The following is a 72,089-nucleotide window of genomic DNA, read 5'->3' as shown; positions in this document are numbered from 1 at the left end:
GAAGTATTTCCATTTGTCTATCCATTTCATTGGTTGCCATCAAGTTTCACCATTGTAGTTGAAGGAGAAAAAGTCCCCTCTATGCAGTTCTCTAGCCCATGCATAATTTGATAAACTACTATCACGCCCCCCATGGTTTTCCTTTTCCCCAAACAGAACAGTCCCAGAGTCTTTAGCCTTTCCTCCAACCCCTTTCACTGTTGTTTATGTGGCATATTGATCAAGAATTAATTTCCTTGGTGTGGATTGGAGTTTCCCCTTCCCTTTTCATTGTGAAACATGAGAATGACTTGGAGAAAGTGACCAGAAGTGGCTGGACAAATACTTGTCAGGGGTTTTCCAGGCTGATCCTGCATTGAGCAGGGGGTTGGACAAGATGGTCTGTGATTCTATGATTCAATAGCATCCATTTATGCAGATCAGGGCATAGCATCTGGAAAATAGCACACCTGTCACCAATGGATGGAAAACCACAAAGAAGAGTGTAGAATGGTGGGATGATGCCACGTGATTGCTGGGCAGAATAATACACATGGGCGTATTTCCATTTTTGCACAAAACAGCAGATAAGATGGCAAAACACACAAGTGAAAAAGCAAGATTTTTTTTTAAACACTGTGGATGCATTGCAGCCAAATTTCGGCATTGGATGCATACAAACAGACCTGTCATAAGAATACCGCTCATAACAGCTCAAAAGTATATTGTGAATACTGGGCCTGACTAGGATTTCAAAATGGTAGATGAAAAGCCAGATAGCTGCTTACTTAGTTAACCAGGGCAGCAGGCCAGGCAGAGTGGCCCTAGTGCCGTTTCTCATTGGCCCTGTGCCTGCTGCCTAACACAACAAAGCTCATTTGATACTTCTGCTAGAGAAAGAGCCTGTCAGGCATGTGATGCCGGATAGTGGCACCAGAAGGTTAGGAAGGAGGCGGGGGGGGGGGGGGAGATGACAGGATTGAGCAGGAGCAGCCTATCTGAGGAGTAAGGGTTTGAGATCCTGGAGGCACTACTACAAAACTTCTTCTGCCCTCCCCTTGCTGGTTTTGGCTGAGTGCAAGGAAAGAGTATAGTTTGCAAGATGGAGTCCAAGCAGGAAATGTGTTGCTCTGTCATGAATCCAGAATGGGATTCATTTAAAAAGAAAGTAAATCCTCTCTCTTTCTTCCTCTCCTGTCCACACTGAAAACATTGTGATTTGGTTTAGGTCTCTGAACTTTGAGTGGAACCAGAATGTCTTTTCTTTTGCATAAAGGGAAATAGTTGAATCCAGATTACACAGGATCTGTCTTTTTTGCAAAGTGATTCTTGGCAAGTTTGGGATTCAACAGCACTAAGGGGGGGGGGGGGGTTGAAATAAGCAAATCAAAGCAATGTTACTTGGATTTGACTTTGTTGATATCTCAGAGAATTTCCAGTCAGGACTGTATTGATCTGCATCTTTCAAACCAATGATAGGGAAGGAGGCATGAGTTATGTGAACAGCTACGTTCTGTGTGAACAGCTGCATTCTGTATAATAGCACTGATCAGGCCAGCCTATAAAGCTACCTTACACCCAGCCATTACTGCCTGCTCTTAATTGGCAGAGGGTCTCTGAGATCTCAGGCAGAAAAGGGCCATTCCCACCTTTGCCACCAGAGATCCCTTCACTAGACAGCTAGGGACTGAACCTGCAGTGATTCTGAACCTTGCTACTTTGACATGCTAGTACACCTCCCATCCAGCCCACACAACTCATTTAGGCCAGAATTCTGTTCCATGGGAGATTCACAGACAGGCATCCCCCCCCTTAGTTGCCCTTGGAACTGGGGAGGTAGACTGCCTCTGAATATGGAGGTTTTATGTAGTTCTGATGGCTTATATATGAACCTCTGCGTCTGGATTTCTGCCGGTTGTACAGTTGCTAAATCACTGGAGTCGGGTGGGGTGGTGTGGAGGGAGCTGCAACTTGATTTCCACTCCACTTATATGAATTGGTTAAAGGTGTACCCAGCAACCAAGGGTGGCTCAGAAGTCTGCAGATAAGTCAGAAGACAGAGAAGGACAAGTAGAACCAAATTTGACTCCAGTGGCACCTTTAAGACCAATAAAGTTTTATTCTGGGTATAAGCTTTCTTGTGCAGGCAGGCACCTTTATTGGTCTTAAAGGTGCCGCTGGTCTCAAACTTGATTCTGCTGCTTCAGATCAACAGGGCTGCCCACCTGAATCTAAGGACAAAAAGTGTCATTCATGGTAACGTCCTGATCTTCGGGCAGGCGAAACTGGGAGAAAACCCACTCAAGATCCTAAACACACATAAACACCCCCCCCCCCCATCTTCAGAGAGAGTCCCCTCTTTTCTCCCTGGAGGGTAGACGTGCAGTAGGCATGGTGAAGGAGAGCATTGATCCAAGCACATTCACAAGCCGATTTCGTTTGAATGAGAGAGATTTCAGAAGAAATAAGCAGAGAGTCCACGAAATTTTCTGCTGGAATCAAATGCTCTCAAAATGCGGCAAGATTTAGCTGTACTGCCACAGACTTTCACAGCTGTCGTCTTTTCACTTCAAGGTGTGTGTGAATGTGTGTGGGGGGAGGATGTATAGTGACACCTCTTCACCTTGGGCTGGATCGGGCCCCTGTGCCTGAAAAACCGAAGCCACTTGTTCCTGCCATGCTAAACAGGGACGGCGACCGATCCCTTCAATTGGTCCTGTAAAAAAGACAAAAACAGGCAAATCCGCCATCCTGTCTGCCTGCCTTCTGAAAGATATCACCACTTCTGCAGCATCCTGATCTTTGGGTTGCCTACTCAGAAGTAAGTCCCATTAATACGACACAGTCCTAGGTAAGTGCGCAGAGGATTGTAGTCTATATCAGTATGTTCATCAGTCAAATCCACAGGCTTCCTTTAAACTAGATCAGGCTCTCTAGTCGGTTTCCTCTGCTCAGCCGCTTGCCTGCTTCCTAAAAACGTTTTACATTCTCACCCTATGGGGGTTGAGGAGCTAACAATTTCGTCGGAGTTCTTTGAGAATCCTTTAACTGTTTACCCAAAAAAGGGTGCACACCAGTGAAATAACAAACAACGGTACTGATAATAATTTCACAATGACTGCTAAATCACGTTTCTTCTCCCGTTGCAGCCTGTTCAGTCCACAGTTCCTCTATGGATCTGAAACAGATTCTCAGCAATATTTGAGGATGAAAAATGCAGACGGCATCCATTCGAAAGAGTTCCCCTCCATGAGTTTCTTCCCGCTTGAACAGAGAATTCGAGGGAAGGTGGAACCTTTGAGAAGGTCCACTTGTGTGGTTGAAATTCATATCTCCCGTATAGATCCCTCCCAGGGATCTACAGATCCTTGTTTTCTTGGGAACCTCCATTTTTGGAGACACATCCGAAAAGAGGCTAAATAAGGTTAAATACTAGGCTATTTTTAAAAGGTTTGCCTTTAAAAAAAAAGCGTTACTAGTGAATTATGAACAAACGGCGGTGGGGCGGGAGGATGGATTGCAACCTATAGCAAATAAAATGGAAATTATCTGTTGGCCGTTGGACAAAGCAGCTGCGATTCGTATCAAGCATGTTACTATAGGTAACACAACAAACGTATGTAAAGGTGCCCGTCCTGGAGAAATAAGAGAAAAAGAATAATTGCGAATTGATCTAATAATCTCGCAAAAATTAATCACAGGACCATTGAAAACAGTGGGATGTCACTTTATGCCAGACCCGAGAGTATTTTTACTCAGAAGTAAATCCCACTGGTTTAATTTGTATCTACTCTCAAATTAGTGTATCCAGGATTAAAATCTTCACCAGTGAAGCACATTTGCGAGGGACGGTCCCCAAACAACAGCCATTTAATAGCTCTCTTTCCATGGTCACCTGCTGCAATCTTTAATTGCAAATGTCCCATCAAGCGCAAATAGGAATTCCTTTCAAGTATCCCCGCTTGGCACCACGGCGTTGGACGTCCCATTGATGGCCAAGGGATTTGAGCTGCTAGTATGGCAGGGTTGGGTCCAATGAGCATGTCTTTAAATTGCTGATCTCAAGACTGAGGCGGCAAGGGAAGGTTTCTCAGATCAGCTCAAGCGCGGCTCAGAGCCCGCAGAATTATTATTCTATCTCTGCCTGATTAATAGTCACACATTATGAATTAGGCAACGTGAATATCCCAAACAAAAGCGCCGCAACCATCTCTCCTTCCTTCCTTCCTTCCTTCCTTCCTTCCTTCCTTCCTTCCTTCCTTCCTTCCTTCCTTCCTACCTACCTACACCGAAGAACTGGCGCTTTGGGGGATACTGGCTCTCTCCCACCTCCTGCCAAATTCCGTAGTCTGTTGTGTGTTCTTGAGATAACTTCTCAGGGCTCTGAGAGATGTGCGCAGTTCTACGCTTCCGTCTATTTAGAGGCTCATTTTCTCGGATGCATGAAGTGCATTCTCACTCTGCAGACATATATAGATACGCAAAAGGGAGGGAAATACGAGCTGAGGATTTAAACGACCACCAAAGCAAGAAATCCAGTCTGTGACATTTCTGGGCAGAACTGGCACCCATACAGAAGAAGTACTGAGAACGTTCAGAACAGCTGGGATTAGAACAATACAGCCTTCCTAGTTGTTCTGTTAAGATAATTTATTACCCGGCTGAGAAACATCTCTGTGTAAAGCCCAGTTTAGTTGAATTAAACCCGCTGATACACTGTACTGTAATGATTTTACAAGAATGATAATCAACCCTTCAGGCACCTTAAAGACTAAGGAAAAGACCAGCGCTCTAAGGATTGCAAGCGCTTCACCTCTTGCGTGGAGAAGTCCAGTCTGTAGCGTTTATTTGTGTGCAAATCTTAACGCATTCAAAGTAAGAACAGGAACCTTTAGCCACAACTGGAGAGGCTGGTTTGGAAAAGGGTATTTTGTTCTGTGGATCTCTGCGGGGGGAGGGGGGGAGGGCTTGGGGCGTTGAGAGTTGGCACATTCCCCCAGGTCTCATCCATGCGCTTGGGGGCAGCAGCAATCCCCCCCCCCCCTCCAGCAATTGTTGCCTTCCACCTCCAGGATGAAGAGCAAAGGAATTGTCGCCCCCCAGACTAGAGGTTACCTTGGACTTTAATTCCTGTTACGTGACTACCTTGGAAAGATCTCATGAAAGGGGCCAGCCACGTTAGGTTTCCTTTTAATTTAATTTTCGGTCATCCCCAGACTGCTTTAGCCCACCTGGATTGGCAAACGATTTGGCGACGCAGGCGGTAAGTCGCATCCAGGGTCCCAGCCAGTTTTCGAGAAGAAGCAACAACAAAGTTAGGAGAACACCCCAAAGGCAGAAACGAAGAGCTAGTGGCGGAGTAGCCAGGCATTTCGACGAAACAAACACCCCCCACCCCGCCCCGCAAAGCTCTCCAGATTTGTAGCTGCGCTGGTGCCTTTGCAGCCCCCATCTCCAAAGTCAGGGCTTGATGCCCGGAAGAACAAAGCCCGCTTGCTTTGATGGGCATCAGTCCTGAACAGGTGGACACGGGAAGCGATTCTCCTGCCCGTTAAAGGAAACATTTTTTAAAAAGTCCATTGCTTGCCTATAAATCGCAATGAAATCAACGAGTATTGAAGCCTTCCGAGTATGACTGGAAGAGACTCTGGAGCCCCACAAATATGTTACTGCTCATTTTCACAGGTAATCCCCATTCTGTTGGGAAAGAGCAGGAGTGAGACCCTAAGGAGAGGGGAGACATTAATGCCTCTCCAAAGGACGAGGATAAAAACGAACCTTTTGTTCTTTGCTGAGGTTTGGACGATGGTGGTGGTGGTGGTGGGGGATGTCTGTGAGCTTGGAACTGCGAGGACAACCACTTTGCAGAGATTGAAAAGATGGAGAAGGAAAGAAGTGTGCCCAACCACCCTATTCTTCCTCTCCCCAGGCTGGGCTGATTCACAGGTGTGTCCATCACTCTATGACAGGACTTGCCTGTGTGAGGCAGACCTGACAGCTTTAGCACACCAGATCCACCTTTCCTCTCACTCGGGATCAGAGCACATTTCGCTGGGAGAGACACCAGCTGCTCAAATGTTGGCAAGTGCTGAGAAATTGAGGGCTACACATGGATGTGAGAATGAAGGTACACTGGGTGATCCACTAGATCTCTCTCCCCTCCCCTCACCTTTACAGTACTGGTAAGAGGTATGTAGCTGGGGGGGGGGGGATATTGTACACCTGCCTAGGGGACAGGAATAGCTAATCAGAAATCAACAAGGGATGGGTGCATTTATTCTACCAACAAAGCCTTAAAATTATGGCTTTTTAGCTAAGGGGGGAACAACTAAATAGGGACACAATTGGAAGTTTGCAACATTTTGCATGGTATAGAAAGAATAATTAGAACTTTTCCTCCCCCTCCCCTAATGCTCTAGCTCAGGGCAATCCAATGATATTGATGGTTACTAGATTCAGGGCAGACAAAAGCAAGTACTTTGTCCACAGGAGTTATGGAATCCACAGCTATGACAGTAAAATGGAGCCTCTGGATTCAAGGGCATTACACACCTGGAAATATCAGATGCTGTGGGGCAAACCACAGGGGCATGCTGTTGCCTTGATGCTCTGATTTGTCTCGGATGCATGTGGCTGGACACTATGAGAAACAGGATGATGAATTAGAGACATTTTAGTCTGATTTAGCTGGGCTCTACTTATTTATTCTTCCAAATTTATATCTTGCCTTTCTGCTCTCACAAGGACCACCAAAACCAGCACATCCTGGAGAAAGCTGGCTAGAGCCACTGTCTCTTACATATAAGTTTTCTACATCCTGGTTGGTGGTTTTTTTAAAAAAAAATGGAATAGAACTCAGTCTCCCACTGCAATTTGAAGTGCAATAGGCCAGGTATGTCCAACAGGTAGATCGTGGAGGGGTCATAGGTAGATCACCAGCCCCACTTGGTCTCATGGTTTGCTGGACTGGTTTTGGGGTTTTTTGATGATTGTTTGGTGTGGTGGTATTTGATTATTGGTGCCAGTATGATGAATTCTTATTTTTACTTTTAGAACTGCATGTGTGGTTTTGGCATCACCCAGAGGTCTTCAGTTCCTGTTGATCTTTAATACTTTGGGACAGTGACAGTTTTGGACCAGATTCAGCCAGTGTTAACGTAGCACCTCAGCCACCCCAGTATAATGAAGATGAGTGTTCCAAAGAAGAGCAAAACCTACCACTTTCATGATGAATGGGAAATGGACTACTTCTTCATCATGGTAAAAGACAAGTGTTGTTGTCTACTTTGTAACTCCGCTGTATCCTTGCCCCAAAGGGTAATTTGGAGCGTCATTATAAGGCTCTGCATAGCAATAAGTTTGATGATGATTTTCCACCCCAAAGTGAAATTCATAAACTGAAGCTCAAAGAACTTAAATCTAAATTGGCTGCACCGCAACAGTTGACGAAGTCAAGGTCACATTTGGTCAATGCAACCATGACATCCTTCAAGGTCAGCAACCTGATTGCAAAGAAATGCAAACCTTTCAATGAAGGAGAATTTGTAAAAGAGTACACAGCATTCCAACATGACAGATGAACATCTTCAGGATTCCCTGAGACTGGCCCTTGTGCAATATTCACCCAACTTCAAAAAGCTGGTGGATGAAATGCAGGCTCAGACGTCTCACTAATTAGCAAGAGAGAAGTTTTAAAGATTGCGCAAGATCAGCCTGGATCAATACTTGACCTACATTTAACACAAATTACTCAATAAAAGTTAAAGAAAGTTATTAAGACAGTTAAAGAAAGTTATAACAATAAAAATTTAAGAAAAACTGTGCACAGTTCTTTCTGGATCTTCGTCTCTCTGTTTTGTTTTTGCTTATTTTGCTTACCAGTAAATGACAGGAGGTGCATTATAAATGGGAGGCAGGGCGGTGGAACCCAATTTTTGTGGGTTAAAATCTAGTTCAATACTAATTTGAAACTTAATTTTCATGGTGGTAGATCACCAGTACTTTTGTCTGGAAAAAATAGATCACGACCTGTTCAAAGTTGGACATGCCTGGAATAGGCAGCTTCCTCAATGAGGAAACCACCTTGACTTCCTTACTGCAGCACTGAAGCATCCATATAACAACATTCTTTTTCATCTCACTTCCATGTTTCCCCTTGTTCCTTAAACTTGTTTGATATAGGGTTGCTAAGGGCAACCAGGAGAAGGGGTGGGGACTTACCCAAACTGTATCCGATTACATTGCTACATCACTTCTGACCACGTAACCAGAAGTGATGTCACTGTATTGTGGGTTGCTCTAGGTTTTCCCCAAAATTTTATGGTAAAACCATAGATTTCAGGAGAATCCTAGAGTGTGATGTGACCTTGTGTCAGTAACAAGTTCTCTCAGAGCTGTTCCTCTCAAGAGCAGTTTCTATCAGAACAGGGTATCTGTTGTGGGGAGGGGAAGCGAAAGGAGATTGTATGCCACTCTGAAACTCCTTCAGGTAGTGAAGGGCGGGGTATAAATCCAATCTCCTCCTCCTCCTAATTTTGACCCCTCATTCCCCACCACCACTTTATTTAGCAGCAGAGGGGGATCAAGGGTGAGGGCAGGAAGTTTCCTGTCAAAGTTGGCAGCCTGGCCTCTCTAGTTTGATACTATCTTCTGGGAAACACCACAGTAAAATGATTATGATATTGGATTTATATCTCACCCTATACTCTGAATCTTAGAGTCTCAGAGCGGTCACAATTTCCTTTACCTCCCCCCCCACAACAGACACCCTGTGAGGTAGTTGGAGCTGAGAGAGCTCTTACAGCAGCTGCCCTTTCAAGGACAACTCCTATGAGAGCTATGGCTGACCCAAGGACATTCCAGCGGCTGCAAATGGACGATTGGGGAAATCAAACCTGGTTCTCCTAGATAAGAGTCCACACACTTAACCACTACATCAAAATGCCTTTGCACGCTGTGTGGACAGGATGGTGTACGTGTTTGCATCTCCCTCTGGCATTGGCACCATTTTCCTTTCCTCATCCCTCCTTTGCCACCAGAAGCCATTTTCAGACTTAAAAGAACTAATAATTGACATGTCACTTTTCCTGTGTGGTTTAGTGGGCTAGAGGCAGACTAGGATCAGAGAGACCCGGATTTGAATGCCCACTCTGGTGTGAAGCTTGCATGGTGACCTTGGGCCAGCCAGCCTAACCTACCTCACAGGATTATTTTAGGATAAGAACATAAGAGAAGCCATGTTGGATCAGGCCAATGACCCATCCAGTCCAACACCCTGTATCACACAGTGGCCAATATATATATACACACACAAACACTGTGGCTAATAGCCACTGATGGACCTCTGCTCCATATTTTTATCCAATCCGCTCTTGAAGCTGGCTATGCTTGTAGCCGCCACCACCTCCTGTGGCAGTGAATTCCACATGTTAATCACCCTTTGGGTGAAAAAGTACTTCCTTTTATCCATTTTAACCTGACTGCTCAGCAATTTCATTGAATGCCCACAAGTTCCTGTATTGTGAGAAAGGGAGAAAAGGACTTCTTTCTCTACTTTCTCTACTTTTGGTCTTCATTAAAAATCTGGACTTTAATACTGTTCTGAATTCCTCAAAATGTATATCTTCATTTGCTCTCTTAATGTCATTTATAGTTATGTTCTGTCTATGAACAGAGGAGGGGGAGAATGATCAGTAGGGAGAAAGGCAGGGAATAAATGAAATAAAGAAATCACTATAGTATTTTTGTAAAACTCAAAAAAGCCCTCTGAGTTTGCTGTGGCTAGGGAATAATGGCTGCCAGGTACTGAAGCAAGGGAAGTGCAAGGAGAACTACCATTTAGATGCTCCCTGAAAGGAGTCATTGTCGACCCATGGGATGACGTCACATCACAACGTTTTCTTGGCAGACTTTTTATGGGGTGGTTTGCCATTGCCTTCCCCAGTTATCTACACTTTACTCATTTTACCGACCAGGATCGAACTCAGGTCGTGAGCAGAGCATTTTCTCTAGTGCCTGCAAAATGCATCTACCTTTGCAGCAGCAATGAAGAAGCATGGAAAACTGCGTGGAAGGAACCATATTTCAGATATAGACATCAGCACTTCATATGCTGTTTTTAGGATTGCCAGTCTCCTGGTGGTGGCTGGAGATCTCCCACTATTAAAACTGATCACCTGGAGGCAATGGCCACTTTGGAAGGTAGACTTTAATGCACTATACCCCACTGAAGTCTCTCCCCCCCCCCCTTCAGGCTTTCCCCCAAAAATCTCTGGGTATTTCTCAACCCAGAGCGGGCAAGGTAAGGTAAGGTAAAAATTTATTTGTATCCCGCCCTCCCCGCCTAGGCAGGCTCAGGGCGGCTAACAACTTCTTATACATATACAATGATAAATGTAAAAACTTTAAATTTAACAATAAAACTTAAACTTAACATCATAAAAACCCATTAATATACTTAAAAATTCATAATTTAATTTAATCTGGCAGCAGTGGTGACATTCTGATGCTAATTTCTGCCGGTGTGATTAATTCCATGTTGACATAAGTCCTTGGACAGGACCATGTTGGCGGATCCTTAATTAACAACTCTCAGCAGTTGATGTATGCTTGTTTAAAGAGGGCAGTCTTGCAGGCCCTGCAGAACTGATCAAGGTTCCGCAGGGCCCGCACCTCCTCAGGAAGCTGATTCCATAGGGCGGGGGCTGCTATTGAAAAGGCCCGTGCTCGGGTGCTCCGAAGCTTGATCTCCTTCGGCCCAGGGATAGTCATTCTATTTTTACCAACTGACCTCAGTGCTCTCTGGAGTTCATATGGGGAGAGACGGTCCCTCAGGTAGGCCGGTCCTCGGCCATATAGGGCTTTAAAGGTAATAACCAACACTTTGTACTGGACCCGGTAGGTAATTGGCAGCCAGTGCAGTCCGCGCAGCCCCGGCTGTATGTGCTCCCATCTCGGGAGCCCCAACAGCAGCCTGGCTGCCGCGTTCTGCACCAGCTGCAACCTCCGGGTCCGGCACATAGGTAGCCCCAAGTAGAGGGCATTACAGTAGTCCAATCTTGAGGTGACCATTGCATGGATCACTGTTGCAAGGTCGGATGCTCTAGGAGAGGGGCCAGCTGCCTTGCCGGCCTCAGGTGGAAGAATGCTGACTTGGCAGTGGCTGCTATCTGGGCCTCCATTGATAATGAAGGCTCCAGTAAAACACCCAGGCTCTTCACTTGGCGTGCTGATTTCAATGGCGCGCCATCGAAGGCCGGGAGAGCTATTCCGCCCCCCCCCCCCCCAGAGCGCCGCGACCCACACAAAGGACCTCTGTCTTTGCTGGGTTCAGCTTCAGTCCACTCAGCCTGAGCCACGTCGCAACAGCCTGTAAAGCCTGGTCCAAATTCCCTGGGGCGGAGTCAGGCCGGCCGCCCATTAGTAGATAGAGCTGGGTGTCATCTGCATATTGATGGCAACCATAGCCTGAAAACTAAGCCTCCATTTAGTTGGTTTCAAGAACCTTGCAGGTTACCCATTTTTATTGTATGTGTCTGTTGGAATATACAAGTGTCCCCCAATTATGTCATGAAAGACTTAGTAAGTTGTTTGTGTTTACAAATAGGAGTTAATTAGCACAGAGTCAATTAGACACTGTGCAGAAGTTCCTGCTAGAGAAGTAGGAGGTAGTAGTCTAAATGAGGTGGTCTGAGATTCTCTACTGATTAATCAGTTTTATGGGGGTACTACATGGTTTTAGTCATGTACTCAATTTGTGGGAACTTTCATTTTCTTTGCTCTAGAGAGAGCTAGAGTTTTAGCCAAGATGGAGTTTAGATCAGGAGAAGTTAGGCAGTTTAATTTTCATTGTTTTATATCCCAATGTAACCTTCCCTTTTATTTCTCAGTAATTTTTTTCTTTATAATCAAACACACAGGACTATGTGCGGCTTTTATTCCACTGTACATTTTCAGTGTTCTGTTTTCCCTCCCAGCCCCCCCAACATTAATGGTTATAGGAACCAGCAAGCTTCCACTGGCTATACCAGAAAGCAGCTGTCTGTGTGTTCATCTTTGAGCTGACAGGCACACAGAGAGATAGAGTGCAGAATGCTTTTTGAAAAGGTTTTTTTTGGATGCAAATTTTTCTAAATTCTTCAGATTTGTGAGCGAGGACTTTCTGCTAGAGCTTGCTGTTGGAAGAGAAGACCAAGATACTGTCTCAATCCTCTGCATCCCCGGGGGCGGGGGTGGAGTTGCAAACAAGTCAGTGAGATAGACAGGCAAACTGTGGGTTTTCTTCCTGTTTACTCTCCTGTCGCTATCCTTTTGATGTAGACTGACAGATCTCAGTGAAATTGCCTCTTTTCCTTCTGCTCTCTCTCTGTTTTACACCCACTCTCACACACAGTATAGAAGGAGCACACTGCTCTCTTATTTGCCACAATGGAAGCTGGATGCCTCCCTGCATCCAAACCCACCCAAGGTAGATTAGATTAGTTCTGCCTCTGTCTCTTAAGCGTTATTATCTAGAAAGTAGTTCCTAAATAAAAGAACTACTATTAGGCTTGTAATAGAAAACTGGCTCCATGTAACTTTGTAATTCTGCCAGCACACTGAGAACAAAGGGCTTCTGCTGTGTATAACCAAGGTGGACTATGCTAAATTGAGATGGGTTACTGGACTAACCAGTTAACTCCCAATATTCGTTTCATTTACAAGACGGAGGATTCTGCTTCTCTTCATATACATATGCCAAGAAAAAGGAAATCTGCACTTCAAAAGTGAAAGAAGTCTCTGAATCATCAGCCTATTCCAGTCAGCATGTCTTCAGGAGAGAATAATAGGACTCTAGTAAAAACTGCGAGTGAAAGAACAATTAAAAATCCTCCTTTCCTCTTCCAGGTCCCAAAACTGACTGACCAAAACCATTTAATGTGGAAACAAAGATAGATTTCCCACTCGCCTAACGCCTCTCTCACACTCCTCTTCTCAGCAGGGCTTCCATCCAATTTCATACTATCTGCACCAGGGCTGCAACTAGCTATGGCTTTTTCATGCAGCAAACAGAAACTGGTTTTTAGAGGTTTCTGTTTGCCGTGCGAAAAAGCCAAAGCTAGTTGCAGTCCCGGGGCAGATAGTGTGAAATCGGACAGAAGCCCTGCTGAGAAGAGGAGCGTGAGAGTGGCGTAAGGTGAGTGGGATATCAATCAAAGAGTTCTGTGTTCTTTGAAAGCTCAACAAATCTTGCATGTTATTGAATCAGAACCCCTGGAGGACAATTGGGATAAAGAGAAATTTAATATGGAACATGTGAGAACACAGTTTATGATCTTAAATTCAGTAGGAGATATAGAGTGCCCTCTACTGACAACTTGTGGAACTGCTAAAGAAAGCTGGCTGAAACTGCAACAAAAATGTGCTTTAAAGGCACAGAAGCAGACTTTGTTTTTAAGATGGAGGTTGTATAACTTTAAACTCTGTGATGGGGGAGATGTGTTTGCTCATCTAGATAACCTTATGGCACAACTTGCAGAAATGCAAGCAGCTGGAATTAATCTCTCACCTGAAGAGATAAATGCTGTGATCTTAGATAGGCTTCCCGGTTCATATAGAAATCATGTTGCTGTTTTGGAATCACGGGAGAAAATGGACATAGAATTTTTGTTGAACTGTTAGAGAGATGAATGTGTAAAACAATCTGTTGCTGAGGCTGTTTTGCGATTAAAGCAAGGAAATGAATGTGTTACATGTTTTAATTGTCAGAAAAGGGGGCATACTGCAAAGTATTGCACACTGAAAGGCATGGAGCCTCAGAGAGGAAATAGCACACGTGTTCAAGCACACAATGTAGCCCCTAGTGGCAAGAGGAGAGGTGAAACTAAACATGATAAGACTCCCCTGCATCAGCAGCATATGTTATATCTGGAAAAGGCACAGAAGTAAACAATTTTTGGCTGTTAGTTTCTGGATATTTCCCCCCATGTCTGTTGTGATAAAGACTGCCTTGTGGAACTGAATTAAGGCACTGGGATAATTTGATACAAGCAGACAAGAGCCCTCTGAATGTGCAGGGACCTGAAGATGTAAAATTTAATGTTTTGAATGCTGCTGGAGAGATAGTTGAGATTCTTCTGGGAGGCTGTGTTTGTTCCTGAAGCCAATCAGAACTTGATCTCAGTTAAAAGAATTGTGCAAAGTGGAAACAGATTTCTGATCATAGAGGATAAGTACAGCATCTTTCACCCTAAGTAAAATGATGGAATACTGGCAGAGGAGATTGATGGTTTCTACTATCTGAGAAATATTAGAGAGACAGTTTATCATGTCAGCCAAAGTAATTGCTCTCATTCAAATTACATCTATATGTGGCACATGAAAATCTGCTGTACAACAGCTGCGGAGAAGACAACTTAAGATCGGCTTACAGAGAATCAAAAACTATGATTATAGCACTGAAATATTTTTTGTTTTTATATTATTCTATGGTTTATGGTTTTAATGTATCACTGTGTTTACTCATGCATATGCATGTCTATGTGAGCTGCCCTGAGCCCGCCTAGGTGAGGAGGGCGGGATACAAATGGAATAAAATAAATAAATAAAATAAATACAAAACTGCCAGGAAGTCTCTGCCAGAGCTGCCATTCAACAGGACAGGCAACAAGAAACCTATCAATCAGAAGGGGAGGCAGGAGAAGCTGTGCCAGAGGAGACAGAGACCGCAGTGAGGCACTCACAGAGCCAAATTTGGGAGTACCTCCACTGAGGTTTTTCTTTATGCAAATATGTGGTCTGTAAATGAACCCTCAAGCTGGAAAGAAATGACTGACTTACCTGCACATGAAATGGGTAGATGCAGCCAATGAAGAGTTTGACTCCTTGCAGACGAAGCAAATGTGAATACTAATGAAGTTACCTCCCGGAATAAAAGATATTGGTAGCAATGGGTGTTCAAGGTGAAACACAGAACTGACGGCAGTGTGAAAAAGTACAAAGCACATTTTGTGGCAAAAGAATTTACACAAAAACCTGGCACTGATTTTTCTGAAACTTTTGCACCTGTTGTAAAATACACCTCCATCATGACTTTTCTAAGTATAGCAGCATCAAGAGGTTTCCATGTTGAACATCTGGACATTCAATCAATCTTTATTGTGTTAGCAACAAAATGCCATAGCAACTAACAACTAGACTTAACAATAGAAAAACCCCCCAATAAAACATTTAATAAAATTATATGATTCACGATAAAATTTAAGTTGAATTATCAATAATAAATTATAAGGACATAACCCAGAGTGGTAAAAAGGAGAGTAGTCAAGTCAAGTTCAAGTTCAAGAACCTTTAATGGCATAAAAGGGTGAAGTAGAAATACAGATAGGATTAATATAAAACCCAGTGAAAGTTATAGTGTACAACAATGGTTAAAAGGAGTAGTCAATATATCTCATTACTCATTTTTAAAATCCATAATGGCAGCCAAAAATCAAGCCTGCACAGCCTTACCAAAGAATGAAATCATCAAGGCAACAAGCAAGCACCTCACTGTCAAATATCATTCTGTGACGGAGATGCAACAACAAAGACTGGTTGAACTCAAGTATTGTCCTTCAGAAGAGCTGGTTGCTGACATCTTCATCAAGCCCCACACAAAGGGGAAATTCAAATGCCTGTGCAAGAAACTGAACCTTCATGACTTCAGTGTGAGACACTTGAGAAGGGATGTTGGAATATACAAGTGACCCCACTTGTGTCATGAAAGAGTTAATCTGTTGTTTGTGTTCACAAACAGTAGTTAATTAGCACAAAGCAAATTAGGCACCATGTAGAAGTTCCTGCTAGAGAGGTAGGGGGTAGTAATCTAAATGAGGTGGTCTGAGATTCTCTATTGGTTAATCAGTTTTATTGGGAGTACTACATGGTTTTAATCATGTACTCAGTTTGTGCGAACTTTCATTTTCTTTGTTCTAGAAAGAACTACACCGATTTCACACTCACCCTAAGCCGCTCTAACGTTCCTCTTTTCAGCGTGGCGTCCTTCCGATTTCCCACTATCTGCCCTGGGACTTCAGGTTGCGTTGGCGTTTTTGCGCGGCAAAGAGAAACTGCTAAAAACCAGTTTCTCTTTGCCCTACAAAAATGCTGACGCAAGCTGAAGCCCCCGGGCAGATAGTAGGAAATCGGAAGGATGCTGTGCTGAAAAGAGGAACGCCAGAGTGATGTAGGGTGAGTGCGAAATCGGTCCTAAAGTTTTAGCAAACACAGAGTTTAGATCAGGAGAAGTTAGTTAAGCAGTTTAATCTTTATTGTTTTATATCCCAATGTTACCCTCCACTTTATTTCTTAGCAAGGTTTTTCTTTATAATCAAAACACACATTATTATGTGCTGTTTTTATCCTCTTGTGCATTTCTAGTGCTCTGCTATTCCCCCCCCCCCCAAAAATCCCCCCATGTGGCCTGTTTTACCAGCCATTTAAATTCCACTCTTTCAAACCTCCATCGTAATAAAAAAATAGAAAAAAAGAAAGGATGAGGTGCTAACTTTTTTTAAAAAACAGGGGTCCCCAATTTTGATGAGCCATGTAGTGGAAGCCATCACAAAATGGTTGCTCTGGGGACTGACAAAATGGTTGCTATGTGGGCAGGGGCTAACCACAAACTGTTGGGAGGTTACCAGTGTTCTTCTGTGATGGAGGTAGCTATCTCTGAATGGTGTTCCTCGCACAACCTGCAGGTTGGCTCTTCTGAGGCACTTCTTGCTTTGCAGAAAAATCTGACATCTTTAAAAATACACTGGGGGGGCGGCTCTGTATTTTGCCCCAATAAAAGGTATTGACTGCACATAAGCAGACAATGCACTTACTTTCTTCTTCCTAGCTGATGGCAGTGTATGTCAGAAGGGTCTCTGGATCCAGCCACGTTGGCCATGGCATTTGGGAGCCTTTCCACGTGTGACAGCATTGGTGCAAGTGTCCAAGAGCCTGTCTGGGCCTGGTGGCATTGGTGTGAGTGTCCAGGAAGCCTCTTCATCATCAGTGTCCAGGACCCTCTCCCAGCTGTTGCTGCAGCTGCTGCTGGAGCCGCATCTGGCTCAGTGACAGAAGACCTCCTCTGGGCCCAGAGCAGCTTACCGACACCACAGTTGTCACAACCAGTAAGGTAAGGGGGGCAGAAAGAGAGATGAAGAAGAATATTGACAAGAAGGAGGGTGGGGAAAACAGAGAGGGGGCAGGTTGACAGAGAAGGTGAGTGAGAGAAAAGGAGAAATAGAAGGGGAGACTGACAGAGAAGGGGTGGGCAGCAAAAGAGATGAGGGATAGGTTGACAGATAGGAGAGGGGAAAGGGAAAGATTATCAGAAAAGAGGAGGAGAGAGAAAGAAAGATGGGGAAGACTTAGAGGGGGGGAGGGGTTTAGAAAGAGGAGGAAGATTGTTAGAGAAGGGGGAAGAGGGAAAGAAGCAAAGGGAGGGAAAGGGATTCACCCTCCCCACAAATTTCTTTTAGGTCTCCACTCATATGTTCTAATACACATTATATGCCCAGATCATTATATGTATTAGATTGTAATACCCTTTGGCCACAGAGAATAAATTATTCACTACTACTACCACTACTACTACCACCACCACCACCACCACCATTGGTCCAGCTTTTCTGAATGTCGCAGAAATATGCCTGCACCGCAGCTGCCAGAGTGGGCACTTGAGGCACTGCTTTGTCTTGCCTGTGATTTTTTTTTTGTGGGGGGAAGGAAATACTTTTAAAATAAAAATATTTTAATCCAAATGTTGTTCATTCATTTAATTTATTAATTTAAGATATTTCTGTGTTGCTGCGAGTCCTGCTTAAAATGGTTTACAATTATTATTATTATTAAATATTAATATTAAAACAGGACATTGGACATAAATGGCAGAGAAGCTATTCCTAAAACAGAAACTGACCATTTACAAACTGGCAAGATACAATCCCTAGTTTATTAAGTCTAGGTAATTGCCAAGTCCAATTTAAGAAATATCTGGGGACTTTGGGGGTGGAGCCAGGAGACATTAGGGGTGGAGCCAAGATCAAGGCTGCGACAAGCATAACTGAACTCCAAAGGGAGTTCTAGCCATCACATTTAAAGGGATGGCACACCTTTTCAATGCCTTCCTTCCATAGGAAATAATGAAGGATCTGGGCACCTTCTTTGGGGGCTCATAGAATTGGACCCCCTGATCCAATCGTTTTGAAACTTGGGGGATATTTTGCGGAAAGGCACTAGATGCTGTACTGAAAATTTGGTGCCTCTACCTCAAAAAACAGCCCCCCCCCCGAGCCCCAGATACCCACAGATCAATTCTCCATTATTTTCTATGGGAATAAATCTCCATAGGGAATAACAGAGTTCCCAGCAGACATTTCCCTCCCCTCCCCCCGCTTTCTGACGACCCTGAAGCGGGGGGAGGGCCTCCAAACCAGGGGATCCCCAGCCCCCACCTGGGGATTGGCAACCCTACTAGGTAAAAATATGTGTTTTGGCCTGGTGCCTAAAAGAAAGTAAAGTAGGCATCAGGCACTGAAAAGGGGAGGTGGCACCACAGGAAATGCTGTGTCTGTAGTCACCATCCACCTCACCTCTGAAGGCATGGGCACAAAGAGCAGGGCTTAGAGGTAGATCTTAACTGGTAGGCTGGATAGTACTGGGGAAGATGGCCCTTCAGGTACCCTGGCCCTAAGCCATTTAAGGCCTTCAATGTAAGAACCAGTGCTTTGGATTGTTCCTGGAAATAGATGGGTAACCAGTGCAGATCTTTCAGCTTGTTTTGTGATCATGGCACATTGTACTACTCTGGATTATGGTAGGCTGATAGTGGTGGCCTTATATGGTCTGTAGGGGCTGACCTCTTTCTCAAATTAGAATTGCATACCTGACAATCACTAAAGGAACACCCCAGGCAGAACATCCATATCACCTGCTATGACAAAGCTTTTCAAGATCCAGCTCACACATTCTGCTGCTAATCATCAAACATTCGTCTGAGCTGTTGAGCAAAATGGAATTTTAAAAAAATGAAGACATTTTTCAGTGAAAAATATTTCTGTGACAGTGAGTCCTATTAGTCTGCAGGCTTATCTCTGGGGGAACTGACACTGGAGCCCCCATAGTGCAGGAAACTGGTACAGGAACGCATTAGGGAATAACCTGGGAGATCGACATTAAGTGACTTAATAGGACTCCCTCCATCTTTATCCTTAGATTTTAAGATTTCCTTTCAACTCTAATTGGCCTCTCTCCTTGGTTATTTCTAAATGCACCCATTACCATCCCTTTTAGATGTCACATCATTTGTTCATAATGGACCATTCTTTCCTCTGATATGAAAGATCAGCTTTTTAACTTTGGTAGATGCAAAGTGGGTAGACATTTGGTGATGCCAGAAAGTTGGCTTCCACAGAATGAAGGAGCTTGCAATTTCTAGAGTCACTGAGAGTATATAACAAGCTGGGGACCTACATACAAGAACTAATGGTGGGCAACTCATTTCCCCTTCTTCCCACTATTTTCTTTTTCCTTCCCTAAAAGTCCTACAGGCTTTCCCCTTTTCCTGCTTTCTTATATCCTTCCCACCCACCAGCCAATCTACCTTATCAACCACCCTGTCTTCAGCTTTCCCTCCTCCTAGGAAATCTCTACATGGTTCTTGCTACTGGGCTGGGCACAGTTGCTCAGTGGGGAAAGTGCAAGAACATAGGGGCACCACACTTTCCCCTATATCATCATTCCTACACTATTTCCTCTTTTCCTGCTCCATATCCTCACCTTTCCCTGCTTCCTTTTCTCCTTCCCACCAAACAATAAACCTTTAATCTGCTTCCCATCTTCAGTTATAGTAATTATTTATTTGTGTAATTGATACCAAATCATTCTGTGCAATAATAATCCAAAGCAGCTCATATCAATCTCCTTCCCTCCATTTTGTTTCCACAACAACCCTGTGAGGTTGGATAGGTTAAAAGTAGCCCAAGGTCACCCAGTGTGCTTCCATGGTAGAGTGGAGGTTCAAGGCTGGGTCTCCCAGATTCTAGTCTGAAATGCAAATCACTACACCACACTGGTTGTCATTGGGTGACTGCTGTTGAACAGCAGTGAGCACCCAGGACTGGATGAATCATGCAAGTCGGGTGGTAGTGACTTGGTGGTTGCTGCTAGGCCTGGCTCCAGTCTTGCTAAGTGTTGTAAAAATTTAGCAGAGTAAAGCAATGCCACAGCACACACTTGTAATTTTTTTTTTTTGGGGGGGGGAGAGGGGTACAGTTTTATTTTATTTTTTTGTGGTTGGATTTCAGATTTTTTCTGCAAACCTAGGATCTGTTTAGGTTTGTAGAAAAATCTGTCTTGTCTGTTCATTGCTTCAGTCTCTGGATTGAAAAATCCACTGATTTGGCCAGGTTGAGAATTAGATACATTGATTTCCAGTATGGCTTGCTTGACATTAGCCTTCTTGTCTGATAGGGATCATTTTAAAATAATTTTTGCAAAAATGATTCCCCCACTTTGCATTGTTGGGATGTTGGAACATTCCGAATAGGAACCAGGCTATCCCAAACTCTCAGTGGAAATGAACTTCTGGTCCAGTAGGGAAAAACAAAGCATTGTTATCCTATGGGTATCAGTCTGTTCCCCTTCCTGGCTAAAAGTTTAATAAATTATCACAAAGAAAGTCCTTTGTTCATATTTTCTTTGTCATTCCCTATTAAAGTAACACAGAACCAAAACAGCCTCAAGAATTCAGCAAGCATGTGTGAAAAATTTGTACTTGTACTGATCTTTGCTACATGTGGGGTGAACTTCCAGCTGTTCTTTCTCTAATGCCATTATAAGACGTGTCTGACTCCATTTTGAAGATGGGCTGAACCAGACTCTCTCTCAACATCATTTTTTTGTGTTCTGTCAGACTTGAGCCCTAGTATTTCATGATGTACAAAGTTTACCTGCATATTAATGCTGGGCAAATTCTCATTTCCTTTATATTTTTTAAAAAATGATTATAGTTCTGTAGTTTTGTACTTTTTTGTGCTGTTTTGTGAGGTGGAGACATGGCTCAGTAGATAAACATCTGCTTTGTATGGTGAATATTGTAAATTCAACCCCTGGTATCTCTGACACCTTGGGGAGTGACTGCCAGTCAGAGCAAATAGGAATAACTTTGATAGATCAAGGCGGCTCTGATTCAGTGTAAAGAAGTTTCATGTGTAACATACTTTTAATACACCTACAGAAATCAGGGGCAAAAATATAACTAATGCCAATGGATATGAGAACCAGGCATTCTGTAGATGTGCATCTGGAATTTGTTTCTGGGTTATTCCAGTTTAGCTCACAGTTTGGTGACTATCAGGAACTAGATGGACCAGGGCTATTTTTGTAGCAGGAACTCCTTTGCATATTAGGCCATACACCCCTGATGTAGCCAGTCTCCCTGGAGTTTACAGTAGGTCCTATACTAAGAGCCCATAAGCTACATCAGGGAGTGTGGCCTAATATGCAAAGGAGTTCCTGCTACCAAAAAAGTCCTGAATGGACTATGAATATTATATTGATTCAGCAGTCATTCTATTGGCTGCTCATCAATTACCAGGTTCCGTTCAAGGTACTGGTTATCCCATATAAATCCCTTCAGATCTGCAGGACTGCCTCCCCTTCTTTGCTTCACTGCAACAGTTTGGCTCATCTGAGCAAAGCCTTCTGAAGATGCCACACTGCAAATGGGTAAGATTAGTAACTGCCCATATACATGCATTTTGTGTTGTGCCTCCCAGCTTGTGGAATGGTTTGCCTGTGGAGTTCAGGAAAACTCCCACACTTCTGTCATTCTTCAAACTATGTAAAATAGAATTGTTACAGAAGGCATTTTTTAATAATGGGTATTGGACTGTAGTCTGTCATGGTGCTGTGTATGGTATGTATGACCTATTTGTTGTATGGATTGTCCTGCTGCTGCATTGTTTTCCCCTTTTGTAATTGTATTTTCTGATAGTTTAACAGATCATGTCTGACACTTTTTTGTTCTGTTTCTAATGCCTGTAATCCTAGTCTTATTGGATTGTTTATTAGATCTCTCATACTGTTTGACTGCATTGCTTGATACCATGTAGTCCATCTCAGAGAGAAAGGCAGGCTATAAATAAGTAAATAAAACTATCCACTCTGATTTGACTCATGTAGTTAAGAGGAAGCCTAGATAATATTAAGAGTCTTTGTCCCTTTTGATAAGAGGATTAGTTAGTTGTCTTTAAAGACTTCAACATTCAGACTGGCATCTCTACAGTTTTCTTGTTTTGTTTGTGTTTTTAAAGGGTTTGTACTTTTGGTTGGGTTAGGAAGTTGGACTGAAGATGCATAGTAAGAGTTTAAGCGAGGGGGCGAAATCAGCATGACTTCCATCATTTCTGTCTTCACACTTTTACCCTTCCTGTCCTCTAAGGATCTCAGGATGATTCTCCTCTCCTCCATTTTAGCCTTCTAACAACCTTGTGAAGCAGGTTAGGTTGAGACAGAAGGATTGGACCAAGGTAATTCAACCAGCAAGCTGCTTTATTGTCGAAATCTGAACCCAGGTCCTCCAAGACATAGTCTTACAAACTAATTACTACACTGGCTTACACAGCATGCCATTAAGAAAATAAAAAAGAATTTTTTTTAAGCTGGTTCTACAACAAAAAACTAAAAGGCACCATCTCCAAAAATTAGTTTGAATTACAGAAGTAGAAAAGAAGGTTAAAGAAAGCTGGTTAGACAAGAAAGCCCGTGATGCAGCGGCCTTGCTGAAGCTAAGCATGATGCTAAGTATAATAAGGCCTGCATGGGTGAATTTATGGAGAACACCCTCCCCCCATGTATGCTGCCTTGATAGAAGGAGAGTGGGGAGCATATTAAAGAATTAAATTGTAGCAAAGGTTGTTTAATTTTTTTTTCTTTTTTGGGGGTATTTTTGAGTGTGTGTGTGCACGCGTGCCCATTCCTGGAAGGCATGGTGACCTTTGGCAACCCCCACTGGGCATGGAGGGCTTTCAGAGAAGAGGCTTGATAGCCTTCCTCTGCTTCCAGCCTTAGTATTCTTTGGAGGTCTCCCATCCAAATACTTGCCCTGCTTAGCTACTGAGATTTGATGAGATCAGGCTTGCCTGGCCTACCTAGGTCAGGGCAGGTTGTTTAATTCTTAAAATGCTTTCCATATTTTGCCTTCTTCTTGAGGTATTATTTTTATAGTTTTCCATGTATTTAAAGTAATCACTAAACTCTTTAGGGTATGGCAGCGGGGAATGTTAGAAAGCACCAGAGCAACATGGACATTGGCTCATCTAATAGTATTAGGGATTTATGCTCTGAGTGAGCGACTTGCCATATGGCAGCCAAGAATACAATATGCTCTTTGGCTAATAGGATGTGTAAGCTGCTAGCAAAATGCAAGCTTATGGATATGACTTTTTATGAAATATCTTACCCCTTCTCCTCTGTCAGGTTATGTTCATCCTCTGCATTTCTGAATTAAATTGTAGACTTCCAAGGGGAAATGGGTTTTGCCAGCTATTTTCCAAGGGTCTGCCTGGGGACAAGCTGGCATCAAAACTTGGATGGGATTGCTGGCTAACATCCAGCTTCTGGGTTTGGTCATGGGTCAGTGAGTTTTTGAAAGGGGGGTGGTGGTCTCTGCCTCAGAATATCTTGAACCACTAGTGGATCTGAGCTTAATCCAGGAACAGCATGGTCAGAAACCAGCAGCTAAACCTTGCAGGCTGTTTAGGACTGGGTTGCTTGTGTTTTTATATATATCAGATGTTATATGAAACCTTTGTTTAGTTAAACTTTTTAAAAAAAAGAATATTAGTTTTACTTATGTCCTGCTTTTCACCCCCAACAGGGTCCCAAAGTAGTTTACATCATTCTCCTCAGTCTCCTCCATTTTATCCTCACTACAGCAAATCTATGAGGTAGGTTAGGTGGAAAGAGACAGTGATTGTTTTTGCCTGCTCAAGAGAAGAGAAATCCCATGGTTTTTTTTCAGCAGCCACAGTAGAATAAAAATGAGGCCCTCTACACAGTGCCATCCTAAAGCAGCCAGCTAGGATCACCTGATGAGAAATTAAGCACTGCAAATTGTTGTCGTTACAGTGCTGGTCTATGATTTGTCAGGTGCTGGTTTGAATTCTCACTATTCTGTGAAGGTGCACTAGGTGACCTTGAGCCAGTCACACGCTCACAGCCTAACCTACTTCATAGGGTTGTGGTTGTGATAATAAAAAAGGAGACCCAAGGGTGCTGTAAATTGCTTTGGATCCCCACTGAAGAGGAAAGAAGGGTGCATATATCAAAATAGCAAATAATAAGTTTGCATATATGTCATTCTCCATGTGTTTCTGTCTCCCTGTCTGCACTATTTGGATCATTTCCCCCCACTTTGGTTTTCCCATTCTCCACAGGTTGCTTCCATAATTATCTGTAGGGAAGATGACATCAGTGGAAGAGAGAAAGCTGCTGATGGTGGATGACTTCAGCTGTTGATCTACTCTTCCCATGTGTACCAACGTCACGTTCTCTCCAGAAGATTTGCTTTCCTTCTGAATTGACAAGCAGTCCAGGGACAGGTGTATATGGCTGTGCAGATCTTACTAATTACCAAAGTTGTTGGGTTGACTTTGACAATTAGAGCCAGCCCTTTCTGAGGACTGCCAAGAACAGTTATGCAAATGGGACATCAGCCTGAGGCAGGCAAGTCTAGTGAGGAATGAAATAGGGAGAGTGGGAGATGTGGATTCTTTTAACAGAACATGTGGGTTCTTTTAATAGCCACTAGCCACTTATTTACTGCTTTGAAGGACTGGCAAGGAGGAACCTGGGATGTGAATACATTTCTCTTGTTTTATATTCCCAAGTGTGATTTAGTTGCCTTCCTCCCTATTTGAATATGACAATGATTTATACAATGTCCCAAATGCTTCAGAGTATGCCTAGTACATTTTTATCCTGCTCTCTCTCCAGGGAGCTCACAGCAGAGCTCATGATTTTCATTTTGTCCCAACAACAACCCTGTGAGGTAGGCTAGGCTGAGACAGAGTGACTGGCCAATGGCCCCCATTTGAACTCAGGCTATCCCAATACCACTCCAGCACCCTAACCGCTACCTACATTGGCTCTCACATAATTTAACTGAGTAAAATGTAAGTTCAGTGGCATCTTAATGGCTGTCAAAATGTATTCAAGCATCAGCTTTTGTGAATCAGAGTTGGAAGCACTGCAGATTTAATCCATTGAGTTGATTTACGAATGCAACAGAAAAGTGGAGAGGCAATAGTGCAAAAAGAGGCTGGTTCAAAATCTAGTCCAAAAAGTAGGGACTCATTTGCATATTAGGCCACACACCCCAATGCCACCATTGTTTTTCTCAGGGCTTTTTTGTAGAAAAAGTCCAGCAGAAATTCATTTGCATATTAGGCCACACCCCTGACACCAAGCTAGCTGGAACTGCATTCCTGTGCGTTCCTGCTCAAAATAAACCCTGCTCAAAGGTAATCAGTTGACTCTTAGTGCCCAATTGTTGATTGCAGAGTTGCCAACATTAATGGGGGGAGGGGGTCATGTCCTTTTAATACAGGCTTAATGTGGGGAAATTAGCAGCTGAAACTTTTCATGGCATGGAGTTATATATCCCATTCAGTCTCTATTAAAGGAACAGGACACTTTCTCTCCAGGCAGTTGGCAAGTCTTGTTGTTAGGCAAAGCATAAAACCTAGTGCAGGATAAAATGAGTTACACTGATACAATAGGAAGTTTCAGAGGTATAGCAGAAATAATTAATATCTGTATGATATGTGCAAGGTATTAGCCTATATAGTAAGTGAGGAATTTCAGGTCCCTTTTAAGTCCTGGGGTAGAGGCTATGTGAGAGCCAGTTAAGAGTGGCGGATTCTTATATGGAGAACCAGGTTTGATTCCCCATTCCTCCACATGCAGCCAGCTGAGTGATCTTGGGTAAGTCACAGTTCTCAGAGCTGTTCTCTCAAGAGCTGTATTTCAAGAGCTCTCTCAGTCCCACCTTCTTCACAGGGTGTCTGTTGTGGGAAGAGGAAGGGAAGGAGACTGTAAGCTGCTCTAAGACTGAGTGAAAGATGGGGTATAAATTCAATCTCCTCCTCCTTCACGAATTCTAATTCAGCTTGGGGTTCTGCTGCTCGAGGCAGACCCCTGTGCCACACACCCCCTCCATTTCCCCCTCATTTAATTTTTTTTAAAACAAGCGGCATGAATCTAGCGATATGAGACTATCCCTAGTCTTGCATAGCCAGCTGAATTAAAAAGATTGGGGGTGTGGACTTTAAAAGGAGCTGCTCAAAGGTTAGTCCCCTGCTGGAATTGATTTGAAAGAGGGATCAGGGAGGAGGCAAATGACAGTGTCATGAGTGCAAAAAAAAAGATTTCAGTGCCATTTCAATGCAAACAAAATAAGGGGTGTGTGTGTTTGTCAGCGTGGAATGAAATTGACATGAGATGTAAAAAGAGAGGGGCACTGAGATGGGAATCTCAAAGCTCTGAAAACATTTTTCCCCTTTAATGCTCTAGTTAACAGAATTGAGGGGGGAGCATTTTGGCAGTCTTTGGAAGCCTAAAATTAAAATTGTGGCTAAGCCACATGGCCCTTTTGTGAACCACCAAATTTAAGAATAGCTTAGGATCAATCCATTTCGAGGAAGAGAGCAATCCACATAAGAAATACTTTAAAAAAGATCGCAACCAGTGTGCAGGGTCAAGATAGAGAATCACAAAGAAAAAACCATGAAAATTTTCAAGGAGGGGCAGGAAATTAGTGTTATTATGCAGCTGCACTAGGGCATCAGCAAAAATACCCTCCCTTTTTGATTTAATGGCACAAAACAAAAAAAGCGCTCTTCTGCCAGAGGAGTCCCCCCCCCTCATAAAAATTGCAGGCCTGTGCAAAGTGTGGTGGAGTTGCAGCCTGTGCAAAGTGTGGCGGCGTTGCAGCCATCTTTACACAGGCATGCATGTACACACATAAGTTACCAATGATCACAGCTTGTCAGTGTCAGTGGATACAGAATGCATTATCAACATATTTCCCCATATTATGAGACTGTGTGACCCTTCCCATTTTTCACAGTGGCTGATAACACAGCAGAAAATCCCCTAGTGCTTGACAATATGGGAAATGGGGCTTTGCAGTAGCTTGTCATTTTCAGGGGGGGGAAATGGTCAGTTTCAACAGTGGGTTTCTCCCCTTTGCCTGTTCCTTTCTGTTCCCTTTCATTCAATTAACTACTACTAAAATGCATATGCAAAACCAGAACCACAAGGCTTTAAATGAAGGTGCTTGCTGGCAGCCCCAGCGCTTGGGGTTCTGCTGCTCGAGGCAGACCCCTGTGCCACACCCCCCCTCCACAAGCTTCTTTGTGGTGCGATGGGTGGCACATGAGAGTGCTGGCCTGCCACCACTTTCCCCTCTAGAAAGTACGCTCTTCGAAGGTTTCCTTGGAAGCCTCTGAAGAACACACTATTTTAACGCTGCCTGTCTGGTTTGGGGTTGAAAGCAGCTGAGCGGCACCTTCTCATTGCACTGATGAGTGCAATGGGAAGGCACCGCTTGGCCTCTTTTAACCTGAAAGCAGCCAGGAAGTGCTAAAACAGTGCACTCTTCGAAGGTTTCCAAGGAAGCCTCCAAGGAGCGTACTGCTCTGTGTATCGCTCCTCTGATCCTGCCTTCAAGGCAGGCTTGGAGGAGTGCTCTGCAGGATCAAGGGGGAGTAAGGGGTTGCCTGGTGGTGCCCAGAAGGCAGGGTGGTACTCTAGGCAGCCGCCTACCCCGCTTACTCCCACGTGCCAGTCCTGCTTGCTGGACACTGCTGTGCAGCTGTGATAGGGCAATTGTATAAGTTAAAAAAACCCTTTGGATTCTACCCTCACATCAGAAGTGATGTTCCACCCCAATTTAGAAAAGTGTGGTTTTTGTTTTTAAAAATTGTAGCTGCAGAATAAATACACCAGACGAAAAAGAATAGTGCGTAAGGCATGCACAGAATCCAAAGTGAAGATTAAAGGTTTACTGCTTTGAAAATCTGTAGTAAGATGTGCATACATCATAGACCCTTGATGGACCAAAAGACCTGATTCAGTATAAGGCAGCTTAATGTGTGTTGTAATGTGTGACTCTGGGTTTTCCCATCATGCTCTGAAACACCTTTTCCACACTCCTTTTTTGGCATCCTTTTACTTAACATGCAGCTTGAGGAAAAATGTTGGGAACCTCAAAAGCTCACTCACTGCTTTGTGATGTTTCTGTTGGTTCTAACAAGAGTATTATCCTGCTGTTGCCTTTACATCAGGTGGGTTGTATCCAGACTAAACTGGCAATTTCCTCTAATTCTCTTTTCTCACTGGAGACGCTCTCCTTGTCTTTCCTCAGGGTTCCCCATTAGCAGCATTTCATGGTGATCAGTGGACCATAGTGTGAGAGGAGAGGCAGAAAAGTCCTGTTCTGGTGGTGGGAAATGTAATTGGAGTCCGGCCCCTTATGTGGTTTCTGTGAATGCATATTCAATTTATTTCTTGAAGAGATGTGTATATCTCCTTTCTACCCTGATAAGATGATCAGCTAGTAGCACCATAGATCCCTTTGTTCTCCATAAAATGCTTCTGTTTCAGAATCGTAAACTTCCCAGGCCATTAGAAATATAATTGTTGAAAGATACTTCTGTGAAATGGCTGACAAGATGGCAATAAATTCTGGACGCAATGGACATTATCTGCTGATTGACCTTCTAAGGATGTTAAGCAGCCTTTGCGTTTGCCTTGGGGCATCTGGCTCCCTGACATGGCCAATTATCCTATGATAACATCAACCCCACCAATGGTCTGCTCATTGCTGCTTTATGAAACCTCTTTTGGTTGATAATGCCTGCTGATTAGCTGGGGGAACAGATTATTCTACATGAGCTGACTTCCCAGAGTCTTTGTTCCAATTTTGCAAATTGGGCACTTCATTTGTCCTTTTTCATTAAAAAAAAGAAGGGACTTCCTAGGGATGTTGCCTGAGCTTATTGGTGATAGTAGGACCTCCTTAACCCCAATCGAAGCTGTAATCTCCCATAATAATGCCCCACGCTTCTGCAAGGCTGTCTATCTGCCTTCTCTTCTTGAGACATTTGACCCACATGTTTGGGAGAGACATTGTTGGACAGGAAAGAGGAGGTAATATTTGGAGAATTTGCAACTTTTTACTTTGGAGAATACCACCCATGTCCCTTGATATCAGGACATATTACATCAGTTCCTCTTGTCATCTCAGACCCTTTTGCATGCCTAACAATTAACATAAATCACACCAAGGACAAACAGGACACAAAGTTGCTATATTTAACAAGCCTGTAAGGAAAGGATCAAGAACAAAAGAGAATCTGGCAAAGCACATATAAATGTAGTTAGTCCTTAGCCTATTTGGTTGACATTTTGCTAGTATGCTGTAAGGCCTCAGAAGCCAAGAAGGTATTATTATTGCTTGTGTTGAAGCAGAGGCAATGTGGTGCAGTAGCTAGAGTCTTGGCCTGCAGCAGTGGAAACTTGGGTTCATGGTCCTAGACCAAAATTCTCATCACTACAAATGCTGAATCTTTTTGTTCTCACAGTGATATCCTATGTTTGTTTTGTTTACCGTCATGGAGACCCTGCATGGTAAACTACTATTGCTCTCATTTTCCAGACAGGAGGGAAATGCTACGTGATAATAATTTGCTCCAGCCAGTGATTCCTTGGCAATGGTTCATGTCTGCTTTTCTGTTTGGTCATTTGTATTGCCTATACCTTTAGAAACAGTATAGACAAAGTAAATCTATAACTATAATCTATAAACTAGGTTCAGGTAGCCAGCTCAAGGTTGACTCAGCCTTCCATTCTTCTGAGGTCAGTAAAATGAGTACCCAGCTTGCTGGAGGGAAAGTATAGATGACTGGGGAAGGCAGTGGCAAACCACCCCATAGCAAAAAGAAAATGTCATGATGTGATGTCACTCCATGGGTCGGTAACGACTTGATGCTCATACAGGGGACTACCTTTACCTTTACTAAATCTATAACATGTTTTTGTTGGGTTTTCTGATGCAATTTCACTTCCTGTTGTCATAAGTTAATTAAATGTATGTATATGCATGCTGATGCTTAGCCAGTGAGAGATAGAGCCAATGAGAATGTGTGCACGTATTTCCCACTCAGGCTAGGTGTCAATATGTATAGTGACCATTGAAGCAAAGCCCTAATAGGCTAATCCATATATTTGGGAGGTGGTCTGGGGGAAACCATTTGGTCAGTTTTTATTGCCCTTTGTGTAAAGCCCTCAGATCTCCATGCAGTTAGAGTTTGGACTCAAAAGAGTCGAGATGTAGTCTAGAGACTAGATAAGATAATGAATCCTTTTTTTGTTTTCTAGAAATCCCAGTAACCCTTTCCTCATAGTAAAAGTAAACTACTTTATTCTTAAGCTAAAACATCTGCCTGGCTGTTTATGTGTGGTTCTCTCCACACAACTCTGCTAAAGTATCTCTAAACCCTAACAAAAGGTTATGGGCCCAGTGAGCTTCATAGCTGCGAGCAAAAAGCCAAGGCGTTAATTTAGCTAAAGAAAGGTGTAAAGAAGAGCTCAGGTCTATTGCTCACAGATTTGCATCTGAAGGAATTTCTTCCCCATTGCTCATGGTCGCTGGCTGGCCGCTTGGGAACAAAGAAGGGATTCTCTTTGATGTCCCCTCAGAGGCACAGACCCAGAAGACCCAGAGAGAGGCAATCGCCTGCTGGTTCTGGGACAGCATCTTCGCCTGCAACTAGGGAGGAAAACATGACGTTGCAATCGTCTGAACAGGTCGTATACAATATGGAAGGTTCCCATAAGCTTAGCATCCCTAAATTGTCCAAGGATAAGTTCTTTTTATGGAAAATAGGAGTTGAGTGTGTTCTGGGTGTGCAACAAATAAAATATGTGCTGGACTATGTAATTCCAGAGGATTTATCTCAAGAGTGAAGAGATAAATTTGATGCAGACGAGCTGAAATCCAAGCTGCTGATTCTAAGTTCTGTCTCATCCCAAGAGACAGCCATTGTTGTTAATTGTGACCACGTAAAAGAGATTTGGAATAATCTGAATTCAAAATACGGGCAACACACTTTTATCCAGAGGCAGTATCTTCGCAAACACCTCTACTCCCTCAGTCTTGCCCCAGGGGGTGATATCTCAGATCACCTAGATAGAATTCTGGCTCTTGTAGCTGAATTAAGATCAGCAGGAGGTACAGTTTACACTGAGGAACTTCAGGCAGTCATTGTCTCCTCGTTTCCAGAATCCTATGAGAGTATTTTAGCCCCGGTTGAATCCAGAGAAGAGATTGATATTGATTTCACAATTGCATATTTGAGAGATTTGAGTGTTAAATGGAAACTCTCTAAAATGTCAAGCCAAATGCAAGCATTGGCTGTGAAGGAGGAGAGAGGGACCAGGGATCAAAGGACTTGTTGCAAATGTTTCAGACCAGGGCACATAGTGAGATTTTGTAAATCAAAGCAAGGAAGATCTAAAGGTGATGGCCCGGGCTTCTCACACAAAGGGGAGAGAAGTATTTCCCAGCAGGGGACCAAAGGCTCACAGACAAAGGAAAAGCCTCGTGGTGAAGTTTCGTTCATGTTAAGGGCCAGTGATGTAGATGACAAAGGGGCCTTTTTATTGGATTCTGGATCTACTACCCACATATGTAGATCGAGAAGATGGTTTGTTTATCTAGATGAAAGTGAGTGGAGAACTTTGAAACTTGCTAATGGTGATGTTTTGCAAACGGACGGGGTTGGAGCCGTGAAGTTTTCAGTCTACTCAAAAGATGGAGAGCTAATTGATGTGTTGTTGAAAGACTGTGTTTACGCTGAGCAAGCAGATCAGAATTTAATCTCTGTAATTAAATTAACAGATCAAGGAAATGTGTTTTTGATTAAAGATAGAAAATGCACCATTGCCCACTCAGGGAGTGACGTGATTTTTGAAGCAGAAAGATTTGTTGGAGCTTACTATCTGAACCCTGTAGAAGTGGGTCATTAACTATAATGTGAGATCTGTTGAGAAGTCTCTGAATACATGCAAAGAAAAGTTTGCAGGATGTGGCCAAAAGTTGCAAGCTTGTGATGTATGTGTGAAGCGGAAAGGCACAGCGTCACCCTTCGGCAAGAGAAAGCCAGTGCACAATGAGAAGTCTCTAAAGACAATAAAGGGTGATGTGATGAATGCAAAGACTATGTTATCTAAAGAATGCAATGTTGTGCATATTGATAAGAGCAGTGTACCCCTAATACCTGAGAAAATAAAGCCCACAGTGCAGGAAGATCAGAAAGCTGATGCAGGAATGTCCCTCACTGAAATGGTCGATTGGCTGACTGCCAGTAGTGCCAACCCTCAAGATAGGCCAGAAAGCACCCCAGAAGCAGAAAGGGAGGCAGATCAAGCTGAGCCAGAAGGGGAGACAGGCAGTACTGTGAGGCAATCTCAGAGGAGCAACAAGGGTGTGCCACCTGCTATCTATGGTGTTTGTAATGTTCTGCAATCTGCAGAAGAACCCTCAAACCTAGAAGAAATAAGTGACTTGCCTGAGAGTGAAAAGGAAAAGTGGAAGCAGGCGATCAAAGATGAATTTGAATCCTTGCAGCACAAACAGACATGGACACTAACCAACCTGCCCCCAGGTAGAAAGGCAGTTGGATGCAAATGGGTGTTTAAAGTGAAAAGAGGTGCTGCTGGGAAGATAGACAAGTACAAAGCACGTTTAGTGGCAAAGGGCTTTACTCAGAGACCTGGAGCTGACTTCTCTGAGACCTTCGCACCTGTTGTCAAATACGCCTCCATAAGAACTTTGTTGAGCATGGCAGCATCAAGAAAAATGCATGTGGAGCACCTTGATGTTAAGACAGCCTTCTTGAATGGAGACCTCAATGAGGAGATCTACATGGAGCAACCAGATGGCTTCCAAGAGAAAGGAAGTGAGAACCTTGTCTGCAGACTGAACCAGTGTCTATATGGTTTGAAGCAGGCTGCACGAGCCTGTCACGAGAAGTTAACTGCGTCACTGAAGGAACAAGGCTTTCAGCAGGGAATAGCGGAACCTTGTCTTTTCTCCAGAATAAAGAATGGACAGTACCAGTACATAATTTCTTATGTGGATGATTTGATTTTATGCTGTCAATATGAGTCTGATGTGCAAGAGATAGTTGACAAGCTGAATGCAGAAGTGGAACTAAAACGTTTTGGAACTTTGAACCACTATCTTGGAATACAGATAGAAAGGACAGAGAATGGAGGTTTTCTTCTGAGTCAAAGAACCAAAATCCTGAATCTTGCTAAGGCACTGAGCCTGGAAGATGTCAAGAGAGCAAGTTTCCCACTTGACCCATCTTACCTCAAGCTGGAAGATGGAGTGCCTCTAAAGGACAATCATCTGTACAGAGAGACCATTGGGAAACTTTTGTATCTAGCTCAACTCACCCGACCTGACATAAGTGCAGCCGTTGGAATCTTGAGCAGAAAGACAAGTTCACCTAATCACTGTCTGCAGTGTCTATAGGTGGGACAGAAATGGATTTTAAAAAGGTGACTTTATTTAAAACATTTTAATGCCCCTTTCCTACCTAATTTAGGATCCTTAAGAGGGCAAACAATCAAAAACATTACAACAAACTTTAAAAATACATATACATATTTTACATGCATAAAATAAAAATGCATGTATGTACTCAAATATACAAGTATGTATACATTTGTGGAGATTTGCATATATATAAAGCCCTCTCTCTATAGGGTTTTCAAGGCAAGAGATGTTCAGAGGTGGTTTGCCATTCCCTGCCTCTGCATCACAACCCTTGCATTCCTTGGAGGTCTCCCATCCAAATACTAGCCAGGGCCAACCCTGCTTAGCTTCTGAGCTCTGATAAAGATCAGGCTAGCTTGGGCTATCCATCTTGGGAGTGTGTCTGTATCACCATGTCATATCATAGCTGTTTTATGGCAACCTTGTGAGCTTTTCAAGGCAAGAGATGTTCAGAGGTGGCTTGCCATTGGCTCCCTCTGTGTCATGACCCTGGACTTCCTTGGTGATCTTCCATATACATACATATGCACAGGGGTTTTTTTGTAGCAGGAACTCCTTTGCATATTAGGCTACACCCCCCCCCCCCCCGATGTAGCCAATCCTCCTGAAATTTACAGTAGGCCATGTACTAAATGCCCTGTAAACTCTTGGAGGATTGGCTACATCAGGGCAGTGTGGCCTAATATGCAAAGGAGTTCCTGCTACAAAACAAGCTCTGCATATACAGACATACATATATAAACATCACACACACACACACACTGCATATAATTTGCTCCAGCCAGTGATTCCTTGGCAATGGTGAAACTTGAACTTAGGTCCACGTCTGGTTTTCTGTTTGCCCGTTTGTATTGGCTACACCCTTAAAAACAATAATGACAAAGTGTGTGTGTGTATGGGGGAAAAGGTCATTCAGGAAAATGCCAAACAAAACTGAAAAGTCTTTACCTACAAGTGGAATGCATTGGTAGAGAGGGATATTCAAATCACCCTGGGGAGGGAATTCCATTATTTTTGTGCCATGGTCTTTCTCAGCTTGCCACTCATCTAACCTCAGATGGCAGGGGTACCAAAGCAGGCCCCTGATGAGGACTATAGTGGTTAGGAAGGTTCACAGAGGAGAAGGCAGCCCGTAAGATTTGGAGGTTAAATTTGGAGATAAATGATTTGGAGTTGAGAGTAAGCAGTGAAGTGAACAAGTTTGCAGATGACACTAAATTGTTCAGGGTGGTGAGAACCAGAGAGGATTGTGAGGAACTCCAAAGGGATCTGTTGAGGCTGGGTGAGTGGGCGTCAACGTGGCAGATGAGGTTCAATGTGGCCAAGTGCAAAGTAATGCACATTGGGGCCAAAAATCCCAGCTACAAATACAAGTTGATGGGGTGTGAACTGGCAGAGACTGACCAAGAGAGAGATCTTGGGGTCGTGGTAGATAACTCAATGAAAATGTCAAGACAGTGTGCGATGGCAATAAAAAAAGCCAACACCATGCTGGGAATTATTAGGAAGGGAATTGAAAACAAATCAGCCAGTATCATAATGCCCCTGTATAAATCGATGGTGCAGTCTCATTTAGAATACTGTGTGCAATTCTGGTCACCACACCTCAAAAAGGATATTATAGCATTGGAAAAAGTGCAGAAAAGGACAACTAGAATGATTAAAGGTTTAGAACACTTTCCCTATGAAGAAAGGTTAAAACGCCTGGGGCTCTTTAGCTTGGAGAAACGTCAACTGCGGGGTGACATGATAGAGGTTTACAAGATTATGCATGGGATGGAGAAGGTAGAGAAAGAAGTACTTTTCTCTCTTTCTCACAATACAAGAACTCATGGGCATTCAATGAAATTGCTGAGCAGTCTGGTTAGAACGGATAAAAGGAGGTACTTCTTCACCCAAAGGGTGATTAACATGTGGAATTCACTGCCACAGGAGGTGGTGGCGGCTACAAGCATAGCCAGCTTCAAGAGGGGGTTAGATAAAAATATGGAGCAGAGGTCCATCAGTGGCTATTAGCCACAGTGTGTATATATAAATTTTTTGGCCACTGTGTGACACAGTGTGTTGGACTGGATGGGTCATTGGCCTGATCCAACATGGCTTCTCTTATGTTCTTATGAAAGATACGTTGGCTCAAGCCATACAGCCAACAGCAACTTCTAGAACCTTGTTGCCACACCCAAGTGTTTGCTGTGGTTTTGATCTGCTAGTTCCAGGAATGTTGATGGTGAATAAGAAGAACAATTTGTTTTCAGTTCAGAAGATTTTCTCTGCTTCTAATGCTTGGGGTTGTGGTTCAGAATACCTGCTTCATGTTGGAAGTTCCAGCTTGGGTGCTGTTGCTGGCAGCTGCAGTTAAAAAATGTCACAGGCAGCAGAGATTAGGAGAGACCTTGAATCTTGGGCGGCTGCTGCCAGCCAAGGTCATCTAGGCTGGATGGACCAAGAAGCTGACCCTGTATAGTGCAGTTTCATCTGTACTGAACACAAGCCTTAAGCAAATAATAGTTTGAGCACTGAGACAGGAGATTTTTCTGGCCCAAGCCATATCCTTGCGAAGTTGTTGTGTCACCCCCCCCCCAAAAAAAAAGAAGGAAGGGGAGAGGGGAGGTTAGGGTTGTACTTTCTCATATGCTCACTAGTACTATTGCTGGGACCTCAGGCACTCACCTTGGGCCTAGCTGGCAACCGCATAGGGATGCCAGCCTTCAAGTAGGACCTGGAGATCCCCTGGAATTACAGTTCATCTCAAGACTACAGAGATCAGCTCCCCTGGAGAAAATGTCTATTTTGGAGGGTGGACTCTGTGGCATTATACCTCACTGAGGACCCTCACCACCATAGGTTAGCCTAAATCTCTAGGAATTTCCCAACCTCAAATTGTTATAGGGATCCTCTCCTGGAATTAGATATCATCTCCAGACTACAGAGATCAGTTCTCCTGGAGGAAATGGATGCTTTGAAGAGTACATGTATGGCACTGTACCCCACTGAGGTCCCTAAACTCCCCAGGATCCATCCCCCAAATCTCCAGGAGTTCCCCAACCTGGAGCTGGTAACCCTACCACCCTCCACTGCTGGTGGCCAGGGAGGATCTCACAATCTGACAGCTGCATAGTCTGGGGTGATTACTGGCAGAAGCCATGTTCATAATTGTTTCTCATGTTACTGACCTCAGAAGCACTCCCATGCATCAGGACCTCTTGATACATCTTGGTTGCTTGGGTACCACACTGGTTTGGTGTGCATCTGTTCAGCTGGCATGCCTACCCCTGGCTTAGCACCTTGAAGCACCCTGCCAAGTACACGGTCATAATAGCTTGAGAGGATGAGGAATTTGCTTAATGAAGGTTGCTGCATCACAAGCAAAAATAGTCAAGAACATTCTAAGTTGGGCCAAATCAGCATTTTCAGGTGGGGCTGTGCACCTATTGGCCTTTCCTTCATTCTGGGCCTGAATGGAGTCTGGATGACGACATGCTGCTCTTTTCCTTCCCTGCAGGAGTGCCGATAGATGAAGGCCAGGTCAGCTGTATGCTGTGCGAATCTTGTCTGGAGTGAAAAGTCAAGGTAATGGCAATTTTTTTTACCAGTGCAATACCAGGAAGCTCCCATTATTATTTGTTTAGCAACTCTCTGTCATCTTGCTCAAGTCAACTGCAGTACAGACTCCCCCCCCCCCACCTAATCACAGAGGGGAACAATGTTTATGAGAAAAGTAGCCGACAAAAACAAGGCAATTGTACAGGCATACATTTTCATTGGCAGCGGAGCCTATGTGTACCTGTCAGAGCACAGTGAACCCCATACCTTTCTATACTCAGATTAATTGGGGGAGTTTGGAGGAAAAAAAGAAAAACACAACAGAATGTCAGGTACATTCGTTGAATGTGGAAGGGAAGGGAAGGGAAAAGCAAGAAGTAATACTGAAGCAGTGCACACTTGTTCATCTACATCCAAAACCTCCATTTTTCAGATCTTGGGGAACTGCACCCAGCAATGCTATGGCAGAAAAGAGGAAAATGTATATAGCAAGAGGTTATAGAGGGGTGTATTGTGTGCTTGGAGACTCAAACAAGGGACCCCAGTAACCATGCTTAAGTTCTTTGATCCCTGTGCCATTCTGGTCAGTTGTCAGAAGAGGGAGCTGCTGAGCTGCTGTCTTAAGCAGCTGGCCAGTGGTTGGTAGTGCAGCAATCAGGTGACATATGAGACCAATAGAATTCCACTTGACCTTATAAAGCCACATACTCTAGGCTGTCTTTTAGCTAGGCCAATTTGTTGTTTGAGTGAAGAAGTTCTTGGGCTGCTGGTTCAGAGTTTTTTGGGTGACTGGTGATGCCTCTTCTATGAAATCCATAGGATTCTGATCACAGTCATGAGTTCTCTGTGGAAATGTTGGTATTACTTAGCCTTTTAATGCAGTTCTTTCTAGTGTTCAGAGGTCTTTTATAAAAAAAGTTTTACAAAAATATGTATATTGCAGAAAATGGGATGGAGAGAACTTGCCTCTTTCTTGTAGTGCTTGGAAAAGGTAGGTGTCACCCAGTGAGAAGGATAGTAGGTTCAGTATTGATAAAACAAATTTCTACATACAATGTGTAATGAGCTTGTGGAACTCACTGACTCAAGATGTAGCAATGGCTGCTAGCTTCTAGGCTTTTAAAAAAGGAATTAGACAAGTTCATGGAGGAGTGGTCTATCAGTAGCAATGATGATGTAATGAAATCTCTGTAGATAGTATACTGAGGGGTTGTGTGGTATAGTGGCTAGATTGTTTGACTAGACCTGGGAGGTCAGGATTTAAATGTCATTGCCATGGAAACTTGCTGGGTGACTTTGGGCTGGTAACTCTCTCTGGACCTAACCTACCTCACAGAGTTGTTGGGGAGGATAACATGAAGGGGGGGGGGGGATGCTGCTGTAAGTTGCCTTGCAGTCCAACTGGTAAGAAAAGCAGGGTACATATCCAAATAAATACTGAATATCAGTTGCTGGAGGTTTTGAGTGTCTGACTACTAGGATCTTGGAGACCCAGGATTCAAATCTCCACTCTGCCAAGGAAGCTTGCTGTGTGAACTTGGGCCAGTCACACACACTCAGCCTAACCAACCTCACAAGAGTGTTGTGAACTTAAAATTGAGGAGAGGAGAATGACTTGAGCTGCTTTTGATGAGAGAAGAGTGAGCTATAAATTAAGTAAACAAATAACAGTGAGAAACTGATTTCTAGCAGATTCTTCTCAGTTGCTGTCATGAATGCTAGGCAGATTATCTTCTGGCTATAGAGTAGAGAACTCTTACTCTTCTGCAAGACAGCAGGTGGAATGAAGATAAATGACAAACGTTCAGGATATATTGAGAAGGTGACCAACTGGCCAGGAGGGGGAAAAATGTCCTTTCTGTTTAATAGAGGTTTGATATCTGGAGATATGCAGTTGAACCTTTTTGTCATGGAGCTATATAACATCACCTGATAATTGTTGCAGATCAAACTGATATCAAAGGGACAGCTAGAGGGACTGATTTAAAAGTTGGCAACTCAATACTCAAGGTAAATGGCTTCTTTTGGCCTGGAAGAGAACCAGTTCCACACTACTCCAACATCCACATGCTTATCCATTCATGGACTTTACTGACTGATGGGTAGTTATTTCTGGGATAGAAGTAACGGGGTTTTTTTTTTGCTGTTTCATTGCCTTTCTTTGGATCTATTAATTCAGTAATAAGATTATCGCCCTGTGTTGGAGCAGAATGGAAACGTTATCTCTCCATTCAGTATTCTATTTTGTGTGCGTCTAATGCTGGGTACCACTGATATTGAAATGTAATATTCCAAAGCATCTTTGTAATCTTAAATGGAGACCCTCCTGTTTAATACCTCCCAAGTCCCATTATTTTCCTGCAATAGCCCTTCAAAGGTTCTCATATTTACTTAATGGTTTCAAACCAATCCACACAAAGATCATGTTAATAAAATACTAAGGGTTTTTTTTTTTGCCTGTTCAGAAGTTTAGCAAGCTACTTTCCCCTTCTTTTATCTGCTTAGCAAATTTTTTTTTAAGTCCTTTAGATGTTAACACTTTTGCGTTAGCTGATTCAAAGAGCTGCATTGCTTTTAGGTGAGCAATGCTGGCAAAACTGGAGAGAAAAGCCTCCAAACCCCCCACCCTAAATGCTTGTAATGTTCAGTACAAAACTTTCCATGCCACCAAAGGAGAGAGTGGTGTAACTTTATAAAGGCCACACACCAAGATATGAGCTGCGTTAAATACGCACTGCAGTCAGAATTCCTTTTGGACAATATACATTTTCTTTTCTTTAAAAAAAAGTTTATCTTTTTTTAGATTTGGGGCCAGATTTAAAAGCAATTGATGTCAAAACTCTGTCAATATTTTGCCACGGGTAAAATTATTGCTTCCCTCCATTCCTGTTTCATGTTCTTCCAAAACAAGATATGGATAAATGACTGTGTGTTCTGCTTTGCTTTCTGATTGTGACTTCACATCAGAATTTTTATCAAAAGTTCTAGCTTCTGTCATCAAAGTCTTTTAACATGTGCTGGCTTGTTTTCATTTTTTGTCTTATGCACTGATTTAAATATTTTAATTAGACTGGGGTGGGAGGAGGGAAACAGCCCTGCATATTTCACTTTTGTTGAACCAATTCCCAGCAAGCCTTAAAGCCTTTCATCTGGTTTTTTTGGCCACCGAAATTGGTCATTCCTTCAGAAGCAAAACACCTACCTGCTGATGGCTGCTAACAGTAGGACTAAACTTGATTCCAGCCTTACCAGCTTTTCTTCTCACAGTCTAATTTGAAGGCCAGAGTTCAGATATAAGTAGTAATTTAGACAGAAGAGTATCCTTTCAGCAAATGCAGAATGCTTTTTGCTTACCATTGAGTAGCCATACCCTGTTCTGCTAGGATTTAGTGGAAAAGTTTCCCAGAAGGCTTCAGCCCTGAGATTTCTCTTTTGTTTCCCCTTTTCCAGAACAGCCCCTCAGTACACCATAATACACTTTAACCACTCAAATCTCTTTCAACACAATAGGAGCTAATTGAGAAAAAAAATTGGTCAGGTCAGCTCTTGTGCTTTTAATTCCTGCTTGGTTTGTAGGAATTAGTGCACCAAGATTTTCTCCGCCAGGAATAAACATTAGCACTTGCTAAGGTCCACAGATGAAGCTGCTGCTTAAGGCGCTGGAATGGAGACTAGGAAAAAGGTGGCTGCTTTAAAATGAACAGAGTTAGCGTTTTGGAGAGCTGCTCCATGCAATATTTCCAGAAGTGTCATTCCGCTCTAGGGTGGATTTATACATAGGACAGAAGCATAGCTTGCTAATAATTTAGACATGGTTAGAAATTTGCATTATAACCAGATGGATTCCAGGTAGCAGGTGTTGGAGACCATTCTCTGCCTGGAACTCTGGAGATCCACTGCTGACTATAATAGACAGACTGAATGAGATGGGTTGAGGGCCTGACTTAGTAGAAGGCTGCTTGATATGATGGGCAGAGGTTGTGGCTTGGCAGCAGAGCAAATGATTTCCATGCAAAAGATCTCAGGTTCAGTCCCTGGTTTATCCAATAACAAAGGTATTGGGAAAGTTTTCTCAGACACTTTCTGTCTCTGAGGCCCTGAAGGGTCATTTCCAGAGTTAGATGGACCAGTGGTTTCACTCCTTGAATGGTGCATTTCCCTTTAAGCTATTATACTTGCCAAGAAGTACACTTGGTTGAGTGACAGAGGGCAAGAATCAGGGTCTGGGGATCACTGTGGCTTTTCCGGCAACTTTGTGTTACTGGGAGTATTGCAAAACTGGTTCTGTGTATGGGTTGCGTTACTGAGAATCTCTCCCATCTAACGTTTCAAATGTTGCCAGGGGTCGAAGTAAACTCTTGTCAATTAGTACTGAGTACTGATTAAGAAAGTGACTGTAGTGCTTTGAGCCCCCTTACAGAGTACTGTTAACGGAATTTTGGTCACTTTTACTCTTTCCTCCAATCTATGGGATTATGTGAATGAAGCTTTGTGAACCAGATCTGTCACTATGAGGCAGGTGGAAGTCTTTCACATTATCTGCCACCTGTTCCCTTTAACTGAGATTCCAGGGATTGAATTTGGGGGGGGTCTATCTGGATGCAAAGCAGGTGCTCTGTCACTGTCAGGGCCCCTTCCTTGCAACAGCTGATGACCACTCCTATAACTGCAGTGGCTGGGGGGAAATGCCATTGTGATCTTGGTCATTTTCCCTCTAAGTTCATGGTAGGTGGGAACAAGAAGGCCTTTGCAAAACACACTAGGGACATGAAAATAAGGTTCAGAATAATGGAAACCTAATGCAAGGGAGGTGTCACTTGAAGGAACGTTGAAGATGGATGTTTGAGAATGTGGCCTTTGCTCTTTCATCCTGTCCCAGGGGATCAGAGCAGGAAGCAGGGAGATCCACTCTTCTTAAACTCCCCAAATTGTCTTAAAAGAGCACAATAATAGAGGCTCTGGTTGCCTTGCATAGTTGTATTCATTGTAAAAACTGACACACACCGGTCATCTATTCACATCCTTGTCATCTGTTACCATTTGCTACGGTCTGACATGTTAGGGCCATCTCTTGGAGCCCAATACAGTGTTTGCTTACAGCGAGTCCTGCTAAGTAGAGCTTACTCACATGCAAGTCACCATTAGATGGTAACCTCCTCTTGTGACTTCAGAAAAGCTAAATAAAACCAGAGAATCACATACCCATTCCAATATTATGCAGGCATGAAAACTATGGGAAGCATTTTACTTTGTTGTTCTATTTTCCAGTTGTGAAGAGTTGATTTCTGCCAAAAAAGGAAAGAAGAAATTGATTTGCCAATTTGAATTTTAGCATGTCAAGTCCAATCAATATCATTCATCTTGACTTTGACAAAAGACCTCAGGTCGTATATACATAATTTGCTCACCTTCACATTTCATTGTGGTTTTGCCGTTTTAAATCTTTATGCATATTCTTCTTAAACATGCAAAACATAATGTAAAGGGTAATTGTACAGAAAGAGCTGAAGCCAGTAGTCACGTTGCATATTTCTATGCATGGGTGTTTGCATCTCTAACCCACAGGAGGAAATCCTACAGTCTGCTTGGTTTTGCTGTGAACCAATGCATTTTTTTTTTTTAAAAAGACATAAATTCTTTCCTGGATAAATTGGCAGTAAGCAATAAAGTGAAGTCTTTACCAGAGTTTGGTTGGGTTTGTAACCCATATAGAGAAGAGAGATTCACAGGTTGCTAAATCTTTCAAATATTGTTTGTTGATCACTGACAGTTTTGTGATATGTTTTGCCAATAGATAAATCCATCTTTTTCAGCTTCCCTCTGTATAAAAAAGTTTTTGACTGATTGTTTTTAGATTCTATCCGTTTCAGGAAAAATCACCTAGGAATTAATTGTTGTAATTTCTTCTTTTTTCTTAATTTTTGATTGTTTTATTGTGTTAGGTAACTTTTAATCTTAGATTTTGTCCAAATCTATCTTATGCTGGTTGTACTTTTTTAAAAAATGTTGCTTGATAGCATGCATTTTATTGAAATAATTTTATATAGTCTCTTAGCCATAAAACTGTCAAGATGGCACAAAGGAATAAAAGATGTCTAATTCTTACTTTTAAAGCTTTTTAGAGTCTTGGGCTCAATACCAGAAAGGTCTCTATGGACTGAGCTGCTAGTGAAAAAACACATTATTTGTTTACTGCAGGGCTTTAGATTTCAGTGAACATTTTTGTGATCAGTTCTATCTTTGAGAGTGTGGATGGCAGTGTTTCTATATTTGGATTGATCTGCTATATTTTAATTGGTTCTGAGGGAAAAACATTTTAGGACCAAAGCCAGAATATAAATATTTTAAAATAAAAAACACGCACTCCTTTCCACAACAGTGAAAACACAATAAAAACAGCAACAACAAGGGGTCTCCCCCAATACATGATACATCAGTGGAGATAAAAAATATACACTTTAGCAGCAGATAAATATCCATTGGATAAAGCCCACTGACTGAACCAACAACCAGAAGCCACTTTGAGCTGCAAGGAAAAAGTACTATAGAAACATGTTTTTAAAAGTATAACAACTACTGGACTGGGCCCCACATCTGCACTGGAGGAAGGGGAATGAGGGCCCAAAGAGTCTATGCTGGGGATTGTGGTGTTCATACAAAGCAGAGTTTTGTAAGGCAGGGCCTACAGCGAGGAGACTTGGACAAAATGGAGAAGAAAAGTTGATCCGATCCAAGCCACTAAAAATAAACAATTATATACAGAAGAGTGACCAATAGATCTGCTAGATTCTGTTAAGTTTATGAAGTTAGTTATTGCTGTGCTTGTGCTCACTACCGTAGGCCGTCATCATGGCATCTTCACTGAGCATTCCATCCGTGGTACCAATGACACACTCTGCCCAAAGTTCAAGTGCGCAGGAATCCATTGGTCACGAACATTTAGCTGAAAGGAAGGAAGCCATCCCATCAATCTCCTTGCAAAGCAGCAGTGACCCCACTGTGCACTGCTACTGCTTTTTCTTTTTTTAACCTGGAGTCTCTGTATAATTTTCTATTCTAGGGCAAAGTCTGGAAACAGTCAGCTTGAAGGCATTCCCCCCTTCCCCAGCCAGTGGCATCCATCAATCGCAAACAGTAACACTTTGTTAGGGGCGGCGACGACAATGTTCCCGTTCCAACAGAAAGACGCATTTATCGCAGCTGCATTAACACCAATGAATTTGCTACGGTTGGCCTTTTAGAAGGAGCACCGAGTCAATGAAGAACAGGGCTGCACAACAGACCTTTGGTTTGAGTACATGGGGTTCAAAATGAGACCCAAATTGCTAAGGATGGGTTTTACAAAGCTCCCCCGACTCTCATTTTCAAGGGCCAACTCTGTCAGCATAGATCTAACATCCTGGACACTCAGATAGAGATATCAGAGATGACCCTCTCATGTGTTTGAATGGCATTCCCCAAACATAGTTTATTTTCTCTCATTTTAACTGTGAGAGTAAGGAAGGTTTTGGAAGCTGTGTTATGGGCAGGCAGAATAAGAAAGGAGAATGGCAACAAGGTGAACTTCTAAACTAATCTCTAGGAAAGAAAGGCTAGTTTCTTGCAAGAGATTATCTGACACCTGTAATGAGCTAGATAAGCTTTGAAAGATCAAATGCAAAAGTTATTCAAGCTTTAGTCTTACCAAAATGAAAAACTAATTCCATTTTTACATAAATCTACCATTCTGTCTTGTCTTTAAAGTGACCATTTTGTCTATTTGTTGATGCATCTTAAAACTGCATTTAGGAATCTGAATTATAATGGTTTATTTATGTCATTTGCATGATATTTTGCAGAATATTGGGGACTAGACAGGCCAGTATCCTGAGCAGCTTGCACTCTAAATGTTTGTTGTATGTTGGGGTGGGGAGGACAACAAAAGGAGCACAGAAATAAGAAATATGAAGAAATAAAAATTTGTTACCTTTTATGGAATATTATTGTTAAAACTCTCTTGGTTTCTTTTTTAATAGCTGTTTTTGCTGGAATTGTAAAGGGTTTGATGTTTTATAACTTTTAGGCTGCCACTCTGTTGTTTTGATTTTGTGTTTTAAATTTATAAACTGCTCTGGGTATTTTGTAGAAGGGTCCAATAATAAAGTGTCTGTCTGTCTATCTGTATATCTAGGAATGTTATCACACTGAACACCAATGGAGAAACTTCTGTATATACAAAATTTCTTTACTGGTGTTCACTGTGGTAATATTTTCCTTCAGCCTTTTAGTCTCATTAGTCCACAAGATTAGAATAAGAATTTTAATTTGTTTTATAGGACTGATACCCTTGAGGAGTTTAGATGGCAGATCTGGGTACTCACTTGAGAAAGTGGGGAGGGACACAAAAATGTATCAAACACCAGAAGAAACGATTCATGGTCTTGCGCATGACAGATGAATCCTGCAGGGGAGCTTTGACTGCATACATGTGCAAACCTACCCCCATGCATGTTCCAATGTGCCTGTGATCTGTATTCAATGAGCATTGTGAAAGGTGCAGGCTGGAACCAATGTAGTTAAACTTCAAAGATGTTTTCGTTCTCTTTCAGCTTGGGCCCGCATTGCTGCATTGCTGGGGTTCTTTTTGTCCCCCCCCCCTCCTGAGTGGAGATTAAATTCATAGATTAAAGTGAGGAAAGTATGCATACTATATGGACCCTTTCCAGGCTGTGAATTACATCCCATGCCTTTCACCCTCAGCCCCCTGCCTCCACAACCGGCTTTGTACTCGATTGACAAAAAGTGCAGTCAAGATTGGCCCAGCTGTACATCCATATTATCCTCGGCGTCTCTCTGACAAGCGTAAATATATGGAGTTCTATCAAGCTGGGATGGCTGGGGTGAATGGGAGGAAGGTTTTAAAAGAACAGCAGAAATGATGAGCAAAATTTCGAATTCCAGACTGCAAGTCTGAGCTGTAAACAAGGAGTAGGGAGCTTGGAAAATTGATTCAAAATGGAATCAAAGAGGAGGGATCCATATTGTGCTGCCCAAAGCTAAGGCAAAACTTTCCAAGGTTGATGGATGAATACAGAGAATCGGGACCATAGTAAAGGTAGTGCCAGTAGGCTCATTGCCTCACCTGGCGTAGTTTGTTTTTTGTCAAAAAGGATGGTTTTTAAAAGATGTGATATGACAGCTTCTTTTTAAAGAACAGGTTGTTTTTAGAACAGGAAAATTTTTGATTTTAAAAAATTAATGACAGCTGGTGACCCGCTTCCTTGTTGTTAGCACTACCTATTTCACCTTCCTGACCTGCCCAGCTCTGTTCTTTTGATTCCGACAGGCTTATAAATTCAAGACCTCTATAACCATTATGTTTTAAATGCCATTAAAACCTACTTCTTTTGCTACTCTGATTTAAGGGAGGTTAGGGGCAAAGAAGCCACCAATGTGGAGCAGTCGTCAGAGTGTCGGACTTGGAAACCCAAGTTCAGATGTCTATTCAGTCATGAAACTCATTGGGTAAACTGCCAACCTCACAGGGTTGTTGTGAGGATCAAAGGCCAAGGCAACTGTATACCATACAGATCTCCTTTGACAAAGGTGGAAATAAAAAATTGAGCTCCAGAGAGGCGCAGTGCTTAGAGTTTCAAACTAGGCCTGTGGGGACTCAGGTTTAAAGGCCTGCATAGATTGTGAAGCTCCTTTATAGATATTGTTCCAGTTGCTCACTTTCAGCCTCATGCAGCTGACAGAGTGGTTGTGAAGATAAAATGTAGAAGGGAGGGGAAATCATGTACTTTGCTTTGGGTTACTTGGAGGAAGTGTGGAATTAAAAAAAAATATAGGGTTGTTTTTTTAAAGGAGAATTCAGGCCAGGCAAAAGAAAATACTACTTCACTCAGAAAGTGAAATATTTGTAAATGCCACCTGGCCTGAGATCCTTGGAGGAAAAACAGGATAAACATGTGCTAAATAAATAAACACATCAGGAGAAACTTGGTGGTGAAATGTGGGATAAGATGTACCCAAATTTGGACTCATCTGTATGAAAGTACCAGGTATTAAGGAGACATTGACCACACTTCTGTGCCTGTTTGAAATCTGGGAAAGCAGGGAAGTTTTAACATTCTCCTCTGTACTTTTCAAAATGCACATCATGATGAAATTATCACAGGGTAAATAGTTATCTGTGTTTTCTCATTGGTGATGAAACACCATACAAATCGCACACAAAACCAAAAAATGTGTCTGCATGTAATTCAAACGAATCTGCAAAAACCAACAGGAAAAATAAGAAAAACGAAACTTTCTATGAAATAGAATTGAATGTAAAAAGAAATTAAACAGGAAACATTGATTCATCTTTGTTTTACATTGGTGATGCATGTATGTGTGCTCAACTACTTGAATAGAAAGTAAGGAATATCGTACTATGCATTTTGCTTCTCATCCAACATTGAGAGAACAAGGTTGGTATTTGGATGGGAGACCACCAAGGAAAACTCTGCAGAGGACTGCAATGGCAAACCACCTCTGCTTCTCACTTGCCTTGGTGATGCATGTATGTGTGCGCAACTACTTGAATAGAAAGTAAGGAATATCTTACTATGGTTTTGTGTGCGATTTGTATGGTGTTTCAGGTATATAGACACATAATGTGCTGGCTTAAGGCAACCCCAGCAACTGGCTTGCAAGACAAGCAAGAAGCAGAGGTGGTTTGCCATTGCAGTCCTCTGTAGAGTCTTCCTTGGTGGTCTCCCATCCAAGTACCAACCTTGCTTAAGGCAGCCCTGGAAAGAAGGGCCTGAAAGAAGTGCATTCATACATCTTTCCAGCAAACCCAAAAGGCCAAGTTAAAACCTCACCCCTTTGAACACAGTTATTACTTCCTACACCTTCTCAATTGAAGCGCCACTGTTTACTTATCTCATTTAAGTTCTATTATATAATATTATTGCTATTACTGTGAGCAGGGCTTTTTTTGTAGGAGGAACTTCTTTGTATATTAGGCCACACACACCTGATGTAACCAATCCTCCTGGAGTTTACAGTAGGCCCTGTACTAAGAGCCCTGTAAGCTTTTAAAGGATTGGCTACACCAGGGGTGTGTGGCTTAATATGCAAAGTAGTTCCTGCTACCAAAAAAAGAGAAGCCCTCCCTGTGAGTTACAACTGTTGAAACCCACCAGGGTTGATAATAGAAGTGCAAACCCTGAAGTGTCTTCAGCAGTTGCTTCAAAACTCATCACTGATGACACACTACTTACTGGCATTGATATTACAGTACATTAAGTGTGAAGAAAGCATTTGGAAATAAAGACCTTTGGGTTTGATTCACGCAAGGGTAAACTGACATCAAAATGGGAATCTTCAGGCCACAGCTGCAGGAATGCAGAATTCAAACTCATCCCTAGTGTGAGAGCCGCTGGAGAGCCTAAGCTGGATTATGGCTGAGAAATCCCGAGTTTAAGCACATGTTTGGTTGAAACTCACTGGTGACTGGGGCTGGCATTCTTTTTCAGCCTAAGCTACCTTGTAGAATTGTTGTGAGGATAAAAAGTAGGAGGGAATAGCCATATATGCTGCTGTCAGCTCCTTGGAAGATGAGTAGGATAACATAAATATATTAAATGAATAAAATAGGAAAATAGTTCCTGGCAAATTGTTATACATATCTAGACTTGCCAGGTCTGACTCAGAAAATATCTGGGGACTTTGGGGGTGGAGCCAGGATCAAGGTTGTGATAAGCACAATTACACTCTGAAGGAAGTTCTGGCCATCATATTTAAAGGGACACACTCCTTTAAAATGCCTTCCCTGCATTGGAAATAATGGAAGAGGGGGCACCTTCTTTTGGGGCTCACAGAATTGAACCCCCTGGTTCAATCTGTTTGGAGCTTGGGGGTGCTTTTGAGGAGAGGCACCAGATGCTATGCTGAAAATTTGGTAGCTCTAACTTAAAAAAAAAGTCGCTCCAAAGCCCCAGATACCCATGGATCAATTCTCCATAGGGTATAATGGTCTCTATAGAATATAATGGAGTGCCCAACTGACATTCAACCCACCCTCACCCCCTTTCTGATAACCCTGAAGAGGGAGGAGGGCCTCCAAACCACATCCCCTGCCCTCAACTGGGGATTGGCAACCCTAATTATATATTCATGCTATGCTAGATAGACAAAATGGGGAGGAGCAGAGAAGTGGCAGATTCAAACAGGGTTGCCAGCTCTGGGTTGGGAAATACAGGGAGATTTAGCGAATGGAGCCTGGGGTGGGTGGTGTTTGGGGAAGGGAGGGATCCTCATCAGGGTATAAATGGTTGCTCCAAAGCAACCATTTTCTCCAGGGGAACTGATCTTGGTTGTCTGGAGCCAGGACCTGATCTACATGTTTTTTGAGGGGGAGGGGCAAAATAAAAAATGGCACCCCCTTATGGGCCCATCCGCCTTATGGGCCCATAGGATAGAATGGACTCCATACCCAATTTGGCGGCCCTCCTCCAGTGGCGCTCGGGGCAAGCACCCCCCCTCTGCCTCCCCCCTAGATTCACCCTGTCTGGAGCTTAATTGGAATAGCAGCAGATCTCCAGGTACCACCTGGAGGTGGGCAGCCATAGCTTGAAAAAGAATCAGGAGGCCAGGGTAAAAGAAATTTGGATAGCAGCAAAGTAGCAGAGGCCGGGTTGCTATGGGAATGATCCTGAAGGCCAGGTTTGGTCACTCTTTTGGGACTAGGCCATGCTGTGCCCTTCTCAGTTAAGGAGCTGCAATTCTCTTGGTTTTTACATAGGCCCCAAGGGGATAAGAAATCCTGCTGGAGCCATTTGACTCATAAACCAAGAGAGGGCAAAAGATCCTTTGGTCTCCCTCCACCTCTGTCCAGCCTTCTTAAGTACTTTTCTTTCGGACTCCTTCTGATCCACAGTTGTTCCCCCTACCCGCCTGCTCCGTTCCCTTCTGTAATTGTGTGTCTTTATAGCTGCAAAAGAGTCCCCAGATAACTATTTAGTATAAACAAACCATGCAGCTTTAATGGAATTACCTCAGCCTTGCTAGTAAATAATTTATAGGAGGCAGTAAATAAAATATGTTTCTTCATCTCTCTCTCTTTTAAAACAGAAAGATGGAGGCAGTGAGAAGGCTGTCAAGCAGAAAGTGTCCACCAGAGAAATGTTAACTGAGAAGGTTGTAAAAAAAGGGGTCCAAATGAAAATGGGAGCACAGTAGAAAAAAAGGCAAAAAACAAATAAAACTTGAGGATTTCCCCCCTTTTCTGAAGGAGAAACATTATACAAGGGGCTTCCGTGCCCTAGGGTGATCTAAGGATGAGACACCCGTTTGCCAAACCCAAAGGAGAAATTAACACACAGCCAGAAATATGTGGGTCCATTCAAGTGTTTTTATTGATGTAAAATTGTATCTGCTGTAATCCTTGTGGCAGACATATAAGATCACACCCTAGGTTTGCTGTGCTAATTAATGCAGAACAATTAAAATTCCTGATGCTGAATTTATGATCAATTACTTGGATTAAGATTCTCACTTCGTCCTTAAGAGTATACCAATTGGCCTTAGCTTTGTTACAAAGTTTTATATTAGTTAGCTGTTACACTGACTGACAGAGAATCCTGGGAGTTGTAGTTTTGATGGTATGAAGAATTCTGTTACAGAGCCCTAGTCCTCCATCAGAACTACAGCCCCCAAAGTTCTCTGGGAAGCAACAAAGGTTCTTAACCAATATAGATACTCTCTAAAAGCATTGGCTGGGTGATTCATTTTTCTGACCTGCTTTGGAATCTCTGGGTGTTTTATTTCATCTCAGGAGGCAAGACTTTGTAATGCTCAGCCTTTCTGTTAGTAAATGGCTTTCAGTGTTGAATTAGTCTTTCTCCCCAACAGACCCCCGAATGCAAAATTTGAGTGGTGGTGTTAAAGCTGTTTCATTTGAATCTGAATCCTTTCTTGGTGATTGATGCTGTTGATCGTCTACCTACCTCATCCTGTTTCTTAACATGAACAAATTACTAAAATATAGGAAAAACTAGACCCTATTTGAATGGCTGTGAAAATGCATAAAAATCTGTAGCTAAAAGAGTAAGAGGTTTGTTATTATCTTCTAATAAAAGAGGTAATGTCTCCATATGATCTATGTTTTAGAGCCAAGGAAGAATTATAAGATTTCTGGACTCAGAAAAGTAATTACATTCAAAGGTCATGTAATACAGTGTCTACACTACCTGTACTACCACCACCACCACAACAATAAACCTCCCTTGCATAACTCTTGATGGTAGGGCATTAAGGTGCGCCAACATAAGGGTACCCCTATAGCAAGGAGCAGTCAAATACGAACAGTAATCGTGAAGCTCTCAAGTGGAAGAATACCAACAAATTGAGTAGAACAAATACGTTGTGCTCTACAGATTGTAATAGGGTTGCCAGGTCCCATCACCTTCCCAGTGGAGGGGAGATTTGGGGGGTGGGGCTGTTCCAGATGCAATTACATCATGCAGAATGACATCATTGTGCTGGGGATGCAGCACTGCACTTGCATGCCCCCTTACTTTCCCCCAACCATTTAAACGGAGCTTTCCTTTAAATGGTTGGGGAGAAAAGTGGGCACCCCACATGCCTGCTCTGCAAGCTATGAATTTACAGCTTGTGGGGCAGGTGTGCACAGCACCTGTGGGGCCACAGAGGACTGTTGGGGGTGGGGCTTCCCCTGCTGACCAGTTAGTGGGCATCTGGGGGGAGTTCCAACATTGGGGAATCTCCTGCCCCCACTTGGGGACTGGTATCCCTAGATTATACTGTTGTAATTGTACTTAAATAGATATTTCTTAATTGTTCTTATGGCTTCCTGTCTGGTAATGGTATAAAAGGAGTCCAAGGAAAGCTGAGGAGCTGTAGTTGTTGAGCAACAAGTTTATCCCAGTGAAAAACATAACTCTGGCTATGTTGAGGTAGCCCTTTTGGATTTTGGAGTGTATAATTTTAACTTTAAGGGAGAAAGTCTTCAGCCAAGCTGGAGCTTCCAAGAGATGGTTGTTTAAATTCAGTTCAGAGAGCTGCTACTCCTACACAGTTCAGAATTCCACAAATGAAACACAGGGATTTAAGAAGAAATGAATCCAAGGACTCCCCTTGAATTGAATCCAAGGACAACTATTGATTGTTGTCTTTGCTTGTTTTGTATTGCAGTTTAATACCTGGGAAGAGCTCCGTGATGCAGAATGTTAAAACTACAGTACTGCAGTCCTAAGCTCTGCTCACGACCTGAGTTTGATCCCAGGAGAAGCTGGATTCAGGTACCTGGCTCCAGGTTGACTCAGCCTTCCATCCTTCCAAAGTCAGTAAAATGAGTACCCAGCTTGCTGGGGGGAAAGTGTAGATGACTGGGGAAGGCAATGGCAAACCATCCCGTAAAAAAGTCTGCTGTGAAAACGTTGTGAAAGCAATGTCACCCCAGAGTCGGAAACGACTGGTGCTTGCACAGGGGACTGCCTTTTTTTTTTAAATACCCCTTTCTCCTATTCTGTTATATAGCGGATTTGTTGTATAGCATCTTATAAGCATTCAAGCAACAGAGCAGTGTGATTTCTTCTCATCTGAGTTCACTTCCCATTTCACTTTGGTAATCTTGGAACAGGAGGAATCACATGGGAGAGATGAACAAAGGGTTGAGATCCAGTGAGTTAAATCCAATCAGCTTTTCCACTGGTGAAAATGGGAAGCTATTCTGGGAATTATGGGACTTGCATGGACAAAAATAATGTGGGATGGGGGGCTGTAGTAGTAAGACAGGGAATGAGGTGGCATTGAGTGAAAAAAGCTGGTTAGATCCAGTCTTTGCCTCCATTGAGCTAAGTGAGGATGGTACCTGTAATGGAAGGAGGTAATGTTCTGTCAGAGGAAGAAATCTGCCATCAGAGATAAACTCTCACGTTGAAACAGAGCCATTAGATCCAACCCCTTGTGTTTAATTTCTGTATCTAGGAGCTGAGTGCTGTCAGTAAACTACAGGAAGGAACATGGGAAATAATTTCAGCTCCTCGCATATTTGCTTTTCACTTCTAACGTTATTTATTTATTTATAGTCCACCTTTTGTCACTGAGACCCGAGGAGGATTACACGGTACAAATCAATGTAATCAATAGGATGATTGCATATATATAATAAGAGTAGGATTATGGCAATCTGAAGCAAAGCATAGAGTATTAAATACAATATGTTATAAAAACAGTGTAGTGAGAGTAGGATAATATGTACAGCAAACAGATAATACATACTATTCACAGCGGTATAGTTCACAGTCCCATTAATTTATAAAAGCACTTTCCTGGGCCTTTTTGTTATAATATTGGAAAAATATTGGAAAAAGTCCAGAAAAGGGCAACTAGAATGATTAAAGGGTTGGAACACTTTCCCTATGAAGAAAGGTTAAAACGCTTGGGGCTCTTTAGCTTGGAGAAATGTCGACTGCAGGGTGACATGATAGAGGTTTACAAGATAATGCATGGGATGGAGAGAGAAAGAAGTACTTTTCTCCCTTTCTCACAATACAAGAACTCGTGGGCATTCGATGAAATTGCTGAGCAGTCAGGTTAAAACGGATAAAAGGAAGTACTTCTTCACCCAGAGGGTGATTAACATGTGGAATTCACTGCCACAGGAGGTGGTGGCGGCTACAAGCATAGACAGCTTCAAGAGGGGGTTAGATAAAAATATGGAGCAGAGGTCCATCAGTGCTATTAGCCACAGTGTGTGTGTGTGTGTATAAATATATATAAATTTTGTTTTTTGGCCACTTTGTGACACAGACTGTTGGACTGGATGGGCCATTGGCCTGATCCAACATGGCTTCTCTATGTTCCTATGTAATATAGTCCTGTTTCTTTATAAAAATGCCCTCCTTCTGTTTTACATAGTTTGCAGAATGACAGCAGCATTGGAAGCCTTCTTGAACCCTTCAGCCAGGCATTCCCACAAGCTGAGGGCTGCAACAGAAAATGCACATATAGGGGCAGTTGCCCATTTATAGGGTGGCACCTGCTGAAGGTCCCACTCAGATGACTGCAGCTGTCATGGTGGAGCATAGCAGGAAAGGTGGTTCTGTAAATGAGGGTGCAAGGCCTGATGGGCTTTGTATGTGAGAGTCCTTACCTTGAACTGAACCTAGTACATGATGAGCGGCTAGTGAAATGACTGCAGAATGGGTGTCATATGGGTGCTCTGGTTACCTTCAGATAATAACTGCTACACCATTTGTCTTCAAGGACAAATCCATGCAGAGTACATTAGAATAGACTAGTCTCAATGTTAACATGGTATATTGGCCAAGTAAAGATGTTTGTGTGTGTGTGTGGAGCTTTTCTAGGCTAAATGAAGTTGCATGAATTTGCTGCTTCAGCAAGTTGATGCTGGAATCCAGTACAGCTCCTAAGGGTCAGCTCAGCCGCATCAAAAATGGGAACCATAGTCCTTCAATGTGATCTCTTAAATATAATAAAAACTGGAATTTTGCACCCTAAGAACATGTATGTTCCCCAAACCATCACCATCATATTTTGTTTCCCTTGATTTGATCCTTTCTCATACTACCTGTAGAATTCCAGTTCCTGAAGAGGTTTTTGTGTAGCTTTCAGGAGTTGTGGTCATTGCCTCCTATACTAGCCTTGACCATGAAACAGAAACCCTAAATACTTGACCCAGATTTCCAAGGGCATCTGTTTCAGTCTGTAATTGTCACCATGCCTCATGTGAAACCCAATACTCTGGCTCTAATAGCATTAACAGAAGGTTTGGCTTTGAGCAGGGAAGCCCATAGGGTCATCATTTTCCTGTACAATTCAAGAGTTAAACTGAGATATAACCCCTGCTCTTTTCAAAATTCTTCAGTTTATGTCATTCCTATTCTATTTGCTAAGGAAGAGAGAATTTTGAGAATTTCAGATGAGACATGACAAAACACTCTGAATCTGATGATTTTCTGATGTAAGCTGCCCTGAGCCCATTTTGGGGTTAGGGCGGGGTATAAATTAAATTAATGAAATGAATTGAGTATACAACTAATTTTTTTAATTAAAGGTTAATGAAGCCATCAAAAGGCTTATGTTTTAATGGTTCAAAACTTCATTTTGAAGTCATAGCCCATTCACAACATTTCAAAAATACAGCAGAATTCAAATACATTAAAAATAATATCCTGCTATATGAAGTAGATAATGACTAATTAAATTAACCCATCAACAACAATGAAATCCATTCAGTGTCTTTTGAAAATTTATCATTAAAACTGGCTCAGATTTAGATTGCTGGGGATATTCATTGCAGACTGGCAAGCAGTTGTACAGAGTGAATTGTTGGTCCCCAGTACACTGGGAGAACGAGTCCCTACAGATGACTTTGGCACACATCCCACCATACTCAGCGACCCTCATGAAAGTATAGCTGATGCGGTAGTGGCAAGGATGTTGGACTAGGATTTGGGATACCCAGGTTAAGAATTCCCACTATGCCTTGCAGTTTGCCGGGTTACCATCACGGATCACTGTCTTTCATTCTACCCTACCTCATAGGATTGTAGTGAGCATAAAATGGAGGCAGGGAGAATGGTGTACACAGTGCCAACTCCTTGTAGGAAGGGCCAGATTAAAATGCAATAAATAAGTAAATAAACAGCACAAATAAAAGATCACAACAGCAGCAATTTACCACATAATCCACCCTCAAAATCACACCCCAGTCCTTCATCTGCTCGTCCAGAGTAATCAATGAAACAATCAACTTAAACACCCTGACTTTGTAAGGTCAGCAATGAAGAAATGAATTTTGTTTCTTCAGGAAGATCAGTTCCACAAGAGTGGTGCTGCAACCAGGAAGACGTGGAGCTGGGCAGAGGAAGATTGTCCCCTCTCAAGTAAGGGAATCCATCTGCTGTTATTTTGTAGTTCCTGTAAAGAAGTCAGAAATTAAAGAATTGCTCCATCTTTGGCTTCTATACCAGGTTTTTCAGTTTAAGACTTAGTTACTGGTTTTCTTGTATATAATGCTGAAAGACTGTTATTTTTTCATGTAAACATTGGAACCAGTTCCTGGATAAGTGATTTTGTTTACCCAACAGATACAAATTCTATTTGTTTTAACGACTGAATTACAGTATTAAAGGAGGACAGTTGATCATATAATAAAAAGAATTGAGTTGAGGAAGGAGAACTGCAAGCAACAGCCAATTAGATGAAAATATAAAGAATCTTCCCTAATGCTTGACTGGATTGTACAGACAACCAAGCTATCTGGGGCATAAATATCTGTGTAAACTCACCTTGTTGGGACAATTTGTTGATTCACATGGGCTCAGTTTCACTACATATCAGATGAAGAAATGTAAGCCTGGTGATTGTCCTCCTTCCTGTATTTTTCCATAAGTAAAAGGACTGGAGGCCATCTTTTGCATAAACCCTATTCTTTCCAGTGGAATGTGTGCAGAAGAACTTCTCCTCCAATTCTGTTCTTAGCTTTTCTTAGACTGAAAGTAAACATTCAAGGAATGGTCCTGCAAATACTGCCTCCCTGTTCTTGACAAGGCCTGTTTATGAGGCAAGTTGCCATGTTGGCAAACAGTGTACCAAAGTGACACCATGCCTGTGTCACCATGGTTGTGTGAACTGACACACAACCTTGCTTGCTCATTGGGCGACCTGGGTGCTTAATTAAGGAGTCTGTTGTTAGATACCTGCAGAGCATCAGCCAAGCAGTCTTAATGGGCACGGTGGACCATTGTAAGTCTTGTGGGCTCTGGAGTTCTCCTTCAGCTGCAAGATTTAATATGTGAACAGAGATATATTTCACGAAAACATGGGGCTCCGTCTGTGGCCACATCTGCTCCATTATATTAGGGAAAGCATAGCCTTTTGATACTAATTGCAGTGAAACGGTGATGTGTTCACCCTGTAATTGACTTAATGAAGTTCGTATGAAACTTCTGAAGTGGTCCTGTAATAGGGCTCCCTATTGAGACCGTGGTGGGTGGGAAGGATGAAGCTGCTGCATTACAGATGTAACATGGCAAAAGGGGGTCAAGAACAGATGTGACAGTATTGTTCCTGGCATAATATTTGAAAAACAAAACCGAATCACACACCCTCATTATGCAGTTACTCTCAAAGAAAAGATAATTTTTTTTAAAAAAAAAATCCCAATTAAACTTGTTTCTGGGGCTACTTTAAAACCTCTCTAGTCTAGGAGGACTATATGCTCATTGGTTCCGCTTTCATAAGAAGTGATTTTCATTACATCTGAATACTGGCAGGAACGAAAAGCAAGGATACTAATGGGCCTGAAAATTAAAAGATAACCTTAAAAAAATCTGCAGCAATGGGGGTCTCAGAAGTGTTCCCACCTTCACACGTAATACTTCTGGATTTGTTCTTTAGTCAGAGGATTAAAATCAGTAATAGGAAAATGCCCCTGCGCTTGACCTGACACTTACCTCATTTTTGCATTCACCTGTGTCGCACACTCAAATAGCTGGACAAGCATTTGCAAGCATTCAAGAGGACTGATTGTGAAATGCACATGTGTGAACTGAAACACCAAGAAAAATGATAGCCCTCTGATAGAGGAGCACCGGCCTCGGCACAACTTTTCCCGCCAATCACCTGATTGGCGGGGTGGGGTGGCCTTGAAAGAGCCCTGGGAGCTGACACTTCACTGCCAGTTCCCCAGGCAGTAAAAATTGGGTGGGTGGGGGAGGCAACTAGGGATTTGCCTAGGGGACAGGGGCGAGGGCTGATTTTGGTGCCCCTGCCCTGCTGGTGCCCTAGGCAAATGCCTAGTTTGTCAGGTGGGTGGGCCAGCTATGCCCTCTGTTTAAAGAGCTGTATCCCATTTTGGATGACACCCCCCCCCGCACTTGAAAAGATATGTTTTATGGCTTCTGGCACGCTGGACAGTGGCTTTTGACATTTTGTGACTGATTTTAAGTCTGGCTCAGTCTCAAGGAATCTGTGCCTGATTCAAAAAATGATTGCTTCAGGAAGGGGATATTTGTTTTTTAAACAGTCATGCTGTAAGTGTTAGTATCACTATCTAAAAGGTACTAGGTGCTTTACAAAAATGAAACTAACCAATCCTTGCCCAGATGTTCACAGATGTTTCCTTAAGAACATAAGAGAACCCATGTTGGATCAGGCCAATGGCCCATCCAGTCCAACATTCTGTGTCACACAGTGGCCAAAAAAATTATATATATATATATATATATATATATATATATATATATATATGCGCACACACACACACATACACACACACACACATATGCACTGTATATATTTCCTTAGCATGCTCACTTCCTGCGTGCAGTGACCCCCCACCCCCCATTTAGAGACATGGCTTCAGTGCTTTGCATAATTCTTTCATATGACTTGCAGAGGGAATAAATTATGCAAATATATGCAAGTTTTTTCTAAAAAAATGCATGAGTTATGGAAGCACAATGCTATTTTCCTTGAAGGAAAGTCTGAGTTTTATTTATTTATTTTTTTAAAAAGTGCAGATTACACACAGGCTTGTGTAGACTTTATATGCATCTTGAATGGCTGATTTATTGCTCAAAGCAGAGGTGCCCCTGGTCATGCTGTGAGAATCCCTATAAAACCAGGGGATGTATTAAACTTTAACTATTGTAATCCTAGATAACACTGTTTGCTTTTACTGCATCTGTGTCAAAAATTATAAAGGGATTGTTTTGCTGATCAATGATCTCCACATTCAGAAAACCTGGGATGGGCAAAATGATGTCACACAAAAGGCAGTGACACAAATGGTGATGCTAAGACTGGATCTGAGCTGCTGCAAGTTTCTCCACCAGATGAGAAAAATAAGGATCACCCCCTCCCCCCGAATTCTAACATGCCTTGGAATATTTTTTGTCACATGAGTATTCTTGCAATGAATCTTGGGAACTGGAGTTAGGGGTGGTGGTGGATGGACAGCTGTGGACTGCCAAAACAAGGACTGATGATATTTTGCTATATCTGTAACTAAGATGTCCTGCCACTCAGTGGGACCGAAGCAGGCAGAGAAATCACATGGTACAGATTGTACTGTCTAAGACAGTGCGTTGGAGAGATGGGAGATTTGCCTGTCTGCTCATAAAACCTCTTGCATGTAGGAAAATAGCTCATCAGGGAACAGGCATGGCTAGAGCATTCTACCTGACTTGCTGATTTTCCAAGCAGGGAGGTGGATGTGTAAACACAGCTGAACAAGGAACACTTTACACTGCTCCCCATCTGCAAACATCTCAGAAAAACTCTGATCATATTACCTTTTTCATTTGCAATTGACTAGGTTTTTTAAAATTATACTCAGATTTACAGAGGGGGAAAGAGGTATTTTATTTATTCCATCATAAAGAAGTTCCTTGATAATGCCCCTGTATAAATCGATGGTGCGGTCTCATTTGGAATACTATGTACAATTCTGGTCACCGCACCTCAAAAAGGATATTATAGCATTGGAAAAAGTGCAGAAAAGGGCAACTAGAATGATTAAAGGGTTGGAACACTTTCCCTATGAAGACAGGTTAAAACACTTGGGGCTCTTTAGCTTGGAGAAACGTTGACTGCGGGGTGACATGATAGAGGTTTGCAAGATTATGCATGGGATGGAGAAAGAAGTACTTTTCTCCCTTTCTCACAATACAAGAACTCATCGGCATTCAATGAAATTGCTGAGCAGTCGGGTTAAAATGGATAAAAGGAAGTACTTCTTCACCCAAAGGGTGATTAACATGTGGAATTCACTGCCACAGGAGGTGGTGGCGGCTACAAGCGCAGCCAGCTTCAAGAGGGGGTTAGATAAAAATATGGAGCAGAGGTCCATCAGTGGCTATTAGCAACAGTGTGTATATATACGTATATGTATATGTGTGTGTGTGTGTGTGTGTGTGTGTGTGTATATATATATATATATATATATATATATATATATATATATATATATATATATATAATTTTTTTGGCCACTGTGTGACACAGAGTGTTGGACTGGATGGGCCATTGGCCTGATCCAACATGGCTTCTCTTATGTTATGATTCTGTTGCATTAAAGTGATACTGCAATTAAGGGACTGTTGGACTCTGGAAAGTCTGGGGATTTTTTGTTTATGTTTGTTACTGCAGACTAATACACTCATTCTTTTGCAAAATAGAAGAAGGGGATTTAAACAAATTATAAAATGGAAAGTAACGGAATAAAAACCTGTAGAGAACTAGTACCAGTGTCATATAAGAGACACTTCCAGGTTGAGTTGGCTTTCACAAAAGTTCATTTTAACAGTGCTGAGCAAGATTGAATTGCTACCTGGTATGCACTTGAAAAGTCTGTCTGGAAGGGAGGTTAGCTGCACAACTCTGGTTTTAAAACTTGCTACCAATGGTTTGATTTGTCTAATGTGTGCATGTCATCAGTCCTTCCTCCCATTCCCTAACAATTGAAAATACCCAACAATCAGGGATTTTTTTTTTTTTTAGCAGGAACTCCTTGTTAGGCCATACACCCCTGATGTAGCCAATCATCCAAGAGCTTACAGGGCTCTTCTTACTGAGCCTACTGTAAGCTCCAGGAAGGGGGGCGGATTTGAACCTGGGTTTCTCAGATTCTAGTTCAATACTTTAACCATCCCACTATGCTGACTTTGCTATCTCATTCAGAGAAAAACTAGATCTTTAAAGGTTTGGGAAGAAAGATGTTCTTTTTAAAAGTATTCATTATGTTTCATCCATTTACTCACAAATCTGTTGATGATAGACACCATCTTAGAAGAGACATTCCTTCTCTCACAAGGAGGGCAAATGCCTCTTCTAAAATGGGGCTGTTATGATGTACATCATCTAGAAACAAAGAAATTGTTTTTTTACAACTCTTGTTTTATTCATTCATACATTTATGTAGATTTAACTGATTAAAAACTCATCATCTAAGATTCTTTTCCTGGAACATAACCCTGGGAAAAAGAGGTGTTTACTGTTAGAACAACTCTGAAGCCCACACCATGTGTTACTAGAACAACATACCACTATAAAAGTGTGGTATTTGGACCTGACCTGGATAGCCCAGGCAAGCTTGATCTCATCAGATTTTGGAAGCTAAGCAAGGTTGACCCTGGTTAGTACTGGATGGAAGACTTCCTTGAAATACCAGAGGTGAGAGGCGGGGGTAGCTTTATTTAGCCACCTCTCTGATATCCTCCAGGCCCCCAGTAGGGGTCAGTCACCAGAGGTCACCACGACTTCCAGGTGCATGCATGCATACACACTCACATGTGCCCACACACATAAGAACATAAGAGAAGCCATGTTGGATCAGGCCAATGGCCCCTCCAGTCCAACACTCTGTGTCACACAGTGGCCAATATATATATGTATGTGTGTGTGTGTATATATATATATATATATATATATATATATATATATATATATATATATATATATATATATATATATATATATATATATATATACACACACATACATATACTGTGGCTAATAGCCACTGATGGACCTCTGCTTTTATCTAAACCCCTTCTTGAAGGTGGCTATGCTTGTAGCCGCCACCACCTCCTGTGGCAGTGAATTCCACATGTTAATCACCCTTTGGGTGAAGAAGTACTTCCTTTTATCCGTTTTAACCTGTCTGCTCAGCAATTTCATTGACTGCTACACACATGCACATATAAAATACACAAAAGAAGTGTGGCATCTGAATTCAAATCCCCACACAGACATGAAACTTGATTACCCTCATCCTAGCCTACCTCACAGGGTTGTTAGGAGGATACAAGGGAGGAGAAGAGAAGAGAGCTGTGTATACTACCAATGAGCCTGATCACTCTGCGTTGAAGCCAAACTAGACATTACAACTTCTGCAAGTTTGCCATGGGAACTCACAGACACATTGAGACTTGGAGTTCCTGGTGTGAACTCCTTTTAAATTTGCCACAGGGCCCTGATTCAGCCATGGTCTGTTGTGCAGGGGAGGGGAGAGGAGCACCTGCCTCTCCTTGCACCATTTTTCTTTGTTCCTTTGGCCCATATGAGATGGGCCAAAAAAAAAAAAAATCCTTGTATGATCTTCCCCCTGTGGCCCCTCCTCCATTCATGCTGTGCTCCCAGGCTGAAGTGGGCTTCCATTGCAGATTTTTCCATCTTAGGTGGGCAAGGCAGTTGGTCCCCTTCCTGGAGCACGGCGACCTGGCAACAGTGATCCATGCAATGGTCACCTCGAGGCTGGACTACTGTAATGCCCTCTACATGGGGCTGCCCTTGTGCCAAACCTGGAAGCTGCAGTTAGTGCACAATAGTATACCGGATTCGTTATAAGGTGCTGATTATTACCTTTAAAGCCCTATATGCCTAGGACCTGCCTAACTTAGGGGCCGTCTCTCCTCACATGTTCCCCAGAGAGTACTTAGATTGGGATCACAAAATCTATTAGTAATCCCTGGGCCGAAGGAGGCCCGATTGAAATCAACCAGAGACAGGACCTTCTCAATTGTAGCCCCCTGCTGGTGGATCCAACTGCCAGATGAAGTGAAGGCCTTGCGGAATCTTGTGCAGTTCTACAGGGCCTGCAAGACTGTCCTCTTCCGGCTGGCATTCAATTGACTCGGCACCGGTATTTAAGAGGAGTGGAAGAAGGCCATTGCCACCAGAATAGAACCAACTCAATATTCTGTTTTAACTGTTTTAATCATTGCATATCTATTTTATTACTGAATGTGTGATTTTAATACTTATTAATTGTTTGTAGGATTTTATGTTGTGAGCCACCCTGAGCCTGCTTTGGCAGGGAGGGCGGGATATGAATCAAATCAGATCAATAAATAATAAACTAAAATTTTTAAAAAGTTCTCACCAGGAACTTCAAATCCCAAATTGTCCTCAAGCCCCTGTGGCTGTGGACTTGGACTCACATCTAGTTTGGCTCTCAATTCTACATGACAAAGGGAATGGTAATGTTTCTTAATCACTGTAGATATCTCCCTCAATGGGCCTTAGTGGTTTTGTCAAGGAAGGCTTTGAAGGAGATGACAGCTCTCCTTTGTTGCAGAGAATTTGCTGAATCTATGAAAATAAAGTCCAGTTTTAGGTGATGAAAGGGCTTTGGACAGAAACAGTCAAATAATGCTTGAGCTAAGTCCCACAGGATCTCTCTCTCTCTCTCTCTTGATCTGATGAGGGATAGCAGGTATGTTGTCCCGCACAGATGTGCCATCCGTGCACTTCTTGTATGTTTGTAAATAAAGCAAATACTATAATTATACCGACAACGAAGAAAATCCGCCATCAGCATCAACTAGAAGAGAGTCAAGGATAGCGTTATAATATGTTTTAGTTAATTGTTTTAATCAGGTTTTTAAGGTTAATTAATGTTTAATTTAATGTTTCTAATGTGACTGTTTTATTGTTGGTGCACCATTGGTCACCGTATTGTTAGCCGCCCTGAGCCTGCTTCGGCAGGGGAGGGCGGGGTACAAATAAAATTTATTATTATTATTATTATTATTATTATTAGGATGTAATAAGTCTTTACTACAGTCTCTTTCCAAGGGAACTATCCTGGGTAAGTGGAACTTCTCCAAATAACAGTATGGAATTGTTTTCAAGATAAGTGGCAGAGAAATTACTTTTTCAGTTATCCCCAAGACTGTATGCATCCCATTTCCAAATGATTACTAGCTAGGCAATCTGGACAGCCAGCCATGGATGTCATATTTCAACAGCTCCTTCATTTCAGACAAGTTGCTGAATGCTATGCTTTGTGGTTTCTAACCCAGAACTAGTACAGCCACCTGGTGGAGACTGTCTTCCCTTCAAGAATCAAGGGGATATGACTGGGAGGGTAGGGGAAGCCATATTGAAAATCTTCTGGGGTCTGAGAAATTTTAGAGAGAGGTGTAGGAGGACAGAGCATTATAGCAGAGGTATTCTCATCAGGACCAGCTGAATGAAAACATTATCAACTGAAAAAGGCAGTTTTGCTGGAAAGGTGTTGTTAGGAAGTCACAGATTATCCATGCAATGATTAGTTCTGCTTCAGAGCACTGTTATTCAGGCATCCTCTGAACTGACTTGACTTTCTGGTTGTGATCCACCCTGAGCTCACCTGTATGGAGGGTAGAATAAAAATATGAATAAATAAATGAATAAATATGTGTAAAATGAACAGAGTAATGGGAAAGTGTAGGAACAACTGTGTGTGTATCACTAAAGAGTGGGATAAATCTATACCTACTATTAATTTTTCCCCATTCAAGGAGCACATGTGGAAAAGAAACAGAATGGCAGTTACAAGGCTGCTTCTCAGCAGGAAGCACTGAGGAAACAGGAACTCGGGGAAGGAAGCAGGCCAGCCACAAGGGATGCCCAACCCACATGGTCTCCCGGCTGGAGTGGCCTCCTTCTATGCTGGTGCCATCTTCCCTGCCCTGGGATCCTGGGGTGGGCCCCACCATTGTATTGCTGCCAGTGCACAGCTCACCAAAGCCACGGCTCTGTTTTGCTGCTTTGTATTGCTGCTGACTACCTCAGCTGGCTGAGATTTGGGTATTGGGGGCATCCTCAGGTGACAGGGAGGATGGGTGAGTGCTCAGGCCCTCCTGAATGGCTGAGTGATGGTTGGGGCCCTGTTGATGCAGTTTCCAGCCCTGGCCCTGGACAGGCTGGTCCCTGTTTTCTGGCTTTCTTGTAGAGTCCCTTTAAACTTTAAAGGGACTGCACAAGAAAGCCTGAAACTAGGGTTGCCTGGTCTGTGTTGGAAAATACTTGGAAACTTTGTGGGGTGGATCTGGGAGAGGGCAAGGTTTGGGGAGGGAAGGGTCTCATCATGGTACAATGCCATAGAGTCCACCCTTCAAAGCAGCCATTTCTCCAGGGGAGCTGATCTCTGCTAGCTGGAGATCAGTTGTAAAAGCGAGAGATCTCCAGGCCCCACCTGGAGGCTGGCAACCTTACATGAAACAGCTGATTGGCAAGGAGCACTTCCAGCCATTCAGCTGTTTCTGTGGCTTTCTGCTGGGGCAGAAAGCAGGAATTTAAAGGGACTCAGAATCTCTTTAAATCTTTGCTTTCTGCACTGGCCACAAACCTGCACAAACCCCACAAATTGCCTTAAAAGTTTATGGAATTTAATGGCCCTAGACCATTGTGTACCATGAACAGGAGAAAATCCATCATGGATTTTGCTTTGTGGTTTAGTTTCTGCCATCGCTAGTTCCAAGAGAACTGTGATTGGCCCAAGGTCACCCAGCAGGTTTCATGTGGAGGAGTAGGGAATCAAACCCAGTTCTCCAGATTCTGCCACTCTTAAACAAAACACCACTCGAACTGTACACCCTGCTAGTACTGCACCACACTGACAGAGTGGTCTTTCTGGCATGCAGCCGGCACAACATTCTTTTGGCTTTGGAGGTCATCATCAGCATCTTCAATTGAGCTTCCACAGCAATAGAATGCCAGTAGAGACCCAGGAACATTGATTGTTCCCCTCCTCCCTCTGAAAGTAGGCCAGAGCACTTTGTGCCAACCAAAGCGTCAGAGATCTAGTTAAATTGTTAGGAATTTAATTTGAAAGAGGAAGGGGGAAACTGAATCTCTTCTGCTTATGACTGGTCAGGACAGGAAATACCTTGCTTGCTACCTGGGCCAGTATGATGTAGTGGTTAAGATCAACAGACTGTAATCTGGAGAAATGGGTTTGGTTCCCCACTCTTCCACATGAAACCTGCTGGGTGACCTTGGGCCTGTCACAGGTCTCTCAGAATTTGCTCAACCTCACCTACCTCACAAGGTGACTCTTGTGGTGAGAGAAAAGAGTTGGTCTTATACCCTGTTCTTCACTACCCAAAGGAGTTGAGGAGTGTTTTACAATTGCCTTTCCTTCCTACAATTGCAAAAGAAGAAGGGAAGGCAATTATGAGCTGTTTTGACGGTAATCCATGCTACGATCACCTCAAGAATAGATCACTGTAATGCTCTCTACATGGGGCTACCCTTGACGCTAACCCGGAGACTACAACTAGTGCAGAATGCTGCGGCACGACTGTTAATGGGGCTGCCGCGATGGGAGCACATTCAGCCAGTGCTGAGGGAGCTGCACTGGTTGCCTGTTGTGTACCGAGTTCGCTTCAAGGTGTTGGTATTAACCTTCAAAGCCCTTTATGGTCAGGGACCTGCCTATCTATGGGACCGCCTTTCCCCATATATCCCCCAGAGAGCACTGCGATCAGGGACAAAAAATCTGTTGTCTGCCCCTGGGCCAAAAGAAGCCAGGCGGTGTGTGACGAGATCCAGGGCTTTTTCAGTGGCAGCGCCAGAACTTTGGAACACCCTTCCAGAAGCCATAAGGGCCCTGCGGGATTTGTCTGCGTTCCGCAGGGCCTGTAAGACCGAATTATTTAAACAGGCTTTTGCGGTTTGAAAAAGGGCTGCCGCCGGACATCTTACAGAATGCTGGCAATCACAGTCGAGAATTCGATACCGCCTATATTGTACTGAAATAGCGCCATAGAATGGTTTTAAAGTTGATATATGTAAATTATAGTTTTATATGTTTTATGGATTGATTGTATTTTATGATGTTGTGAGCCGCCCTGAGTCCGCTTCCGGAGAGGGCGGGATATAAATGGAAAGTAATAAATAAATAAATAAATAAATAAATAAATAAATTCTTAGGGTAGAGAAAAATGGAGTATAAACAACCTTCACCTTGCTTCATTTTTATCTTTGCCCATGGAGGGGCATCCAGAGTTATTCCTAAGAAAGAAAGGTTGCACTTCCCAAATCAGGCAAATTGGGTGCATGGGTATCCGGCTCATGGTATCCAGCATCCATGAGGAGCCTTCGAAATATTTTGTTTGGCTAACAAAACTCCAAGCATATGTCCTGAATTAATTTTCAACACGGGTGTAACTCAAACAAACTTTTGTTTCAAGTTACTGGTTTGTTTGTTTTTGTGTGTGAAGGCATTAATGCTTTACAGATTGGGAAACTTGACAGCTATTGTTATTGATGCCTTGTGCCTCTCTGCCGTGTTCTTGGACTGCATCTCTGTTCTGTCTTTTCAAATGCAGAATTAAACTGCAACTGTTTATTAAATAAAAACTGGCATGAGGAACTGGAGAAAAGTCACTGGAGACCAGATCCTGCAGTCTTGGCTGGAGTCAACCTGGTTTTGTAGGGTGGTTTCTAATACATCATTGATTGCTGTTAATTTCAGTTCTGAACTCAGCTCTTGTATTTTCTCTTTCTCTCCCCCATGACCACTGCAAGGCCAGCCCTCTTAAAAGAGATTCCACATATTCTGCCTGCACAGAGGCTGATTTACATGTTCATATACATCAGACTATGGCTACAACACCTAGTGATGATTTGCATGTGTGAATGGGCAACTATAGTTCTAGCACTACTTATCTTCAGTTCCATGATCAGCTGCTCGCCATCAAGGGCTGCTTCCCACAGACACAAACATCCCTCTGTCTGCCTCCTCCTGAAATTCGTAATATTTACAAGACACGCTTTTTGTTTTATTGAAAACGTGTTTTTCATTGCAAACATTTTATTTTGTTTCATGAAAGCTTGGGAATACTGGAGATTTTGGAACATCCTTGAGAACCTCAAGAATTTTTTCCTTCAGTTTAGATTTTGTCCTTTACAATAAAGCTATCAGGAAATGAAATCTAATATATGCCTTCTGCTGTGGAGTCTTCTCTGGAATTCAAAGAATAAACTAGAAACATATATCTCTTTCACCACTCCATTCTTAACATGCTAGGAATGTGCATAATTTGGGGGTTTTAAAAAGTCATTTGTATTCTTTATCTTTGATATTGAGCTAAGCCCAGGAACATGCAAGGACTTGCTGGGGGGCACTAATTTTCCCTCCCTCACTATTTCCCCCATTTCCCTTAAAACCTCCATAACCTCCCTCCCCTTTTTTTGCTCTGATACCAGAGTGTTGCTGCAATGTCCCAGCAGGATGATGTCACTTCCAGTCTGCAAGAGAAATGATGTAACCACATCACTGCAATGTCACCTGGGCCTCCCTCCCACTCCTGGTAAGTCCCCTTCCACTGGTTGCCAGGAGTGACCTGGCAATCCTACTTCTTCCTCACCTTGTATGGGTGGGCCAGGCACTATCACCTCCCTCATCTGAGGCAAGCCGATGCTGCAGCTTGTCTCACCTTGGCCAAGGCAAGTGTGGCCACCTCATCTCACTTGGGGCTCAGGCCACCTGCCTCATCTCACATAAGGCTTGAGCCAGATACCCTGGGTGCTACTACTGCTATATGCCTTGTCTTATGTGGAGCTCAACCATGCTGGGCGTGGGTGTCTGCATCTCACCTAGTGTGTGGGTCTCAAACAGGTCAAGTACAAGCACCTTCCCTGATTCACACAGGGATCGGGCAGGTCGAACAACCTCTCCTCCCCTAGGTTTTGGGTGAACTGGGCTCCTGCCTCCTCCACTGGGACTTGTGTGGGCCAGGTGCCTTTCCTGCCACTCCTTGGATGGGGCTCAGGCAGGCTAGTGTGGCCCACATGTGGGATGGAGGCCATCAAGCCAGCCCTGTGGCCAGGATTTTTGAGGAAAGTGGGGGGGGGGTGCCAGGCTGACACAGAGCCAAGCTATTTGAATTCAATTAAACGAGCAGCACCCCCACCCCACCCTAATCTTCACCCAGTTTAAGTTCACCCACCCCTCCAGGCACAGAGGGAAGGGAGAGGAAGAGTAGCTGCTTACCCCCAGCTCTTCCTGCTCGGTGAGCTGGGCCACTATTGTTGTACTGTATTGTTGGGTCTCTGCTGTACTGGCTCAAAGCAATTTTGCTAACCCTCCTTCCAAAGGAAGGAAGGAAGGAAGGAAGGAAGGAAGGAAGGAAGGAAGGAAGGAAGGAAGGAAGGAAGGAAGGTTTAGAGAAATCACTTCAGGCTAGTAGCAGCACAATTTAAGAAATACTGGCCCAGCCTGCCAAGCAGGAAGAGCTGCACCTCACCACCCTACACCCAATGCCCCCCACCCCAACATTAAACTGCAAGTGTATCTTTGTTGCAAGATGTGCTGCAGAAGTGCACATGACAGACCAAAGGGACGGATTGTAATTTGCCACTGATTCTGCTTGTGAGAATCTGAAATTTTAAAGACAAAACTTACTTTCAAATGTTTAATTGCAATTTATACAAGTGCAGTTTTCATTTTTAACTTTTCTATGCTTACAGGATTATAAATAAATCCTAAAGAGGTTTTTAAAAAAGAATGCTTATCACTTTGTTTTTTAAAAATGATAATTTTATTACAATGGTATCAGTGTCACTAATAAATAAGAGAACACAGCACATCCAAGATACTGTGGTATTCCTGACTAAATAAATGGGGGGGGGGGACTGAATACTCTCAACATCACGATGGATGTTTTACATTAACCCCAAAGTTAATATAATAACAAATATTTCTCCAAAATTAAGGAATTTGTGAGTTGAATTTAAAAGTTAGGTGTTGGATCCAAAAATGAACATTGGAGTCAGATATCATCCCTGTATATTTGTACTTCTGAATCAAAAATAACATCCTTAGTACAATTGTTAATATTTTTATAAGAACATAAGAGAAGCAATGTTGGATCAGGCCAATGGCCAATCCAGTCCAACACTGTGTCATGCAGTGGCCAATATATACATAGATATACATACACACTGTGGCTAATAGCCACTGATGGACCTCTGCTCCATATTTTTATCTAACCCTCTCTTGAAGCTGGCTATGCTTGTAGCCGCCACCACCTCCTGTGGCAGTGAATTCCACATGTTAATCACCCTTTGGGTGAAGTATTTCTTTCTATCCGTTTTAACCTGACTGCTCAGCAATTTCATTGAATGCCCACGAGTTCTTGTATTGTGAGAAAGGGAGAAAAGTACTTCTTTCTCCATCCCATGCATAATCTTGTATTTTGAGCTGGAGTCACTGTAAACTATAATTCATTTTTTTAAAGCCTAGATAAAAGAACTAGTGAGTGACCAAGTGGGTAGGGTAGGGCTGTGTAAATTTGGGATCAAATGACCCCCACAGTGAAAAGCTTAACAGGTGACTTTAGTGTCAGAGTAAGTCTCTGTCAACCTAATCTACTTTATAATGTTGTTGTGAGAACAAAATTTGGCTAGGAGAAACCAAGTACAGTATTTACACCAATTTTATCAGACAACTGACCACCAAAGAATGTTTTACCAGTACAAATATGCAGCCTAAGCCCACTGAAATCAACAGAGAAACTTGGCATACAATTGCAGAGTTAACCGTGTGGGATGGCTGAGTTTTTTTCTGAACACTGAATGCTAGGTTAAGGAAACCACAGTTAAACATTAAGCCAATTGAAACACTCAGCTAAATAATCTCCCATAATGTCTTCCCACCCCAATGACTGGAGATATTGTTTTATTATATTCTTGCAGGGGACCTTGAAAAGAAAGAGAGGTGCAGCAATTATGGGTTAGAGGAAAGAGACAAGAGGTGCTTGGAACTGTGCTTCAATGAAAGGTCTACTCAAGGTAGACATTCCCCCTACTCCCACCCTATGGAGGTCACTTCCCGCCTAGTTACAGAACGGTCTTCCTCATTGTCCTGTTTTTAATGTCTGTGTAAAAGCTGCAGTACTGCAGTCTTAAGCTCCACTCATGACCTGAGTTCGATCCCCGGTGGAAGCTGGGTTTTCAGATAGCCAGCTCGAGGCTGACTCAGCCTTCCATCCTTCTGAGGTTGGTAAAATGAGTACCCAGCTTGACTGGGGAAGGCAATGGCAAACCACCCCGTAAAAAGTCTGCCGTGAAAACGTTGTGAAAGCAATGTCACCCCAGAGTCAGAAACGACTGGTGCTTGCACAGGGGACCTTTCCTTTCCTTTCCTTTCCCGTCTTTCCATCTGTCCCTCCATCTTGCCTCTGTGTCTCTATCTCTCATCTCCCTTTCTGCCCTTCCTCTCTCTTGACTGTCTCATCTGTTTACTCTTTTTGTTCCTCTCTGCTTGGGTTTTTGTGTGTTAGTAGTGGCCAAACGAAAGTGAGTTGAACTATTCCAGGCAGCAAACAATCCCAGTGAGTTGATCTATCCCAGGCCCCCTCTGTCTTGAGAATTTTATCAGTGCTTAAGAAAACCATTTTATGGTGAGCACCATATTCACATATTAAAGTCTTGAGTCCGTAGATATTCAGGGTAAATACCAGTGGTCTTTTCTTAGAATCCAAGGTCTCATTTCTTGGGACAGATGAGTCAAGGAAGAGACTAGGAAGGGAGGGTTGATATTTAAGTTGTTATATCTTTAGATACTGCCCCACCCTGTCTCTTAGGTTTGAGACAGCAGTAATAAGTTCCGTCTCTCTGCCTGTTTACTGAAAAATAAAACATGTTAGTGAGTGTATATCTTCCACAAAGCAAAGGCAATCACTTAGAACAGCTTCTTGAATCCACATGAACTTAGATACACTAGCTAATATTCACAAAAAGGGGGAAACACATTTTACCTTTCAAACTAGTGAATTGGCCTTGCCTCTGATGCCAGCTCATCGCCACACTTTGCTACTTTACCCAATTTGACACATGTAGAGTTGTTTTATATCCAAGTGAAATCTTGCATTTGTTCTGGATTTATCCATACATCATATTGAATGCTAGGGTTTTCCTAGAGTGCCCACTGGCACGCCAGTTAGGCAGGAAAGTAGAGCATGATCCTCCTTCTGTGCCATTCAACAGCTAGCATGGTATGTTGTTACTTGCATCCCAGTCCTAATAAAAATGTTGGTATTTTTGCTGTTTGAATTTTACATAAATTTTGCAGCTAAGGGCATCCAATGGAGATTGCATGTGTGAGTGGCTATCATGGATCTGT

This window comes from Heteronotia binoei, chromosome 11 (assembly GCF_032191835.1).
Source record: "Heteronotia binoei isolate CCM8104 ecotype False Entrance Well chromosome 11, APGP_CSIRO_Hbin_v1, whole genome shotgun sequence".
In the NCBI taxonomy this organism is placed as follows: Eukaryota; Metazoa; Chordata; class Lepidosauria; order Squamata; family Gekkonidae; genus Heteronotia; species Heteronotia binoei.
This window is presented reverse-complemented; position numbering follows the sequence as displayed.